This window comes from Sminthopsis crassicaudata, chromosome 2 (assembly GCF_048593235.1).
Source record: "Sminthopsis crassicaudata isolate SCR6 chromosome 2, ASM4859323v1, whole genome shotgun sequence".
NCBI lineage: Eukaryota > Metazoa > Chordata > Mammalia > Dasyuromorphia > Dasyuridae > Sminthopsis > Sminthopsis crassicaudata.
Window position 1 is genome coordinate 254268396 of NC_133618.1, and position 60566 is coordinate 254328961.

At 39.9% G+C, this 60566-nt stretch overlaps 1 protein-coding gene across 3 annotated transcripts; it reads right to left on the reverse strand.

Moving 5' to 3' along the window:
• Positions 1-3845: 3845 nt before the first annotated feature.
• Positions 3846-52198, reverse strand: EEF1A2 (eukaryotic translation elongation factor 1 alpha 2). 3 transcript variants are annotated; one of them, XM_074288851.1, is made up of 8 exons: positions 52176-52198; positions 28998-29257; positions 24942-25121; positions 21758-22054; positions 11282-11432; positions 10112-10368; positions 6938-7172; positions 3846-4225 (listed from the first exon to the last, which is right to left on the reverse strand). In XM_074288851.1, the coding sequence occupies exons 2-8, from the start codon at positions 29139-29141 to the stop codon at positions 4098-4100; spliced, it is 1392 nt and encodes a 463-aa protein (XP_074144952.1). In that variant the 5' UTR covers positions 29142-29257; positions 52176-52198; the 3' UTR covers positions 3846-4097. The 3 variants fall into 3 exon arrangements, with proteins under 3 accessions (XP_074144952.1, XP_074144950.1, XP_074144951.1); XM_074288849.1 differs by lacking the exon at positions 52176-52198 and adding an exon at positions 31855-32255; XM_074288850.1 differs by lacking the exon at positions 52176-52198 and adding an exon at positions 31331-31555.
• Positions 52199-60566: the final 8368 nt, after the last annotated feature.

A 60566-nucleotide genomic window follows, 5' to 3' on the forward strand; every position in this document is an offset into this window, starting at 1 on the left:
CATTCTTCTGAAAAGTGGTCTATAGGCTTCCCCAAAAGATGGAGATCATAAAAAGGGTTAAGAACTCCTGATCTGAAAAGCAAGGCCTAGGAAATGTCAACTCATACACAGATTTAGAGCTGCAAGAAACTTTTTTCAGCTCCATTAATTGACCGGTGAGGAAATCTAAGGCTTGAAGGAATAAATAAAGAAATTTGCCCAAGGGTAAAAGGTAGAGTCAAGATTTCAATCTAGATCCTCTGGCTCCGATCAGTGTTATTCTGTGCTAAGTCATATTTAGCTTTCCAAAGGTTCATTTCCTGTGCGTGGTTTTTAAGAGATGGCTAATCCTCACTTGCGATAATCTATAATACAAAAGACAGGTCCAGAAGACTAAGAAATTTAACATATCACTGTCACAAGAAATTTAAATTCAAACCTTATGGCAGAGTTTATAAACAGTTAGCATGTGCCTTGAAAAACTCCATGACCAAAGATTTGATTTTCTCGTTTTCACACCATCTTTATCAAGGCACAAGTGTTAGTTAATACATCTATTTCAGTTTTTTCAGCCTTGTGATTTTGCTTTAATACTTAATGGCTTATTGTTTTCTATTTGGCACATTCTGATTTTCAGAAAGTCCTTTGAAGAAATAAGTTTTATTACCTTCTTGTCTAAAATATGAGTTCTCCTCATTTTCTTCCATAGCTCTCATTTCACTTAAAATTATATTTTGTATTTCTTGCTTTGTTTCATCCAAGTACTCCCGCAGTCTGAAGCCAACTCATTCTTTATTCTAAAGGTCTATTTGGACTTGCTACAGGATTACGCCCTTCTGGATTTACCTCTTAGACTTCTCTCAATGCATAGTATTTCCAATTTGTGCTTTCTTCTATTTATTCTTATCTCAAGCCTCAGTTTCTGGATTGGGACTGTGTGATTTGGAAAGATTCTGTTCCTTCTTATATTCTTGGATGGTATATATATGGGCAATCGTCATGGATTTGGAACTAAGAATAGACTCCACCCTCTGCAGGAAATTCCTAGATTTGGCTCAGTTTCCTGATAGCTCAAACTAGATTTTGTCCTCCGTCTTTTATCTTCATTTTGTGGAGCCTGGACTCAGAATTGATGTGATGTGATCACATCCTTTGATGTGATCCTGAAAGACCCCAACCAGATTTTATTCATTGTGCTGGCAATAGAGCTCTTACAAGACCTCAGGTGCTGCACTGGTCCTTTCTCTTTCTGTGGCTCAGGTGTGGGGTCTCTGCAAGCTTGTCTTTCCCTGCCTCCTGCTGTGGCTGAGATGCAAGCTGACTATTAAGCTATTACTACTGAATTGCCCCTGTTTTCTATTGTGGCTTTGGATAAGGACTGTCTGAGCAATGCAGCATCTGTAAGTCAGTCTGCCTCAATATCCTTTGATTGCTCAGGCCTATTTGTGAGCTATCTTTTCTACTTACCTGTTTTATCTCCATTCAGCTTCTACAGGTTTCTAAAAGATTTCTTGTATAGTAAAGACATTTCTCTTTAGTTTTCTTTATCTTTGTTCTTCCTGATGAATTTTTAGAGTTTTCCTAGTATATTTATGGAGATTCTCTGCTCTCTTAAGTCATATATTGCTACTATTTTACTGTAAGATCCCTAGTACCTCTATTCCAGATAGAAAAATTGAAAAGATGACCAGTCACTTTACCTGATTCCTTTTAGTGGGACTAAGATAGAAATAGACTAGATGTCCTGATTCTCAATTCAGCATTCTCTCTACTGGAGAATTAAGAAAAAGCTGAGCCTGAATATAGCTTCCATAGAAGAAAGATGACAGTGGAAGGGGGAGTTAAACGAGTGACTCTAGACTAACACAACAGGGCTGTTTGATGGTTAGCTGATTTTATGCCACCTCCTCTGAGAATCTTCTATTTGCCTCAACATTGCATTTCCTCAGCCAGCTCTGACCCACCCCAAGCCTTCTTCCTTCACTAATTCCACAGTCACTAAACTATATGACTCTTTGGTCTTATCCTGCTCTCTTTATTCCAGGTCTGACCTGACAAACTAGTATGCTAATCTTCCTTCTTTAAGCTGAATTCTGATCCAAGAAAGTTAATTAGATTTCTGAGTCATCCAGTAGATTTCTGAGTCATTCAATTGCTTTGGATAAGTTCCATAACTATGACCTGTCCATCTTCCCAGGCCTGAAAGGATTCAGCTAGTCAGGACCACAATCACAGAAAGCTGATCCTCAACAGGGTAGTTGGGTCATTAAGGCATATGACCCTGAGATTTTGTAAGGAAGACAAATATCCATGTACAACTGAGGTATTTAGCTTAAAATGGCCATTTCATCAAAGGAGATCTATTGTCACAAATACAGAAACTTCCATGAGGAGAATACAAAGTCAGCTTTATCCAATCTTGAATTCTGAATCCAACAGGTATACTAAGTAATGGTTTGGAAGTCAGGGTGACAGTCCCCTTTCCCTCTTGATTATGAAAATCCAAAAGATCAGAGACATTTCAACCATTCTCCTGTGCCCTTTAGTAACCCCATTCCTGAATATTGATATCTTCCCTACATATGGGACATGTAAGTACAATGTGAAGAGAAACCTGTTTAATGGAAACCTAGAGGTGTAATAGCACCTACCCCAAGTATATGATTGCTATGATTCAGTTCTGTTTGGATGATGGAGTATTCTACTAGCCCAATGATTTTATTTCTCTTGGAACCCAAATCTCTTAACTTCTGCCTTGAGAATGGAACATGTATGTGGTCTCTCTCTGGTTCCATTTGGGCTTAAGAAAAGTGCTATATATTCAGACATTGGCAACAAGAACTTCTCATTTCTTCAAGATAAAAATCTTAAAACTTTTGAAAAGTAGACCAGGACCAAGTAAGACATCTTAGAGAACTAGGTTTCTGCAGATATAACTGCCCACCAAAGCTCCAAATTCTAACCATGTAAAAGGGTATCACAGGGCTATCACTAAGGTAAACTGGCTAGAAGGTGGGACTCATGAGTTCAAACCTGGATCTGCCGCTGCCTTGTTGTATGATGTTCAAAATAGGGACAAAGTACCTGAGCCAACTTCAGTGAGCTGCTACAAGGAAATGCTGAGAAAGTGGATGAGAAGAGGCTCCAGGAAAGTATAAAGGCCCAGTTAAATGTGTGATGTTATAATTAGTCCTTGTTCCCATTCTTGGAGTTCCACCTTGGATGTGAATAATGAAGTTGTGAGCTGACTCTGCACTTCAAGGACGGGTGACTTCAACAGTACAAACTAACTTACTGGACTTACTTTCACACCAAGTAATGTCTTCTCTAGAGGTATGGGAGGAGGGGTATTGATCTGAACCCAGGATTTTATAACATATGGATCTCCTAGTATGGAAATGAACTGACACTGACATCGATCAACAACTTCTGCACCTCTCAGAGAGCTTCCTGGGGCACTGAGAGGTTTAGTTACCCAGCTGCTATGTGAGAGGGTCTTCCTGACTCCCAGACCACCCTGCTGCCCACCATGTCACTCTGTGCTGTTTGCATCCAGCTCACAAATTGGTTCTCTTTTTGTAGTTTATCCTCACAACTAGGATGGAATCCTCCTTCCCCAGAAGGTACTAGGGAAGAAGAAGGTACTCAGGAGAAAGAAAAATCCCAAAACTTGGCCTCCAGCTACAGGCTGAACCAACCGGAAAGAGTGTGCTCCTACCCATTTCCCCAGCAGCTAGACTCAACCCTGAATCAGTGAGCCTCACTCCCAGACCCCCCAGACCCATGCACACCCAGACACATACATACATGTGTACCCAGACACACGCATATACACACACACACACATACACTCATGCCCGCCACTATTGTGGATGTCAGACCAGTTTATTGGTAAAATTAACATTAAGCTTCACAAACGCTGGGATGGTAAAGCTTCACAAACGCTGGGATGTGCTTTTCCTTTTAAAGAATTTCCACTGGACCTTGATAATGAGCATCCAGTCGTTGACATATAAACTCTTACAAGCGGATGTGCACACATGCGCCTCAGGGGGGAGAAGATGGCAGCTTCTGGGAGCTGGGGAGGGCTTCTGCACCATGCACAGGGAGCCCACAATTCATTTCCCAGCTTTCTGGGCCTTCTGTGCAGACTTGGTCACTTTGCCTGCCCCTCCACTTTTCTTCTCGACGTTCTTGATGACACCAACAGCCACAGTCTGCCTCATGTCCCGCACAGCGAAGCGACCTGTGAAACCGGGAAAGAGCAAGGCAATGAGGGAGAAAGGCCAGACCAGGCCCCATCCACACCTGCATCCACAGGTGAGCCAGCAGGTCCGTCCCTGAGAGGCCGGGGCCCCTGCTCTCATCTCCTACTTCTTGTCCAAACTTTTATAGTCTGCTTTTTATAGACTGTAACAGCTTCCTGAGAAGCAGCATAGAAATAGAGAACTGACCTGCAAGGCAGGAAAAGCTAGTGACCCTGGGCATTAATTTCTCAGTGTTCTAGGTAATCTAAGTTACAAGATGTTGACCTATATTAGCAGAGGGATTTTTCTCTCCTGGAAGTCCCCTATATCAATAAACTTACAGATCTAATCCCTATCCTTTTGTCTAATGTCCTCCTAAGTGTTACTCCCATCTCTGCCCTCTTATTCCACCATCCACAGCTGCTCAAAAAATCTTCTTAAGGCCCAGGTCGGATTAGACCATCCATTTGCTAAAAAATCATCAGTTCCCTATTTCCTATACAGAACAACTCCAGGATCAGTGCTTGCTCCATTGTAGCATGCTGCCTCACTTTAGGCCCTTTTTTCAAAGCCTTCTCCTCTGCCACCTTTTCTGATCCCCTTGTTGTCAAGATTTTCTTCCATCTCAAATTTAATATAGCGATTTTGCCAGTCTTTAGTCCTCGTTGTAGTTTGAACAGGTTCTGATTGCTGTCCTTTGATCCCAAAGAAAACCAAAATAATATCTCAGATGGAATCAAGTACAGTATGTCCATCATCAGACCAATAAGAGCTTGGAATATTCCACCTTACATGTTGGATTCCCCTCATAGAACATAAGCTTCTTGTTTTGTTTTTATCTTTTTTTGTTTGTTTTGGGGGAGAGGATTGGTCTTTGGACTACCCAGCCCTAACCAAAATAATATCTCTACTGGAATCAAGTACAGTGTGTCTATCTCTGGTTCATCAGACCAATATGAGCTTGAAATATTCTAGCTTACATGTTGTATTCCTCTGATAGAACATAAGCTTCTTGAAATAAAGAGCTGTTTTGTTTTTATCTTTTTTGTTTGTTTTGGGAGAAAGGATTGGTCTTTGGACTACCCAGCCCTAACCATGGTACCCACACAAAAATTTGGTTTGGGTTTTTTCCACCTGATATTTCAATATTTGGTTGACAACTCTTGTGGAAATTCACTAATACAAACTGGCAACTTATCTGTGAATTTATACTATCAGAGAGTTTCTAGAGAAATGAGAAGTTAAGTGATTTGTTCATGACCCCACACCCAGTATGTGACAAAGGCAAGGCTTAATCTCATGTTTTCCTTCCTCTAAGGGAAGCCTTCCATCCACTATGCTTTCTGTTCCATTGTCGACTGAATATCATGGGCTTCTGGGCCAGAATCTCCTTAAAGTTCTTTACCAGATTTATTTCCCAAAAGAATATGTCTCATTGTGCTTTCAAGGAGTCCTATCCTTGAGTTGGGCATGATGTCCGTCAACCTACAATCATCTATCTGCAGTAGGATGGGATCAATCCTGGTAATTAGCTTTAAAATGGCTAAAGAACCAGAAACTAGGGGTCGGGAGAAGTCCAAGAACTATCCAATCTTTGTGGAAACTAGCATCATTTATGCTCACTTTGGTCACTGATCTTCCTCCTCCCTTTTCAGGGTCACTATCAGAACCTTGGGTCTAGCCAAGAGGTCCTAAATTCCAGAAAGGACGTGATTTCCAAGAGATCTCCCTTCACCCCGAAGGGATAAGCCCTCTATTTTCAAATCCGAGAGCATTCTAAAATGCTTTCAACTGGTAAAGCAGAGAACTTAGTGTGCACAATTCAGAGTTCTGACCTCCAGCACACACAGACATTCTTTGCCTTCATTACTACTTAGTCTGTTAACTATAGGCAAAAATAAGGCTCTTGCCAAATATAGCCTTTTCTCAGTGCATAAATTAGTATCTTTGTGGATTATTCACAGAAAATCTTTAGTTTTTGGTCAATTTTCCCAACCATCAGGATGCTCCAAGTTGTGTCCCCATTAGAATAATGTTATATAGAATTTTAAGATTTATAAAATGTTCTACAAATATTGTCTTATTTGATCTTTATAATAACCCTTGGCTATAAGTGCTATTATTATTCCTATTTACATATGGGGAAAGGAAGGCAGACAAGGTTAATTGATTTGTCCAGGGTTACAAAGCCAATAATGCCCCTATATGCCAAGTGATATGGTCTAAGAAAAGTTCAACTGAAAAGAACTATTTGAGTTCAAGCTAGTTAGAAACACACAAACATACACACACACACACACACAGAGATATATGTAAAAAATACACACATATATACATACACATATCTATGCATACACATACATATCTGTACCTATATATTTTTGTGTGTATGTATATATACCTAAATACACATATTTCTATATCTATATATATACATGTGTGTATGTATGTGTGTATATATATATATGCACACACATACAGATAGATAAAGATACAGATATATGCTAAGAAAACCTTTCAACATGCTCCTAAACTACTATAATTAACATTGAGGTGGTCTGCTATTTGAAATTACTTGTTTACAATTACCTATAACACTGATATTGATAATAGTTGGTTATAAATATAATCTCTCTATTTCTGTCACTCCTGACAAGATGTCCTAATACAATGTCTGTTGAATGGAAGAGAGAAGCTGAGCAGTCTCTCACCAAGGGGCGGATACTGGGAGAAGCTCTCCACACACATGGGCTTCCCAGGGATCATTTCCACAATGGCGGCATCTCCAGATTTCAGGGATTTGGGGTTATCTTCCAGCTTCTTGCCAGAGCGCCGATCAATTTTCTCTTTCAGCTCAGCAAACTTGCAGGCAATGTGGGCAGTGTGGCAGTCAATGACAGGCGAGTAGCCGGCACTGATCTGCCCTGGATGGTTCAGAATGATGACCTAAGGAACATAAGAAGAGGCTGAGATCAGCTTCTGAACAAGTATCCCCCAAATCTACCTCATAGGGTCCCTCTCTTCCTTCAACATGTACCATGTTCCACAGAAAATGTTTCCTGATCCCCCCAATTGCTAGTGCCCTTTCTCCAAGCTACCTTGGATTTAACTGGTTAATATTTATTGCCTTTAAATTTATTCTGTATATATTTACTTGTTGTGTCGACATCAGAATAATGTTATATAGCATTTTAAGGTTTATAAAATGTTCTACAAATATTGTCTTATTTGATCTTTATAATAACCCTTGGCTATAAGTGCTATTATTATTCCTATTTACATATGGGGAAAGGAAGGCAGACAAGGTTAATTGATTTGTCCAGGGTTACAAAGCCAATAAATATCTGAAACTGGATTTGAATTCAAGCCTTCCTGATTCCAAGTCCAATAGTCTAACCACTGTGCCACTGAGCTGCCCCCAAAAAGTTGTGATGTGTCTCCTTTGATTAGAGATTGTTTCATTCTTAGTACTTGCATCCCTAGTGCCTAACATGTAGTAGGTGCTTAATAAATGCTTGTAGGTTGATTGATTGAAACATTGGTTGCATAGCACCGCCATCAGAGAATTCTTGGTCTATGGGAAAACATCTCTAGCTCTTAGGAAGCCCTAAACCAGATAGAAGAAGCTTAGACTTGCCCTCAAAGAATCTTGTGTATGATAAGAAAGTCCCAGTCCTTAAGCACACTACTCACTGCCTTCTGAAAGAAGTTGGCTGTGTTCATCTCTGAAAGAACACGTATTTCCTGACAACATCACCAGTTCTTGAATTGATCTCAATCCTGCTCCAACCTGTTAGAAGGGACCACACTTTCACTAGCCCACAACAAGGGCTCCATCACTGACAAACAGGTGAGTAAACTGAGGGTGTTTTTACCTTTCATTTCTTAAATCAACCATATTCAGTTCCCTTCCTAGATATAGCTATGGCTTAATGTTAGTTCCCTCCACTGCCAGGCCACAGGAAGCCACTACTGGCTTGAATGGTTAGAGAAAGAAGCCTCCAACTACAGGCCAGAGGGATAGTTTGTGGAAATCTGAAAGCCCTGCCTATCTCCAAGTTAGATACAATGGGTGGTATATTAAATTATTATGGTCATTCCAATTATCCTCAGGAAATTTAATGAAACCATTTCCAGTGGTAGCCTAGTAATTTGTGTCTGCTCCTGCAGAATAAAACAGGTAGTCCCCAGCCCAGGCCTTTGGCCCCACAAATATTTAGCTGTAGTATTTTGAAGGGAATGCAGGATCCTGGCTGAGTGCTTCTCTTCTATGATCACAAGATGTTCCTAAGGCCTTCTTTAGGCTCAGCACTAAAACTATTAACTAAAGAATCCATCCATCCCATCCAGCTGTCTATGTATCTACATATTAATCTATCTATCATCTATCTTCAATAACTCCTTATTGCTTCAGCAATATAAAATATAAATTTTATTCATATTACACTCCTTTCCTTTATATATTCCAGATTACAGTTAAGTTGGACTATTGGCCCTCCCTGAACTCCATGTGCCATCTTTTGCTTCTATGAATTAATCTTCGCAATCCCAGGTGCCTTAAATGTACTTCCTTCTCATTTCTAGGTTCACTTCAAATAGCACCTGTTCTGTGAATGCTTCCTTGATCTCACTAGCAGCCCTCTTTATAGTGGCAAAGATCTGGAAACTGAGTGAACACCCATCAGTTGGGGAATGGCTGAATAAGTTACAATGTAGGAATGTAATGGGATATTATTGTTCTATAAAAAATGATCAGCAGAATGATTTCAGAGAGGTCTGGAGAGACTTACATGACCTGATGTTAAGTGAAGTTAAGTGATGTTAAGTGAAATGAGTAGGACCAAAAGAATATTGTACAGGGCAACAATGAGGTTATGTGATGATCAGTTGTGATAGACATGGCTTTTTTCGACAATGAAATGATTGAGGCCAATTCTAATAGACTTGTGATGGAGAGAGCCATCTGTATCCAGAGAGAAGACTATAGGGACTAAATAAGGATCATAACATAGTATTTTCATCTTTTTTGTTGTTGTTTGCTTATTTTTTTCTCTCATTTTTTTTCTTTTTGATCTGATTTTTTTCTTGGGCAGCAAGATAAATGTGGAAATATTTTTAGAAGAATTGCACATATTTAACCTACATTAGATTGCTTGCTGTCTAGAGGAGAAGGAAGTTGGGGAGAAAAATTTGGAGCACAGGGCTTTTCAGGGATGATTTGAAAACCATCTTTATATGTACTTTGAAAAAATAAAGACCTATTATTAGAAAGATAAAAGAAAATAGCTTTTTTCACCGAACCACATCTTCCCTTGTATTGTACTTACCTGAATATATACCACATACTCTATAAGAGAATGTAAGTCCCCCGAGGGTAAGGACTGTGTTATTTTGTATCTTGGTGTCCCCAGAACTGCTGGTATTCTTTCTTTCTCTAGTTCTAAAATTCTATAATACTAACAACCTCATGCATTGATCACAAAAGAAAAAAGGTTCCAGATTTCCAGCTTTCTGGCCCATAGCTCTACCTTTAGATTAGTTTATCTTGTTGAGTCACCAGCCTATACCTCACTCTCCAGTATCCCACCCTAAGCCCCAAGCTGGGTCATTTATTCTTTAAGTTAGATTTCTGAGAACTCACTAAGGTTAAGGCATGTCACAAATTCTATCAATGAAGAAAGGGTAATAGAAAATCAACTTGTAAATGGTGAGAGACCATCCTCCAACATTCCCAAAGGTCATAAGCCCAGCCCTCTAACTCCATTCCTCCCACCAATTGCTCTCTTCCTGTCCCCTCAACCTCATTTTCCAACACTCAACCTCCTTCCTCACCTCTCCCATAATCTCCTGCCTACTCTAATGCAGAGCAAGAAGGCTATACTTACCTGGGAGGTGAATTGAGCAGCCTCCTGGGGAGGGTCTGACTTGCTGTCACCACAGACATTGCCACGGCGGATGTCCTTGACAGACACGTTCTTCACATTGAATCCTACGTTGTCTCCAGGAAGGGCCTCACTCAGGGCCTCGTGGTGCATCTCCACTGACTTCACCTCAGTAGTGATGTTTACAGGAGCAAAGGTTACCACCATTCCTGGCCGAAGGATCCCTGTCTCCACTCGGCCCACAGGCACTGTTCCAATACCTGAGAAGAAACAGTAAGAAGTAAAGAAGGGGGAAATCATGACATAAATAATCTAGAAAAAGGAGAAGTTCCCAATGACTCTGAAGGAAGATCCCAGGGCCAAAGACAATAGTGGGGACATGGATAATTGAATCCCACCAATAATCCAAAGATTTCATTTCAGCCAACAGCTCTGACTTCCTCTCCCATTTTTTGCTCTTGTCCCTACAGGGCTTCTAAATCAGAGGAAAGTAGGAAGGAACCTTAAAGGTCAAGTCCAACCCTCTTATTTTTCAGATGAGGAAACTGAGGCACATAAGGATTAAGTGACTTACTCAGGATCATACATCTATGAAGTGTTTGGAGAAGTATTTAAATTCATATCTTCCTAATTCCAAGTCTAATGCCCTATACATTATACAATGCTGGAGTTGATAATAATGAACTGATATGACTACATTTCAACATATATAAATATAAAAATATGTAATATGTTCATGTATATATAATATATAAGTATATATAACATATATGTAATATAATATACATAATATAAAAAGAAGTAATTAGGAGAAAGCAGAAACTAGACACACAAAAAAAAGAAAAGAAAAGAAAAATAGATAGCCAGGAAGATGGAAATAGAAAAACAGACTAAGAATTATACATTCATTGTGGTCAAGACAAGACCAAAATTCCGAGTCCAGAGCACTTTTATCTTTACACTTCTAGCCCTTTCTAGGTTTTCCTTAAGTCAATGTCATTAATCTATTAATAATATATGTAATTAATGAATGCCTACTGTGTATAAAACTTTATGGTGCTTGGGAGGCAGAGGGGTGCAATAAACCCATTCTCTGTCTCATGGATCTTACAGTGTACTCTATGAGGTTTAAGTAGGAAAAAAGAACAGCAAAGAAGAGATTGGAATTCTTACCTCCAATCTTGTAGACATCCTGAAGTGGGAGGCGCAAGGGTTTGTCTGTTGGGCGGGTGGGGGGCAGGATAGTATCCAAGGCTTCCAGCAGGGATACACCACTGGCATTTCCTTCCTTACGCTCCACCTTCCAACCCTTAAACCAAGGCATCTGTAAGGAAAAAAAGACAGCAATGAGAACCAGGGCAAGAGCCCAACTGAATTAAATGAAGAAAAAGCTGAGCTAGTCATTACTAAGTGCAGGGTGGGCCAATCACTCAGAATCCATTTGCTATGGATCCTGGGAAAGCATACTCTTCAATCATGGATGTTATGGTCAGCTACTAAGGGCTCCTTCACCAGCCAGCTTTTCTTACTCTTCAAAAGCATAAAGAATTCTCTTATCTCAAGAGATGTCCTAGCTCTGTCCTCTAGCTAAAATGAGGAAACATATAGATACAGATTTTATAAAATTTAGAGCTCAAACTCAGAAACCAGCTAGTCCAAACTATTTTATACACAAGGAAAGTAAAGGTGAATACTTTACCCAAGACACTACTAGGAAGTAGAAAAGTCAGAATTCAAATACAATTGAGATAGAATAGAAGAAATCACAGGCTTATAATTTAGAATTGAAAGATACCTTAGAAGTGATTAAGTTCACATCACCATATTTTGCAGACAAGAAAACTGAGATGTAAAGAACTTTTCTCAAGGTCACACATCCATTTATCCATTTGTTTACCATGACATGGTTGGAATTTGAAGCCTGAACATTTTTTGACTCCACACCCAGGATTCTTTCCATATGTATAATATGTTCACAGGGAGAAGAATACAAGAGACAGAAGAAATTTTAAAAATATGGAAGACTAGATGGTAAAAATAGAATAAGGAAGTAGTTGGAGTGAAAAACAGCTTGAGCATCTTAGTTCCTTCAACCTTAGAAGCCCAAGAAAATGCTAGTGATCACTGGACTTTCTACTTCCTGCTTTTCCATCTTTTTCTCTTTCATCTCTTTTTTCTCCTCTTAGGCTGAGCCCAATGGCAGATGGCTAATTGCTGAATTATTTATTTTAATTTGCTTCATTTCCATTTCTTGAAGACACTGAATACTCAAAAATGTTTCATAGTTTAAGTATTTGCATTTCCTGTGAAAGTCTTAACTACACTATCCCTTTCTCCCTTCCCTCTTCCTACATAATCTTGAAGAAGTGATGAGGCAAGATCAAACCCAGAAGCACCCAGGTAGGTTCATGTGTATGCTTATTCTTGTGATCTTAGAAGCGAGTCCTTCCCCAGTTCATACCACATGTTCATATATAGACGCATATATATACACATACATACATACATAAGGGACAAATATGAGGACAGCCTGAGCTTCAATACATCCTCCCTTTCCTATACTTTCCTGTGTCCTTCTCTTTCTTAACTGTCCCTCCTCTTCCCCATCTTCTCAGGAAATAACTATGAAGGAAACCTTTGCTTTCCAGCCTTTCAAAACCTTTACAGTACCCTGCTGGCCTATTTTGGAGGCCTGGAAAAATAGGGACAGCAAGACACCATGAGTCTTTCCATCTTTTATACTCAGCTGATTACAGGCACTTCAAAGAGCTGGGCACTCTTTTAGGAAAGTATTCTACTGGCCCAAGGTATTACACACCTGATCTGTGCCCAGGAGTGCTGATGAAAAGATCATACGATATCTCATTTATCAGTCTCCAACACTTCCCTTCCCAGTCCCCAACAACCTCCTCCACTCCCCAGGGATTTACTCAAGTAAGGAGGAACATAGATGAGTAAATCCACTGATAGAAGGTTAAATGCAGAGAGAGCTGGTTCTGGAGTCAGAAAGGCCTGAGTCCAAATCTAGTCTCAGATATTGTGTGACTTTGGGCCAGAAGCTTAATCTCTACTTGCTTCAATTTCCTTACCTGTAAAATAGGGATAATAGTAGCAACCACCTTGAAGAGTTGTTGTTAGGACCAAATGATTTGTAAAATACAATGCCTGGTGTACAAATGTAAACTTTTATTATTTTTGTTGTTATATTATATATGTTAAAACAGAGAAGACAGGGAGACAGAAAGGAACAGAGACAAAGAGAAACAGAAGAGAGAAGGAGGGAGGAAAGGAGGGCGGGAGGGGGAGAGAGAGAGAGAGAGAGAGAGAGAGAGAGAGAGAGAGAGAGAGAGAGAGAGAGAGAGAGAGAGAGAGAGAGAGAAAAGGATATGAGAGAGACAGAAACACAAAGGGGGATGAAGGGAGAATGAGATAAAAAAAGATAGAAAGAAGAAAAGTGAGAGATGAAGAATTGGAAAGAGGGAAGGGAGCAAGGGAGAGAGGAGCAAGAGCAAGGGAGAGAAGAGAGGGAGAGAAAGAGAGAGAAGGAGAAGGAGAGATAGGGATTGAAAGAAGAAAAAAGACAAGGAGAGAAGATTAGAGGGAGAAGAAAAAAGGAAAGAGAGAAGGAAGAAGATGGGAGATAAAGAAGAAGAGAAGAGGGAGTAAAATTAAAGAAGAAGGAGGGAAAGAGAAAAAGAGTGATTAAGGGAAGGAATGAGAGAGAAAGAAAGAAAGAAAGAAAGAAAGGGAGACATGAAGGGAGAGAGAGAAAGAAGAGAAGGAGGAAAAGGAGGAGAAAATAAACATATTTAATATATACATATGTGCATGTATGGGTGTATGAAATATGATCTCTAAGGTCTTTTTCTTCTATTTCTAACATTCTTTCATTCTAATTATTATTCATCCATCTTTTCAACATCAGCCCCCAAGATACATTATTTAAATGTCTCTGGAAATCTTGAAGAAGTGATGCTCTGATCAAAAAGGCAAGATCAAACCCAGAAGCACCCAAGTGCATGTGTATGCTTATTCTTGTGTTCTTGGGAGCGAGTCCTCCCTCACTCCATCCCCTATGTTCACACACAGACACATATACATATGCACACATATACACATATATATGCTGTCCCTGTCTTTCCTGATGAGTCCAGCAGTTTCTAAGGCCCTGGGCAACAGATGTACTCAAAAGCTCCTCACAATCACTTCTTACTGCAACAAGCTGAATTTCTACCCTCCTCCCACCTCCAAGTTATGCTCAGATATCTCCTCCTCTATCCTAGTGTTCTTTGAGCAGCCCAGGCTGCTGGCTGGGATCTCAGCCAGGGATGAGCTGCAGTAGATCCCTGAGATGCCCTTCACCTTGATTGATCTATGGCTTCCCTATCCTATGGAAAGACTCCCCTCTCCTAAGGACAGATGGCTCAGTTGGGCAGGGAGGCAGAGCAGGGAATGGAGATGCTGCCTGCCTCACCAAGAGTAAGAAAAGGAAGCTCTCTGTAATTGCCGCAAAAACTGGACTATTCCTTATCTAGTGGGGAGAAGGGAGGTTTTAAAAGAGGGGGTTATAAAGATGTAAATGAAAAGACCTCTCTGAGTTCCGTGGATCTGGATTGTCCTTTATTCCAGATACATTTCCTTTCCTTCCTCATCAGAACAGTGATAAGAGTAGAACTGCAACACAGATGAGGGAGGGTGGAGACTTGGATAAGGAAAATGTTCCCAAAATGCCTCCAACGTCACTTCTTCCCAAGATAAACCAAACTGCACCATGAAGGAGGTGTCCTCTTTCTCTCCCTCAGGATGACTCAGAGTCACATCTCCCTTCCTTCAACGGCTAATCATAGACACTTGGAGCAAGAAGTGCCCCTTCTGAAATGATTCCCTTCCCCCAAGTGAAGGGAAGGACAGTAATGGGAGTTGGGAGTCCATTGCTTCATAGACTGGTGGTCCCAGCTGTGATTCTGAGTCCCTATGAGTGGAACATTAACAAACTGATACTGGAGAAGGAGGGAGAATGGCTCTGGCCCTTAGGGAACCTGTATCTGAAGGAGGAAGCAATATTAAATACAGACTGAGGATTTAGGAATACATACAAAACAGCACACAAGCAAGCACAACTTAATCCATAAGGATCCCTGGTTTCACGGTATGGACCAGTTCCAACAAAGCCAGCTGAAATTATTTTCTGTAAAGTGAGACCCACAGCCTTCCGTTATGACACCAAAAGTGTGTTTTCAAAGGTGGAAAAGAAAGTTCCCCCAAATCTAAACAAAATCTAAACCGAGTCGAGTTGCTATCCTTCAATGGCATACAGCCATAATGCTGCACCAAGACTGAGTATGATAATTAGATGCCAGAAAAAGGTCTTCACCACTTCAGTGGGCAGATAGATTTGCTATGGAGGCAACATGGAAGGAAGAATTACACAGGATAAGATAGATGGTAATCATGGAGCAGGGCTCTCACAATTCCATAAGATCACAGAAGAAATATGGGAAGTACTTCTTTCTTTTCTTGGCAGAAGTAGGCAGCTTACAGGAGTGGGACCGTACAAATAATGTCCCACTTTTACAAAATGTTGCTTAATTTTGATGATTTTTTGCCCTCTTTTAAAATTTTTGATATAATTCCTCCTGGGAGAGGAAGAAAAGAGAGATACATTGGGGTGGAGTCAGAACAATAAAATCAATTAAAATAGAGGAGAAGGAAGAGAAAAAAGGAGAAGAAATGAAGGAAGAGGAGAAGGAAGAAGAGAAGAAGAGGAAAAGGAGGAGGAGAAAAGGGAGAAAGGAGGAGGAGCATGAACAAGAGGAAAAGGAAGAGGAAGAAGAGAAGGGACTAGAGAAGGAGAAGAAGAGAAGGAAAAGGAAAGGGAAGAGGAGGAGGAGAGAAAAAAGAACAAAAAAAGGAGGAGGAAGAGGGTCAGGAGGAGAAGGAAGAAGAAGAGAAGGAGAAGGAGGAGGAAGAGGAAGAGAAGGAACAGGAGAAGGAGGAACAGGAGGAACAAGAGAAGAAAGAAGAGGAGGAATAGGAGCAGGAGGAGGAGGAAGAATAGGAGGAAGAGGAACAGAATGAGGAGGAGGAGGAACACAAAAAGGAGGAAAAGGAGAAGAGGAGGAGGGGAGAAGGAGGAGGAGGAAGAAAAGGAGGAACAGAAGGAAAAGGAACAGGAGAAAGAGAAGGAACATAAGGAGGAGGAGGAACAGGAGGAGAAACAGGAGGAAGACCAGAAGGAGGGAGAGGAGGAGGAAGAAGAAGAAGAGGAGAAAGAGGAGGAGGAAGAGAGGAGGAGGAGAAACAGGAACAGGAGGAAGAGGACAAGGAAGAGGAACAGGAGGAGGAGAAACAAGAGGAGCAAAAGAAGGAGGAGAAGCAGGAGGAAGAGGAACAAAAAAAGGACGAGGAAGAGAAGGAGGAGGAAGAAGAGAAACAGAAGGAACAGAAAGAGAAGGAGGAAGAAAAGGAGGAAGAGGAACAGAAAAAGGGGAAGAGAAGAAGGAAGAGGAGAAGGAGGAACAGAAGGAAGAGGAAGAAGAGGACGAGGAGGAACAGAAGGAAGAGGATGAGAAAAAGGAGGAGGAAGAGGAGAAGGGGAGGAAGGGAAAGAGGAGGAGGAGGAGGAGAGGGGAAAGAGAAGGAGGAAGACAAAGAAGAGGAATAGGAGGAAGAGAGGTGAATCTGAAATTCACTATTTAATCCATACTATTGTAAAGTGAAAAGCAAAAGGAAATTTCAAAGCTGTTCCTGATCATCTAACTCCATTTTACCCTTCCCACTCCCACTTACGGTGATGATCTTTTAGCAAACCTAAATAGACATGATTTCTTTCTACAAATAGTTGAAGGACTGTCATATGAACTTGGTCTGTTTAGTCAAAAAAGGAAAACCAGGAGCAATTACTGGCAATTGAACAGATGAAAATTTGGATTTAGTGTGAAGGGAAAACTTAAATAGAGCTGTCCAAAAGAGGAACAGGTTCCTTGCAGAAAGGCTCCTTTCAGTCTTCAATCCATGGCTAGATGATTATTTGTCAAGTGCTTCATAAAAGGGATTCTTTCTCAGGTATGAATTGGACTAGATAGTTTCCAAAGCCTATGCTCCTGGAAATCTCAATTGGAATTTTATTTAAGTATTATTAATAATTAATATTAATCTGAAGTTCTTAATAATTATAACTAATAATGAGCCAATTTTATTTTTAGGATATAATTGAGATTTGACCTCAAATCCCTTTAGCTATCAATTCAGAAGCAACTCCCTCACCCCCAGGATTCACTGCAATTAGAAGCCAGAGGGACAGCTCAGAATAGCTGAAATGAAAGATAACTGTCAGACCTTTCTGAGAAGAAAAGGTTAGGCCTTCTTCAAGTGAGAAGAGGACATCGATGAAAGCCAGCTTGGAGGAAGGAGAATGAGAAATTGTTTCCCTAACTGACAGAGCAATGGTAACACCTCCTACCCACTAACTCCATCTACCCCTCTGCAAGGTGATCAAACTAAAAGGGAGACCTTTCTTCAAAGAAATCATGGCCGGCAGTGAAGGAACAGAAGAAACAAATACATGCAATTACCCTGAATTGCAGTTTCAGAAACCCAGAACTCATCAGAGTTCTAAATGGCGAAGACACAAAGAGGCCCTAAACAATGCAAATCAGCTGGCGGAGGAGATGAAGAGAGAAAACAGAGACAGATACAATGACTCATTTTAACACTTGGATTGCTGAACCTAGACTTATTTACCCAGGCAGAAGGGAAACACTAGCAGAAAGAAAAAGCAGGAGAGTTGAAAAAGAATTAGTATTTGTAATAATTTGACTTGTTTAGATCAAATGGATGAATTAATGAATGAAGGAACATTGAGAGAACAAGTAAAAGACCTTGAACTACCTTGAATATTTCCAACCCTTGACCTGACATGACTTAGCATCAATCCTCCCTACATTCCTGACCTGAAATCCTTAGCAGTTAAACAATAGTTAGATACATTGTTTCCCAAAGGCCCCAGCTGAACAAAATGTACACACCATAAAAACATAAATTTAGAACTAGAAGATACTTTAAAGGCAATCTATTCTAAACCCTTCATTATACAGGTGAGATAACTAGGGAGCAGGAAGTTTGTGATTTGCCCAGTGTCATGCAGATAATAAATGAAAGACAGAGTTTAAACCCGGGTTATCTGACACAAAGCAAAAGAACTTCAGTATGGAAACCATGGTAAAAATAAACTGGGTGTCAGGCAAGAGGGGTATAGGAGATTAACCACCAAATATTGTATCCAGGAAGCCCTTCACAGGAGAACTATTCTGGAACTTCTTGACTCAAATTAATCCACTAAGGATTCAGCAAGGATTTTGAAATCAAAAAAGACCCAATTCTATTCTATAAGATGGATTTAGTCAAAGGATTATGACTAGATTGCCTTTCCCCATCATCTAGTTAATAATATATTCTCATGAGCCTCCACTACTTCTGTGAGGCCTTCTTGAATTCAGAAATGAAGTTGCAACCCCCTCATATACAACCGTTTCCTTGTCCTAAATCCAAGAGACTTGAAGAATCACATTCCCCCCTGATTTCCTAAAAACTGCCATTCATGTTTTTCTGATTCAGTCCAGTGTTTGACCAACAGACACTGAGGACTGGGCTTCCTTGCTCCTAGCCACCAGAAAATGACAATTCCAAAGCTGCTATTAACTGTAAGCCACTTAGAGCCACAGTTACTCCTACAAAGTAGACTCCCTTTGATGGATAATGCTTATAGATACTGTACTTTCCCTGATACTGAGAAAGGACAAACTGAGCAACAGAACCAGACTCAGAGCCCAAGCAATACAGGAAGTCTCCCGGCCTGAATCCCAACACATATCTAAATTATCTAAGGAGTCTAATCTTAGGGAGATAGGACAGAAGGACCTGAATTTAGGTCACAGGAGAGAGAGAAGAAAGGACAGGAAGGGATCCTACTGCATTGACATTAGGAGCATGTGTACATACACATACATAATGTGTATGGAATTTTATATATGTATGCATATGTATAAATATTAAATGTACATAAATATATTATATATAATAGGACTCATGAGACAGTGTAATTTAGTGATTAGACAGCTCAAATCCAGGAAGATCTGGCTTCAAGTTCTCATTCTGATACACAGTGCGGGTTGTATGATCCTAGGCAACTCAGTTTTCAGGCAATGTTCTAAGACTTATAAGTTTATAAAGTTTATAAAGAAAGTGCCAACCTAAATTATCAGATAGAGTTCCTCAGACTAGAGTAGCTCATGTTAATGAAATTAATTCACTCTCTTTCTCTAAATTTTGTTGTTGTTCAGTCATGTACAACTTTTTGTGAACCCATTTTGGGTTTTCTTGGCAAAAACACTAAAGTGATTTGCCATTTCCTTCCCCAGCTCATTTTACAAATGAGGAAACTGAGGCAAACAGGGTTAAATGTCCTTCGCAAAATCATGCACTGAGTATCTTAAGCTGGATTTGAATATTATTTCCTGACTCCAGACCTAGCACCCTATCTACTGCACCCTTCCTAACTTCCTTAGACACTCACAAGACCCTATAACCTCTCATCTCCAAATGTTAGCTTTATCATCAGTATCTACATCATTGGAGAGAAGTAATGAACTTGCTTTAAGGAACCTTTCTCCTACCTGCCAATGAATCTGAAATCAGGGGTGCTGGGGTGAGATCTTGGATCTGCCACTTAGGTCTTTATTTTTGGGACATATCATCTCAGCCCCTCCGGGCCTCAGTTTCTTAATCTGTAAAATGAGGAGTTTGGACAAGTTGTCCTTCCCATTCTTAGATCTATAATCCTATGAACTGAAAAGGAAAAGAAAAGAAAATCCCCAGACCCCTGACCAGGACCTTCCTGGAGAACAAAATTCAAATCATTCTCCAGGCTCAGGTATCATTTCCACCCATGAGCTATTCTCGGAAGGAATGTTCAGGATCATTTTCCAGTCCAGCAACTAGAGACCTTTGGCAGGCTACCCTCCAGGAGCAAAGCAGAGGGAGGAGTTGCTGCTGCTGCTACTGCTTGCTCAGGACATAGGGCATGTGTCCTGGGAGGGATCCTGCCCTGTTGTCCCTTTCCTGGGAAAGAAGGAGCATAAAGGCATAGAACATTAGCAATGGACAAATTTTAGTAACCATATAGTCTAACCTCCTAGAAGAAACTTAATAGCAGTTCCCTAAGTCCCTGTATACCAAGCCAAAAAGCAAGGGCTATTCTGGTTACATATTCACACACTGATTTAATATGAGGCAAAAAAGAAAATAGACAAAGACCAGTCAGTGGCAAAGGGAAAGCACTAAGCAACCAAGAGCATTATAGTACAGGTACCATCAACCAGAGGACAAGGAAGCATAAGAAGAAAAAGTGGTCCAAGGGGTCCAAGACAGTAGGGTATAACGGACAGAGCTCTGGATTAACAGTCAGGTTCTGAAGTCTAACCCAGAACTATACTATCTAATCTTAGCTCATTTGACTTGTCCTACTTTCTCATCTATAAAATCTGCTTCCTCACAGGGGAGCCTTGAAAATTAAATAAAGAACAGATATGAAAGCATTTTGTAAAATGTCTAATAGCACAAGTTTGAGATTTAATTCTCTTTCTTATAGTTGATAAGAGTGGGGAAGGAGAAAGGGAGGTAACCCTGGATTCTCAAAGGTTTGGTCGATGGAGCCCAAAGGAGGCAAAGTGACATATTGAAGAGATCATTTTAGCCAGAAGACCTCAATTCAAGTAAAATCCCACCTCCCAAAATTCCTACCTTTGTGACACAAGGCAAGTTACCTCGAGTCTCTGAGATTCGGTATGCACATCTGTACAATAAAGGAGTTGAGCTAGTTGGTATCTAAGCCAATATTAGACTTATGATCCACACCTGATCTAGACCTATGGTGCTAAGATGTCAATTAACAAGTTCTAGTGGGCTCTGTTTAGCTGGCAAAGTTTCAAGCACAGTCCCAGTGATGAACTGTGTGTCTGAGGGCCACCCTAGTTAATCTCAGAAAGACCCATACACTAGAAAGATGACCACAGATAGTCAACCAGGGGAACATCTACACCATTGAAAACATGGAAATCACATTCCACTTTTGTATTGCTGTCTATGATTCTCTCAGCATGACATCCAGCCAGTAGACAGAGGGACTTGTCCCCAGGTTCACATGGTTCCTGGCTTATTCCCTTCTCTCTGTCCACTAAGGTTTCATAGATAGAATGAAGAGGTTGAGTATTTCTGGTCCAGATCATGACTTGTCCCCTCTAACCCATGTAACTTCCAAATAGACTGGCTTCTCATCTGCATGTCTCGAGAGCAAAGTTTCTCTGCTATGTCTCAGATACTCTGAAATCAGGCTCATGGTAAACAGAATAGACTAACCCCTGGGCAAGGACGACTATAATTGCTCTGAAATCAGCATGATTCTTCCCTGCTGTGAGTAGGAGCACTACTACAGGAGAGGTCACATCTAGTGGTAAAGTTTTCTCCCTTTCCAAACAGGCTTCATAAGTCAAGAAAGAAAAAAAAAAAAAAAAAAGTCAAGAAAAACTTCCTTTGGCCTTCCCTAAAAAATGAGGGCAAGACATCTAGGGGGTTCCTGGGGAAACCACTTACATTTGGGGATGGCTCCAACATGTTGTCACCGTGCCAGCCTGAAATGGGCACAAAGGGGACTGTGGCAGGGTTGTAGCCAATCTTCTTGATGTAGGCGCTGACCTCCTTGACGATTTCATCATAGCGCTTTTCGCTGTAGGGGGGCTCTGTGGAGTCCATCTTGTTGATCCCCACAATAAGCTGTTTCACACCCAGAGTATAAGCCAGCAAGGCATGCTCCCGGGTCTGCCCATTTTTGGAGATGCCAGCTTCAAACTCTCCTACCCCAGCAGCCACAATCAGCACTGCACAATCAGCCTGCCAGAGAAAGGCAAAGAGGGAAAAGAAGGAAGAAAATAAACATTTATTAAATTCCTGTTCTGTACCATGCACTTTACAAATATCTCATTTGATCTGCACATCAACCCTTGGAAGGCAATGCTATTCTTATATCCAATTTACAGTTGAGGAAATTAAAGATAAGTGACTTGCCCAGTTTATGCAGATGATAAGTAACTAAGTCTATATTTGAATTCAGATATTCCTAACTCTCAGCCCAGTGCTTTATCCACTGTATCACTTGGCTACCTGTAGAAGGCAGAGATAAACTGACTCAATCTCATTTTAGCTCATAGGAACATAGATGTAGAGCTGAAAACAAAAAACAAACAAACAAACAAACAAACAAAAAAACCTCAGAGGCCATCTTCCCCAACCTTCTCATTTGACAAATAAACTGAGGCACAGAGAAATGGCAAATTAGACAGAACACTGACTTCAGTATCAAAAAGAGTAGACTAAGTTCAATATTTACTGTTTTCTTAACCAACTCACTTAATCCCTGATCTGCCTCAGTTTCTTCACCAATAAATTGAGAAATAATAATAATACCTATCTCCCAGAATAGTTATGAGGATCAAATAACATGGGAATAGTCTGTAAACCTCAAAACACTATACATTCTAGCTCTTATTATGTGACTTTCTTAGGGTCAGAGATTAGATTTGAACTCAGATCTTCTCTGGGAACAGTATTGTATCTATTGTACTTATTATTTTTCCTCACAATTGCTCTCTAGCTTCCTACCTTATCCTACAAAGCATACCATATTTTTTCTCTCATCTATAAATCAAGAATGCCAAAGGATACTTCTCTTCTATATCTTCTATTTAGGGGGAAAAAAAAGGTTGATTTACTCTGTCCTCCTGTTGATTGAGATCCCATATAAATACCCATGGGCAGCAGAGTTAAGAGCTGTTCTCATGAAACACTAACAAATGAGCATGACCTCCCAGATACACTCCTTCTCCCATGTGCTGCTCACTGAAGGGGCCATCACTGGGCTAAGCACTTACCAGACTTCCCTAATCCTCTAGTGCCCACTGGCAAAAACCCGTTCACTGAAAAACAGAAGAGGCAGCAAACAATAATTTTTCTCCAGTTAATTTCAGTAGCCTCCTTCCCTGGGAGCAATTAAACACCTGCTCTACCACTGTTTCCAAACAACTTGAGCCATCAGCACTTTCCCTGAGCAGTGACTTCTCAAAAGCAGCTCCAAACTAAATCACAGTGGTGAATGAGTGCTGAAGTACATGCAGGTCTCTATCACTGATCACCTTGTAATTCAACACTGGTTATGTGTCTCTAGGGTCTAAACAAAGTTTTCATAAATGGTTGGTACAAAAGAAGACTGAACAGAATTGGGGAACTGTCCTCAGACTCCTAAAAATTATTATTTGCTCAGCCAAGATCCACATTCAAAGTCTGCATAATGTTTTAGTCCATTCCCTTTTCCCATTTCCATATCTGTGCCATCTCCCGAGCAGAATGCTCCCCTCCTTTCAAATAATTACTGAATTGTCACATCCTCCAAAATGGCTTTCTCGAATAAACAGAAGAGATAGCTCTCCTTGGATTGTCCCCATTTAGACATAAAAGTCCCTAGTTCACAATTCCAAATGCCCTGACCCTAGATCCCAATATAAAAAATTTATTAGCATCTACCTATATTTGGGAAGCAACAGGGTATAATGCAGAGTTGTACCCTGAGACAATGAAGAATCACATTCTAGTGTTAGCTTATACACTAATTAGGACTCTAGTAATGTCTTGCAGTGGTTGCAAGGGTCAAAGATCAAATTTAGACCTGGAAGGGACTTCAGCCCTCTCATCCATTCACTCCCCTTAGATGAGGAAACAGGCCTGTAGATGTCAAATGTTGTTCAGTCTATTCAGTCATGTTCAAATCTTCATGAACTCATTTGGGTTTTCTTGGCAAAGACACAGAGTGTACCTTCTCCAGCTTATTTTACAGATGAGGAAACTGGGGCAAACAGGGTTAAATGGCTTGCTCAAGATCACACAGTTTGACAGTATCTGAGGTAAGATTTTAATTGAGGTCTTCTTGACTCCAGGCCCAGCACCATGCAATCAGTAAATGGCCAAGGTGCCCTGATTCCAAGTTCAGTATTCTCTCCCTGGAAACCTCAGTTTCTTTATCTGTTAGATGGAGCTCATACCTTGCCTCTATCACTGAGGGAGATAATGTATACAAAAACACCACCACCAGTATCTTAATCCTTCTGTTTATGCATGCCCATGTTAACTTTTTTTTAACTATAAACCCCTGGATGAATCCTATGAAGTTCTCTTAATTTATTCCCTTCTAGCACTATGTGATCCTTTCAAAAATGGTGGAAGTGGTGATGGTAACCAGTGTCAAAGATGTGAGAATTTCAGGCTGCTCACTCATGACAAGAAGAATCTCCCCATAACTGAAGAGCAGTCATAGATAGTAAAGTCATTGCTTTAAGGACAGCTAGGTAGTACAATAGATAAAGTATTGAACCTAAAGTCAGGAAGACCTGAATTCAAATTCAGTTGCAGACACTTACTTGCTTCATGACTTTGGAAAAGTCAATCAACCTCGGGTTGCCTGTTTCTTATCTGTAAAATTGAAATAACTGTACCTACCTCTCAGGGCTGTTACAAGAATCAAATGTGATAACATTTGTAAAATTCTTAGAATAGTGCCTGGTGTATAGTAGATACAATATAAATGCTAGATGTTATTATTTTATTTATTATGGTAATCATTAGTCATGAAGCTTCATGCAGCTTCTGCTTTCTCCAGTCCATTACCTATTTCTTACTTCCTCCCCTAACATCCTCCACCTGTCCCTCACCTTCCAGAGTTAGGGCCCACCTGAGAAGTTCCTGTGATCATGTTCTTGATAAAATCTCTGTGTCCTGGTGCATCAATGATGGTGATGTAATATTTGGTCGTCTCAAACTTCCAGAGAGAGATATCAATGGTGATCCCCCGCTCACGCTCAGCCTTGAGCTTATCCAGGACCCAAGCATACTTAAAGGAGCCTTTCCCCATCTAAATATTGGTCAAGAAAAGAGGAAGTAACAAGAGAGAGATAAGTTAACCTTGGAAAGAAACAAACTGTGGCAGATTCAATCCTGGTGCATCAAGAGGCACTGGATGCTACATTGTTTCATTGATAATAAATGCTAATGACCAAAAACCACATCTTTGGAAATGAGAGCAGCTTGTTTTTAAGGGAAAGACCACTAATCTAAGAATCAGAAAGTCTAAATTCTAGTCCCAGTTATGGTTAGTGTGTAATTTTGTTTCATCTACTTTCCCTCTCCAGATCTTTTTCAAGTGAGGGGTTTGAACCATGTGATTCTTAAGGCTCACCTCTCTCCCTCTGGCAAAACAACATGGAATACTGGAAAGATAATTGACTTTGGAGTCAGAGGTCTTGGGTTCAAATCTAATGCTTCTTATTTACATGGTCTTAAGCAAGACAAGTTTCTTCATATATAAATTGAGGATCCTATAAACTAGATGGCCTCCAAGGCCTTTTCTAGTTCTAGATGTAGGAAAACATGAAATACTGTGTTCCTCTCCTCCTCCTCTCTCTCCTTCATACAACTGTCTAATCACAACTAGTTTCAGAGCATTTCTGGAACTAGAGTTCATCTAAAAACATTCCAGTAGGGGGAGCAAATTGGAGCATACAAAAATGAAATTTAAAAAGAAAAAAATAAAATAAAAAACCCGAAGTCAGGGGTTACATTGCATCAATCCAAGAATGATGATACATCTAAGTATTTCTTTCTGACTATTAAATATCTGTTAAAATGTTATGAATTAATGCAACATCAACCACTTTTTCAGTTTTTTTTTCTTAAGTCCTAGTATGTTATATCTTGAAGAATTCTTAAAGATCCTCCATTCTCATACACTTGAAGAGGAGAGAAACAGAGATTGAGAAGTAAAAATAACTCATTCAAGATTACACAGTGAGCACAAAGTGAAGTCTTGTCCCCAATTCTCCTGTTGCCAGGTCCATAATTCATCCCACTACAACCTGCAGCCACCATTTTTCTGGCAAGGATCTTTAGTTAGGATTTGTGACTTCCTTTCTCTGCCCCTCTTTCAGGCCCAATCTGTTTCATGAAGCAGTAAACATGGTTCCCTCACTAACCTCAGCTGCTTGGTCATAAGTAGAAGCATTGAAGGGTTGAGGGGGAGGAAGAGGAGTTGCCTTTTCTGAGTAGAACCCAGCATTAGATTAGCAATGAATCCTGGAGTGCCAGAGGAAGACAGAATCTCAAATGGATGGAGAAGGATCAGCAGCCCATAACCAGCTATTCTAGAGCATACAGTAATGATGGTCAAGATGAGTGTAGGTTTCAGGGGACAGGTGGTTGGGATTAGGACCTCACTGTGGGATTTGCCCTCCTCAGAGTGCAAAGCCTTCCTGCCAAAAAGGCAAGTCTCAACTTTTAAAGTGAGCTACACGCCTTCTCTTTTATGCTATAACTTCCATCCTTTTTTTGGCCTATTCAGGGAACAAGGGAAGGAAAAAGGGGAAACACACAGTTCAGGTGACACAGCAGGATTAAAAAGATTTATGACCCAGGATTTGGAGATTCTAAGGCCCTCAGCCAAAAGGCCAGTGCAAATACCTTTGAGTTTTACTAAAGCTATAGCCTCAAAGGAAGAGATAGAGCCACTTTTAATGCTCTAATTACTGACAAACAGCTGAGAACATCTGGGTGCCAGGTTTGCTGTAGGGAATTGACCAAAAAGATTATGAGGCAGCTTGTCACAGTCAGGTGACTGTCATCTCCCTCAGCACACAGGTCCTGCGAGACCCAACTATGTCATTAAATGCAACCTGGTATCTTGAAAACTTCTTCCCTTGGGTCCATCTGACCAACTCTGGCACACCCATTCCTACTCATAGAGACCTCTGGAGACATTTGTAATCTCCTTAGCCTCAACTGCCTGACCCAGTAAACCTCATCTCTGCCCCTAAAAGGAGCTCCCTCTAGTTGAGTGCTCAGAAGTCAGCTGTGTCAAAGCCAAGCACAATCTTAGACTCAGCTATATCTGCTTCTTAACTATTCTTTTCAAGGAGACCACCATTTTCTGCCCAAAAAGACTCAGGGTTTTCAACTTAGCTAGAGTGAGCAGTAGATTGTAGTGTTCTTAAGATCCCATAGAATAAGAGCAACAAAACTCAGAGCCACCCAGTTTTCCTCCATCTCCCCACCCCCACCCAGCAGCTGCTTCAGAGCTCCCTAGCCAGGGCAGCTTCCACAGAACTGGCAAAGGGCAAAGTTGCAGTCTGGCTTTTTACATCCATTCGAGGCCTCCATTTCCTAGTAATGTAACCTTGTGAAAGAAAAACCTTCCCGGCTCAGCATCAGAAAATGGAGTCAGGAAGCTCAGTCAATCAGCTATTAATAGTAACTCTGAGTCCTGCATATTCTGCCTGGTCCCTGGGAGAGGTGAAAAGCTGCCCAGCCATCAGCATTTTGGGTACATAAGGCTCTGCTTTCATTTGCCAGATAGGAATAGTTGTCTGAGGATTGTTAAACAGTTGGGGACCTCAGGGATTTTGTCTTTATAAGCACAATAAAGAATATTCTGATCTGATCTATATTAAATAAAATCATCAAATTTTTATCAAATACCTATGACTGACAAGGTTTGTTCTGAATACCACCCTGCTTTAACTAAATTGGTTAGTAATCAAGTCAGATGTAATTATAGTGAAAGACTATTTGGATTTCTCGGAAGAGCCCAACAACATTGATGGATGAAAGCTCCCAGTTGCATTTGCAACCTGAAAAACTCAGCTACAAAGTAACAAACAGCGAGGTCTGACTCCTAGGGGCACAGTAAGGGGGGAGAGTTCTTTAATCTTAAACATAGTCCTTTCGTACAGGCTGGAGATTGAGAACTTTGGGGCCCTGCTCTCCTTCCACTGCTATTTTGTTGTTTTGTTTTGTTTTTCCCAGCCAGAACCAGGAGATAGTATCATAGACTCACAGATGCCAGGTTTCATGCATTGTGTACTTAACATACAAAGCCATACACTTGTCCTACCTTCAAAAGAGGTAAAACGAGCCCTAGAATAGAGTGGGATCAAACCCACTGATCTGTTCTGTCAGTGAGAAAACCAGTGGGGGGAGGTAGGGAAGGAGAGAAGGAAGGGATAAGGAAAGGAAGAGAAAAAGAGGGAAAAGGGAAGAGGAGAAGGGAAGAGAAAAGAGAAAAATAAAAGGGTGGGAGAGGGGAAAAGGGGGGAGGGTGAAAGAGAGGAGAAAAAGTAAAATGAGAGGGAAGAGAAGCAAGAGAAAAGAAAAGAAGGGAGGAGATGGAAAGGGAGCAAGGAAAGGGGTAAGAAGGGAAGAAAGGGGAGAAGAAAAATAAAGTAATAAGAAAGGAAAGGGAGGATAGAGGACAGAGAAAAGAAGATGGGAGGGGGACAAGAAAAAAGAGGAAGAAGAAGGTATTGAAATAGGAAAAGAGAAAAGAGGAAAGAAGGGAAGATAATAGGGAAAGGAGGGGGGAATATATGAGTGGATATGTGGGAAGGAGAGGGGAAAGAAGAAGTAAAGGAAAGAAAGAAGAGAGGATATGGGAATGGGTAAAAGGAAAGAGGAAAGGGAAGAAGAAGGGAAAAGGAGAGAAAAGGGGAAGAAGGAGAAAAATAGACAAGTAGGGAGATGGGAAGGAAAAAGGACAAGGGAAAAGGAGGGGAGGGAATAGAGATAATGAGGGGGAAAAGGAAGGAGAGGGGTGACTGGGAGGAGAGGGAATCTAAAGGAAGAAGGGAAAGGCAATAGAAGGAAAAGAAGAGAAAGGGATTGGGGGGGAAGAAAGGGGAAGAGGAAGGGAAGAAGGTGATGAGTAATGGAGGCAGAAACAAATGGATATAGTCTCACTCACCTCTGCAGCCTCCTTCTCAAATTTTTCAATGGTCCGCTTGTCAATGCCCCCACACTTGTATATGAGGTGCCCTGTGGTAGTGGACTTGCCTGAATCTACATGGCCAATGACGACGATATTGATGTGGGTCTTCTCCTTACCCATCTTGGAGGATGTGTGTTGGGGACAAGGGAGGGGGCCAACTCAACCTAAAAGGTTAGGGTACTGGGTTGGGCAGGAGCACTTCAGGCAGTGGAAACTGAGCTGAGCTTCTCTGTAGGCTGGAAGAGAAAATAGGTAACAGGTACTCAAAAGAGTACCCAACAAAAGCTTCATCCAAAGCAGGAAGCCCTTGTCATCAGCTCTAGTGCTGGCACAGGCTAAGGACCTCTCAATCAATCAATCTCTTCTGTCTGTCTCTATCTCCCTGTCTCTTTCTCTTTGTCTCTGTCTATCTGTGTGTGTGTCTCTCTTTATCTCTGTCTCTGTGTCTCTTTGTCTCATCTCTGTCTCTCACTTTTTCTCTCTCCCCCCTTTTCCACACCCCATGTTCTTTTATCTTCTCTCCCTTTATCTGTCTTTGTCTCTATTTCTCTCTCCCCCTTTCTCCCCCACCCCATCTTCTTTTTTCTCTCTTTCCCTTTATCGCTGTCTTTGTCTCTCCTCCATCCCTTTCTCTTTCTCCTTCTCTCAATCTGTTTCTCTCTTTGGCTCTGTTTTTTTTTTTCTCTCTGTCTCTGGGTGTCTCTCACTTACTCCATCTCTGTTTCTGTCTCTGTCTGTATCTTTCTGAAAGCAGCAAGGGAGCTTTATAGAGCCCTGTGGGCAATTCAGCTTTTCCTGGACAAAATGATCCAAATGAATAGTCTAGGAACCCAGACCAGCAAATCAGTCACTTCTAATCTCTCCTGACAGACTCACGAGCTTGGGTCCAAGAAGACTTGGTAATAGAGCCCATTGAGACTTGACCTTATTGTGACTATGTTTAAACCCATTTGGAAAAACTAGAATAAGAACTGCAACCCCCCACTCCCACCCCAAGAGTGAGCCACACAGTCTTCCTAGGCCCAGCCATTTCAAGGAGCCAGAAAACAGCTTTGCTCTGTCTCCTTGTGGTAATTACTGATCGATCCTCTCAGACTCCAGATCCAGGAATCTCTATCTACCCAAGAACTTTCCATCCCTACTCCATCCCCCCACAACCCTACATATACACACTCCTTGGGTAAAGAGAGATGGAGCTCGAGAGAGGACAGACCAATAGTTCCAAGAGCAGGATTAAGTTCTGCCTTCTTCTAAAATAGATTTTACTTCCATCTGACATATAAACATCTTCCCTGATGAGATAGGATTTATTCAGGACTTCTCTCCTCTCTTTCCAATAACTCCTCTCTCTCTCTCTCTCTCTCTCTCTCTCTCTCTCTCTCTCTCTCTCTCTCTCTCTCTCTCTCTCTCTCTCTCTCTCTCTCTCTCTCTCTCCCCCTTTAAATCAAGGCTGTTATAGAAAGGGAGCCATTTTTTTTTCTTCTCCAGTACCCCCCCCAAAGCAATATTGGGAGCTCATGACCTGAGTGACAATATGTTGTCCAGATAAGGACACAACTCAAAATAGCTTCAACTCCAGCCCTTTCTCCTTGAGTCTGAGCTGAAGGGTCAATGCTAGCCAGAGGAGCCAAAAAAAAAAAAAAAAAAAAAAAATGAAACCACTCAAGCCTGCTTGAGTCTTGTGGGCTCCTGGTTGGGGAGAGAGGAAGTCTAGAGATGCTCTACAATGTAAACTATCCAGTGATGTTGAGTTGGAGATTGATAAGATCCAAAAGGTGCCAAGGTTCTAGGAGGGCAGAGTTTGTTCCCAAACCCAAGATGCCAAAGGATGAGTTCCCTAAGGTCCTGTAAAAAATCTCCTCCCACTTGTCTCACCCACTTTTATAATGGTAGATACCCACCTTTTTAGGAAGAGAAGGAGAGAGAGGGAGAGACAGAGAGACAAAGAAACACAGAGAGACAGAGACAAAGACAGAGACAGGCAGACACTGAGAGAGATCTACGCACAGAAATTCAGACACAAATGAACACACAAACACACACACACACACATACACACACACACACACACACACACACACACACACACCTCAGATGTTTAGGATCTAGAAAAGCCTAAGATATTGGGGGGGGGGAAGTGGGCACTCTGAAAGATAGGGGGGTTGGCAGGGGTATTTTAAGGTCCCAGATCAAATCAACCTAACAGCCACCTCCTCAACTCCACCTCCCAATCCTCACCACCTCATCCCACTCCCCCATCTCACTTCAGCCTACCATTCTGAGACTCCCCCGAGGCTGACGAGCCTTACCGGGAAAGCAGAGGTGACCCTGGAGCGGCCCTGGTCCCAGACCCCTCCTCAGGAGCAACCAAAGGGACCGCCCTTTGAAAGCCGCAAGGTCAAGGCTGCTTCTGCTTGTGCTCTATGCTCTCGCCCGGGTTCCGGTTCCCCGGAGACCCCACAAGGACGCACCTCGCTTTAAGAACGAGATAAACAAGCTACGACGCAGCACGACCCATCTCGAGCTGCGGCTGCTGCCCCCACCTCTCAGATCTTGCAGGTGTCCTTTCCCAACACCCACACTCCCAATCCTTTTCCGCAATCCTTGGAACAGGGGACTCAATGTGGGGATTCAATGTGGGTAACCCTACCCCCCCCCACTCCCAAGACAATTTACTTCTACGTCTTCACCTTTTCCCTACTCTATCCCCGATTTCTCCCATCCCGGGCTCCTACCCCTCCCAGTCCCCGGGGATCTGGAGCAGAGGCGAGGGGCTGCCCTCATTGCCAGGAGGCCTCCCGAGGGGAACGGAGTGGGGGACAGGCGATCTTACCCGGAGCTGAGGTCTCAGCCAGAGGGACTGGCAGCGCCGGCTCCGGCGGTTTTATCTTCCTAGGAGGGGGTCCACCTATTGACGGTGACGGCGCAATGCAGTGACCCCCTGTACTACAGCAATGCGGTACAGGGCTGGAGAGATAGGAGGAGGAGGAGGAGACGGAGGCGGCGGTGGAGGCGGCGGCTGGGGGCGGGGGGGATGGGGGTAAAAGAAGGAGGGAGGAGAGACAGTCTGGATGGAGAGACAGAAAGACAGGATCGGTAGGACAGAGAGAAACCGAGAAAGAAAAAAAAAGAGAAACAAGGAGAGAGCGAGGGAGAATTAGAGAGACAGGAAAACAGGGAAGGGGGAGAGGATGAAATTAGACTCCCTTTGACGGATAGAAACAGGGACACTCAAGAGATAGAAACAGGGACAGAGGAGGAGACAGCAGCAGGTTAGTAGCGGAGAGGAGGCAAAGAAAGGAGTAGGCGAGAGAAGATGCAAGGGAGGGTAAGAGAGAGAGAATTGGCAAGTTAAGAAAGAGGCCAAAAGGACCCTGAGGACAAAGATGATAACACAATGCTCCGCTAGAAGGCAGTGGGGCATCAGAGGATATTGATGGAGGGAAAGGAAGAAACCCTGACAAGAACAGAAAGAACCCAGGGGAGATTCAGGCTGACAAGAAGCTGTGGGCCTACTTAATGTGCATGATTCTAAATTTTAGAATTGAGTCTGAATGAGGCCAGCCTTAAGGGATGGCCACGGTGTTCCATAGGTCTCATCCCCTCCTGCAGGAAAAGGCTCCCCAATCGGACTCCTTCATTCACTCGTTTAACAAATATTTACTGACCCCCCTACTTTGTACAAGGCCCGGTGTGACGTTCCACCTGGCGAATTCCTTTAACTTGGAATTGTCTGTGTGAGCAACCTACGGCCACTTGGTACTTTTCTGAGACTGAGTTTTCTTATCCCAGGATGCCTTCTTCTGCCTGCCCTCCAACATAGCAACAACTTATGCCAGCTTCCCCCAATCAGTCAATGTTCAAGCTCAAGAAAGGCAGGCTCCTTGAATGATCAACCCCAGTAAAATTGTAATGAGGAAAGGAGAGCCTGCTGTTACTAAAAGGAAAAACAAAGAACAGAATGGTTCACAAAGGCTACCGAAACATTTTTTGGATTATCTACAATATAGTTCCCTCTGCTACTTCAATTAATTGAGAGTTGAATGTATATCCCAAAAAATTTACCAGCCCACTTATCACATATAGAAAAGAGAGATGGAAAGAGAAGTGTGTTTGAAGAAACAGATGGGGTAGTGTTGCTTTAACAGCAGAATAGGACCAGAGATTTAGAAATGAAAAGAACATCAGAGATTATCTAGTCTACCTCCCCTCGTTTATAGATGAGTGTATTAGGTCTAGATTCGTGAAATTACTTCACCAAGTACACACAGGTTATAAGCTATAAATCTGAGATTTGAATCCATGTCTTCTGACTTCAAATTCAATATGTTTTTGTTGTTGTTACACCTTGCATTTGGAAGCATTAACACACAGCTAGTAAGTATCTGAGGCCAGATTTGAACTCCCATCCTCCTGACTCCAGGGCCCGTATGTTATCCACTATACCAGCTGGCTGCCCTAATAATAAATTTTTGCCTAGAATCCAAAACATTCAATCCTGAAGCTTTCCAGCTATGGAACATAGTACGATCCTCATATCCATTTCAGCACTTAGGCCTTTTTTTATTATTATTCCAACTGGTACTTATTGAAAACCTACTATGTGCATAGTGCTAAGATGGATAAGACCTGGTCCCTGACCTCAAAGAGTTCATTCTTTTACTAGAAGAATGAGGAACATATGTAAGTACTGCAGGAAAACAACAACAACAACAACAATTTGCTATATGACCAACATACAGGAAGAAGAATAATTGTGTTTAGCAAGAGTTAACAATGCAAAGAATGTGTATATGTGACCTCTCAATCCATCCTCCATTCTGGGAGACCTTTTCTGTGATGACTTTTAGGTTTCTGCTTCTGTGATGCTTAAGAACATAATAATATCAACTATGATGGACTAGGCTCTTTTCAACAATAAGGTGTTTCAAGGAAATTTCAATAGACTTCTAACCGAAAGTACCATCTGCATCCAGAGAAAGAATGATGGAGACTGAATATGTATCAAAGCATAGTTCTTTTATCTTTTTGTTATTTGTTTTCTTGGGGGGTGGGGTTTCCCTTTTCTTGTACAACATGATGAAAAATATGGAAATATATTTTTAAAAATTGCACATGTTTAACCTATATCAGATTGCTTGCTGTATTAGGGAGGGGAAGGAGGGGAGAAAGGGAGAAAAATTTGAAATATAACGTTCTGCAAAAGTAAACATTAAAAGCTATCTTTGCATGCATTTGGAAAAGTAAAATATTATTTAAAAATTAAGTTAAAATTTTAAAAAGCATAATCATGTGCAAGATAATTCCAGTAGATTTGGGATGGAAAATACCATTCACATCCTGAGGGAAAAAACTACGAATACTGAATGTGAATCAAAGCATAATATTTTCATCTTTTATTTGTTTTTCTTTCTCATGTTTTTCTCTCTTTTGTTCTGATTTTTCTTGTACAACATAATAAATATGGAAATACATTTAAAAGAATTGCATATATTTAACCTATATCAGACTTCTTGCTGTCTTGGAAAGGGAGAGAAGTAAAGAAGAGGAGGAGAAAAAATTGGAACATAAAGTCTTAGAAAAATGAATGTTGAAAGCTATCTTTATATGTATTTGGAAAAATAAAATACTATTGAAAGAAAAAAAAACCATAATCATGCCCAGAGATAGCAAGATAGACCAAATATCCTCTCAAAGTCCCTTCCAGAAGATTATGGCCCAACCAAAAATTACAAACAAGAAAACTCATAACCTAGATCCACTAGAGCAAAGGAAGTATGATGGGAAGAGCCTGGTCCTTGGAGCCAGGAGGCCAATGGTCAGATCTAGGCACATAAAATATATGTACTACCCATGTGGCCATGGGTTCATAACATATCAAGAGCAATAGATAAGGTGCCAGAACATTTGGCAAGTTTTGAATGTTGGTTCTTTTATTATTAAATGGGGGTAAATCACTGGTGCTCTCTGATCCTCCACATCCTCCTTTGTAAATAAAGGGATTAGACTGTCTAATCTCTAAATTCTATTCCAGTTTCTAATCCTATAAACTGATATGCCTCTTCACTTCTCTTAAAGACAATTTTTTCACTTGTAAGTGAAGATAATAGTATTTCTTGTGAGTAGGGATAGTTTCATTATATTTTTATATTCAGTGCCTGGCACATTGTTTGGTACTCAGAAGCCATGTAATAAGTGCTTGCCAATTGATTGATTGCACTGTATTCTCAAGAATATAGTGAAGGAAATGTTTTATTACTCTTCCAGCAATAAACAAAATAGGAACTATTATTGTTGGGATAATTGGCATTTTTTAATCTCTTCCATCCAAGAACCTTAGATCATTTAGTTTGAGATCAAACTACCCAATTGTTTTGTGGGTTTGTGTTCGTGTGTGTGTGTGTGTGTGTGTGTGTGTGTGTGTTTTAATGACTGGCTTGCTTCCATCTAACAGAAGGGTGACCTCACTTCTTATAAAGTCTGGTTCTCTATGACATGCCATGTCACCACAATGGGAGGTGAGGCTCAGAGAGGAAGCAAAGGATGTGGGATTTAATTAAAGTGGCTTCGCTCCAAAGCAAAAGCTAGAAATGAAGCACTAACTGTCTTTGGCATCAGCACCTTCAAAGGAACTTTATTGTGGCTCAAGTTTTCATTCAGACCCTGGAGAGACCTTGAAAATCTTAAGGAAAGTCTTCCTTCTGGCACTAGAATGGGACAATTTAGTGAAGAGGTTGGGGACCCCTGAGTCCACTACTTCCTTCAGGCAACACACTAGGTATTGCTAATCTAAAACACTCCTCGTGAACACACTCAGGCTAAATGAGGAAGATGCTATCTCTGGACTTGGATGAGATGGATAGCACCCAGCTAACATCAGCAATAATGAAGGCCCATTGGTTCCTTTATGAGTACATTCTCTGGCAAGAGCAGTCAGAGCAGGTTAACCTCATTTTGGTCTGTACAGTCAGCAGTCATTGCTAGGCCAAAAGAGAATTACACTATTACTAATTTAGTTCTGTGGAAGAAAGGCAAGTTCTAGAATGCATAAGGGAAAGCTCAGGTCTCTGAGCTTGACTGGGTTCTGGAATGTTGGAGTCTGGGCTCCAGGTTCTGTGCTGGGTCAAGATTCAGGGTTAAAGGTTCTGATCTTTTGGTTTTTTACTCTACTTTTTGGTTTGGGGGCTCCAAGGTCAGGGCTCTGGGAATTAGACTACAATATGGTTTTTGGACTACTTTAGACTCTGGGATTCTGGAGTTGTTTGAGGTAAGACCTTTTCTTCGAGGTGGGATCAGAATTCAGAAAGATGAATTGGAGGGTGAATTGGGTTCAAGGTGTTGAGCTCTAGGGGTTGGACTCTGAGCCTATCATTAAATAATCAAAGTGGTTTTCATAAATGACTTGATGGGACTGTGGGGTAGGGAAAGAGGGGCAGTAGCATTTGATTTATTCACATTTATGTAGCTTACATTTTACAAAGTGGTTTTCTCATCACAATTTTGTAGATAAGTATTACTCCATTTTGCAAATGAGAAATAATCTCTGAAAGAAAAAATAATCTGCCTAACTAATAAAATGAGATTTAAAGATTTAATGCCCATACCCCTGGGCATGATTATGTTTTTTTTTGTTTTTTGTTTTTTCCTTTCTGAGGAGATTTAAAGGCAAGTCTCCTGACTCTTAAGTCCAATGCTCATTTCAATAGCCAATTCAATTTGAGGGAATAGCACAAATAAATGATTCAAAAAGGCCAACTATAGCAACTTTCCTGGACTATGCTCACTGATCCCCCACATTACTTAATAAATCATCTCTTCTGACTGTGACATGGCATAGTGAAAAGAATGATGGATTTGAAGTCAAAAAACCTGGGTTCAAATTCTGTCTTTGTCACCTACTCCTTGTCTGCCATTGGCTAAGTCAATCCCCTTTTCTCTGCCTTGGTTTCCCTTTCAATAAAATAAATATTAGATCATTTCTAAGGTCATCTATGGGCATCTAGATGGCACAATGGATAGAGTGCCAGAGTTGGAGTCAGGAAGACCTGAGTTCAAATGTGACTTCAGGCACTTCCTAGCCTTGTGACCCTAGGTAAGTCACTTCATCCTGTTCGCTTTAATTTCCTCATCTGTAAAATGAGCTGGAGAAGGAAATGACAAATCACTCCACTATCTTTGCCAAGAAAATCCTAAATGGGGTCCCAAAAGTTAGATATGACTGAAACAACTGAAAACCAACAAGCAAGGTCACTTTTTTTCCCCCAAGGCAATTGGGGTTAAGTGACTTGCCCAGAGTCACACAGCCAGGAAGTAATTTGATTTGAATTCAGGTCCTCCTGACTTTAGGGCTGGTGTTCTATCCACTGTGTCACCTAGTTGCTCCAACAAGATCAGTTTTAACTTCAAAATCCTATGATTCTTTGGACTGGGGTCAAGTTCTAGCCCTGAAACATATTAATTTGGTGAGACTCAAGATTCAGTTTCCCCATATGTCAAAAGGCAATAATCATGACTACCCTGCAGACTTTCCAAAAGTATTGTGAAGATCAAATGAGATAAGAGATATAATGTGTTTTTCACACCTTCAGGCTATGTATAAATGTGAGCTATTATTATTGTCTCATTTGCATTCAAAAGGTCAGAGGAGAGTGAAAATCCTTGGAGCTGTTCTCTATCTCTGAAGAGAAATGAGACTTCATTTGAAAACACATTAGAGATTAGGACCCTAACATTAGGCTAATGGAAAACTGGCTTTCCTGAGCCTAGAAGGGAGAACTTTCCCCAAACTCCTCAAAACCCCCAGCTCCATCATAATGACACAGTTCCCTTTCTTTGTAACAAAGTCTCCAGTCATATTGTGATGCCAGAGAAACTGAGGCAAGATAGAGTTTAGAGAGTTTTTAATATTTTATTTGGATTTCTAAGAAGTAGAGATTTTCTGGGACCAAAAGGATCCATTTTTGGTCTCAAGGCTTAATCAGACATTTGTCTCAAAGAATCCAACCCGGAATGTGAGGTTCCCATGAAATCTATATACATCTGGCTCTAAGCTGGGGTACACAAAGGTAGGAGGGGTGGAGTCCAAACTCTGGTGAGCATGAATCTCCAAGAAGGGACCATCAATCTGGTTCTGACAGATTGGGAGTAGGACCATGAACTCTTACAAATTGGAAGGACTTAGGAGATGTCCAACTAGAGCCAGGAAGTCTGAAACTTAGAGATATAGAGGATGCCAATTAGGTATCTGAGATAGGACATTTGGAGTCTTTATCTTTTGTAATGTCAGATCTCCACAGCCCTAATTATCTCAGTCCTAATGGTCAGGAAAGGGGGAAGGGTTGCAACCAGGGGGATTGAGGTGGAACAATTCAAGGAACTGAGGCAGAACAATTTAGGGAAACTGAGGCAGGACCATTAGGGAAACTGAGGCAGGACAATCAGGGAAACTGAGGCAGGACAATTAAAGGGAACTGTGGCACAACAATATCTCTTACAACACTCAAGGCTAGCAAAATGCATTATGTACAGTGTCTGATCTCAGGCTCTTAACAATCTTATGAGGTAGATCCTGAGAGATAGAAACATCCCCACTTTACAGATGAGAAAATTGAGACTCAGACTTGCTCATGTTTATACAGCTAGGCAATGTCAAATGAGAGAAGCTTTTTTTCAAGTCCAGCCAAGCTACATCTCAAGGTACATCTGGAAAAAAGCAGGACATCTCTGCTGCAGCGAGGGCAATTTTCTGACCTAATGGAAAGCTCTGAGATTTTGAATGCTGAATTTAAAAACTAAAAACAAAACTGGGGCAAAGGCTTCCCAGGAAAAAGCCACTAGATGGAGCTATGGATAGAGCACTGGGCCTGGAGTCAAGAAGGCCTGACTTCATAATCCTGCATCAAACACTTATTAGCTGGGAGACTCTACAAGTTATTTCCCTTCTGCTTCAGCTTCCTAGCCTATAAAATTGAGATAATAAGATAAGATAATCCATGCAAAACACTTTGCAAACCATAAAGTACTATGTAAATGCCAACTATTATTATAGGCCCTAGGTCCCTTCAAGTTGTGTCCATCAAAGGCAGATATCTTTATTTAAGAGAGGGAGTAACTGTAATTGATTTAGTCCTATAAGAAAGGACCCAGAAGCCATATACTTCAGCTGCCTCATTTTATAAATGAAGAAATTGAGGTCCTAGGAAGTAAGTAATTTGTCCAGAGAGAAACAGGTGACCAAAGAACATCAAAGGCAGCATATGAACTTGTCTTTGAGGTTAGAGATAGCTTTTGTCACATTATACCTCAGTGTTGCCTCAACACAAGCAAACTAGACAGATACTACTGGGCTTCCTAAGACTTTTCCTCCAATCTCCAGGTTTTCAAAACAGCATGCATGTTCTGAACAATTCTGTATCCTGTCCAGCCCCCTCATGCATACAGGATAACTATAACAAAGTTGTTCTGTAAGCGTGGGGAAGCCAGACGGCTTCATCTCAGATTGTGATTGATGCTTCTCTTAAGTCCCATCCTTTTTGGTAGTCTCAAATCATTCTGCTCTTCCAAATTGAGCAGTAAACCTCTCCTTTCTCTAATAAAATTCCCTTACTTATTTGTTTTCTCAAAATTTAATGGAGACAGATATCATGAAGGTTTCAGACCTCCCCACATATATGCATATTCTTGGACATGCACATATGATCTCAAGAGTAGGAATTCTATAAGCCCAGTCTTTGACATTGCTGACCTCCCAAATGCCCAAGAGCCTCCCAGTGGCCTTCTATTGCCTCCAAGATCAAATACAAAATCCTCTACTGGGTATTCAAAATCCTTCATAACCTCATTGCCTCTGTCTCTTCCTGTTCCAGTTTTCTCACACCTCACTCCTCACCACATATCCTTTGATCGGGTGGCTCCTAGCTGTTCCTTCAACAAGACATTCCTTTTCTCTGCCCAGGGCAATTTCACTAGATGTGTCTAAAGCCTAGAATGTCCTCCTTCCTCATCTCTGCCCTTTGGCTTCCTTTAAATCCCAACTAAAACCCCATTTCCTATAGGAAACTTTTTTCCATCCTCTTAACTCTAGTGCCTTCTCTCTCTTTTTCCTACTTATATATTTATCTTATAAATGTATCTTATATATACTTATCCTCTATCTGTATATATGTGTGTGTGTGTGTGTATGTGTGTGTGTGTATCCTCTATTTCCTATTTGTTCTGCATGTACCTTATTGTCTCCTCTATTAGATTGTGAGCTCCTTGAAAGCAGAAACTGTCTTTTGCCTCTTTTGTATTCCAAATGCTTAGCATAGTGCCTGACACATAGTGAACACTGATATGGGGTTTGGCACCTAAAGTTGGGGTTCAGTCAAAAAGAATTCTCAATGGCCATTCTCTTTGGCAAAAGGAAAATTTACTTAGGGAAAAGATTGCAAACAAAATGAAGGGATACAATAAACACCAGGAATGATAAATATGAAATAGAGTGGGAGAGCATATGAAAGATCAGTTCCTCAGTGGAACTCATAATTACCCCATAGAAAGAAAGCACCCATATGGTTGGGGCATGTCCTTAGCTGGCAGGCAAAATCCTGAAAGGAACATAGCTCCTTAAAAGAGTTAGTTAGCTATAAGGAAGAGAAGTGATGTTGGGAAATATAGTGGAGTTAGGAAAGAGACCATTTGGCATGGGGGAAGGAGAAGGGGAAAGAAACCAGGCAGAGTGTCATGGTGAGCCAACCCAAAGGAAGGCAGAAGCAATGGGATGGCCCATTGGTGTATTTTATATGGAAAATTTAACCTCAGGTACATGACTGGGATTTCTGACAGAACATGACAAGGTAAGACTGCTCAAGACCTCTTTAGAGGGTAAGTCTCAGGAATTTGACATAACTTGAATTTTAGTTCCAGAGGGTGAGTCCTCCCCAAAGGATGAGACCATAGAATTAAACTGATCTCTATCAGAGCCTTCTACCTGCTCGGGATAAGTTTTTTAGTTTCTCTTTTCACTATTTCACTATTTTAGGACCTCATCAAAATTCTGTTAACTGATTGGCACACTGATGATAAAATATTGAGACGACAGTTTTATGATGACTTCCCTTTCAGAGATATGAGGATAAATGCCTTCTCTTAGACTATTTAATTTTGTGAGAGACATCTGATCTGAGCCTTACAATAACCCTGTGAGGTAGATACTAAAGGTAGAATTATCCTCATTTTACAGAGGAGAAAACTAAAGTCAAAGAGGGTAAGTGACTTGTGCATGTTTGCACAACTTATCAATGTCAAATGAGAAAATCTTCAACTGTCCTGAGACAAATGTTAATATATATATATATGCATGTTGGGAACAGGCATAGAAGACAAAATATCTCTCCAGAAGCAATAGAGGATTTTATTGCCCAGACATTGATTTTCTCCATAAAGTCTCTAATTGTGAAACATTGGCTCAAGACTGAGCTTCAAATCTACTCTTTTTTTTTAGTACTAATCCCCTATCCTTTTACTGTATTTGTCAGCTTTCCCTTGTCTTCTCTGTCAATACGTGATAGATACCAATTAATCATATTATGTTTGAGCTGGAAGAAATCTTGGAAAGCATCTAGTTCAGTCTGTCCATTTTCCAGATGGAAGCTGGGACCCAGAGAGGAAAAAATCAATTGCTCATAGTAACACAGATACCAAACAACAGGAGAAAGATTGGAAGGTAGGTCTTCTGACATGGATTTTAATACTATTTTCTCTATGCCATATAATATACTCATCTGACCACAGAAAGGCCTACTTAGGGATGTTTGCCCTAGTTTTCATACATTTGTACATAAGCACAGTGGTCTCAGGCTGAAATATTAAAAGCAATATCAATCTCCACACATTCTTGTCAAGGTGATGTTTGCAAGGACCACCAGAATTGAAGAAGAATTGGAAGCAAGATTGGAGACAAATATTGACAGAAAGAAAAGGCAGAGGCAGTTGTAGAAACAGTCAGGGATTATAGTATTTGTGTTCAATAGAGACAGACAAAAAGAGAAAGACGGAGACAAAGAAAAGAGAAATACATTTATAAATAACAACATTAAGAGCTTACTATATGACAAGCACTGTATTAGAAATAAAAAAAAAAAAAAAAAAAAAACCCAGTACTTGAACTCAGGAAGCTTATATTCTAATACTGGAGAACAATGTATAAAGGAGTGAAAGAAAAAGGGGTAAATGGTACCAGTTCAGTGTGTGACATGGATTTGATCGGAAAATGGCTTGGAGAGATCTGGATCAAGGCAAGATAAGATGAAAATTTATCTAGAGTCATCCAATGCTGGAACTTTGTCTTGCCAGAAATCAGCTGGAATCAGGATCACTAAACGTCGTTATTCTTGATCTTTTACGGTCAAGGTCAGGGGGATTAGGCCTAGCAACCTCTCACACACCTTCCTCCCTCAAACACTAAGAGAGACTGAGTCCGAGTCTGCATCTCAATTCCTCTTCCTCCTCCTAGTCCTCCCACACCACTTCTCCCTCTTTGTCCCACCAATCAAGTCTGCACAGAACAGCTGGGGAGGGTCAAACAAGTTAATAGGGAACTGTCCAATTGGCAATTAGTCTCACATGCTTCATTATCCAAGGGCATTGCTCAGTTCTAGCCCTTTACAATCCAAGGCAGGAGATTTCATAAAACCAGAGATTTAGAGATGGAAAAGATGTGGAAGATCAATGAATTCAACCCCTCATTTTACAGATAAGGAAATGCTGGGGCATCTAGGTGGCGCAGTGGGTAGAGCACCAGCTCCGAATTCAGGAGGACCCAAGTTCAAATCTGGTCTCAGACACTTAACACTTCCTAGCTGTGTGACCCTGGGCAAGTCACTTAACCCCAGCCTCAAAAAAAAAAAAAAAAAAAAAGAAAAAAAAAAGTGATGCAACAAGTAGTTAAGCAATTTGCCCAAAGACATAGAGTTAGTAAGTGTCTAAAAGTTTGAGCCTAAGTTTTTCTGACTCCTTGTCCAGGGCCATATCCTCTAAATCAAAATGACTCACCTCAGGCACTTGACAATTACTTGCTATGCGACCTTCTGCAAGTCACTTAACTCTAAAAAACAAAAACAAAGCTCCTAAACTCCTTTGACAAAACTACTCTATATGTGTTTTGGGACTCTTTTCTTATGAAAATCATTTCAAGAATAACTCTAGAGAAAGAACTTCAAAGGAGGGAAATCTTCAAAGGGAACAAAAAAGGGGGTGGGCAGCAGCTTCAAAATCAAGTTAACAAGTATTTATTCAGCATCATTATATTCAAGAAACTAGAAATAAATAACTGCTGACATTTATGTAACTTCACATACATTTTACTATGACAACCACCCTCTAGAGAAAATAAAATTACTGTTATGATGAAGTAGAAAAACAGATGTGAAGTCAAAGGACCTGGGTTCAAATTTCAGCTATCTTGTTTTCTACTTGTAGTATCTTGAGCAAGTAATTTCATCTGTCTAAGACTCAGTTTCTGTATCTGAAAAATGAGAGGGTTGAATAAGATGATCCCTAAGGTCCCTTTCACCTATTAAATTCTAATACTAATAGTAACCCCATTTTACAAAAGATAAAACTGAGGTTTAGAAAGATGATCAGACAGCTAGAGCATATCAGATCCAAGATCACAATTGAGATTTCCTAATCCCATGCCCCACGATTTTTTTTGCCAGATCAAGCTGCCCAGAAGGCTTTGTTTACTAGTTAATACTGATCTAGCTCTGAGCCATATTATAGAGCGATCAGAAGCCTAAAAATTTCATGGAAAGATTATAAGTATAGCTACTGCCAAGAAGTTCCTACAGGCTGTTTGCAAGGCAAAGGGAAAGATGCATAGTTAAAGCATTGCTCAAGTATAGATTAAAGATCAAATAGGTCTTTTGGGATAGAGAATGGCTGGTAAAGAAGGTTCCTTGGAGTTGTGATTAATCCCCCAAGTTCCCTGCATCTCCCTTTATGTAGTTTGTAGCATCTGAGGGTCCTACTATCTCCCTAATTTGAATACCTAAAGTCATATCTTCAAATAGTGCCCCAAATTAGCATACCAGCTAAGGGATACAAGCACTGGAGAAGGAAGGTAGTGTAAGTAGCTGAAATCACAGAGCATAGTTGATAGGATCACACCGCAGCCAGGGATTAAAAATAAATGCCTAGTGTGAAAACAACTTCCAAAAAATTCCCCACCAGGCAGCTGGCTGAGCCTGAAATTTAATATCTCTACTCCCCTTACAGTTAGGCTGGGATTTTCATAGAGCCAGGAAAGCTGTTACTGGAAATATAGGCAGGGATTGAAGAGATTTAGGCAGGACTGGCTCAATGCACAATAACTAAGCTATTTTGTCCAAGTGTCCTTCGACCCCACCTTTCCTAACCCTCTCACCAAGTACCTTGGAAACTCATTCTGTTCTCCTCTCTAGCTAAAGGCCTCTCTCCCAACTAACTCAGTTAGACTCTTAGGCAATTTCCTTGTTCCTTCTCCCCACTCCCCCAGTCCCCATTTAATCCTACAGCCAGCTGTGACAAAACAACTGGATCTGCTCCATTGCAGCCCTCTAAGAGTTAAATAGCTCAATTCTTCCAGATAGATTCGATTCCACAGAGATAAGAAAGAGTCCATCACAGTTGGTAAAATTTCAAGGCCAATGATTGATTGGCCAATAAGAAGGCTACTTGGAAGCAGGTGATCCATCCAGTGCTCTTATAGACATTATGTAGATATAATCTGTAAGTGGCTGTATAGTGTTCTGACTGCCCAATGAACCCTCCCTTGGTATCCCTAACCATAATCTTTCCTGCTGGCAATACTAGGCAGAGAACTGAAACCTGCCTCACTTTCCATTGTTCTCATTTTTCTTTGTGGCACCATTGTCCAACCTCCTGGGCTTGAAACCTCAGTATCTCTGACTTTTCATTCCTCTTCATCCCTCCCCCACATCCATTTATTTGCCAAGTCTATCTCACCAAAATTTTTCCCATCTGGCTCCTTCTCTCTGCTCCATCTAGTCGAAGTCTTCATCATTTTTTGCCTGAAACACTGTTAAAAAAAAAAAAAAAAAAAAAAAAAAAAAAAACCCTCTAGCTAGTCTCACTGTCTATAATGTCACATAGTTTTAAGACATCTAGCCCTATAAAAATAGAGTCCTGGAAAGGAGACATCTCAGATCATGAGAAAGATCTGAGGTCTGTTTCATTAAAGGAGACCATGGACCTTTTAATAAAGTGCCATTGACTCAGAGTTCTGAATCTGTCTGTTTTGATGTATTTGGAGTAATTTTAATCCCCACACCATCTAACTGCTCTGTATTTACATGGTACAGTATGTATTTTATTGTTACATTATTTTGTTACATGTTATTCTTCTCTCCCATTCCTAAGTATAAAGACAAGCTGCTTGTGGACAGGGAATATTTAGTTTTGGTCTTTGTATCCTGCAATTGACACAGTTTCTAGCGTATAACAGTTGCTTTGTAAATGTTTATTGTATTAAAGTAAATTTTAATCCCCTATCCTTAGATCTTCAGTGACTTCCTATTGCTTAAAAGAAAAACAGCCTAGCATTCAAGATCTCCCCTGATCAGATCCCAATCTACCTTTCTATCCTTATTTCATTTGATAGTTCCTTTTGTATTCTATATTCCAGATAAACTGTATTGCCAGCTTTTCCTAATAATGGTGTACATTCACACTGACCTGGCATATACTTCCTCTTTACTTGTACCCATTGAAATCCTCTTTCTTCCAATCCTAACTCAGATAGTTTTCCTTGATCTCTCTCCTAAAATTTTCCCAGGGCACTTGGCTCTTTCCTTCAAACTGCCACCTCCAACCTTATATCAAACTTAAGATTATAGAATTAGAGCTAAAAGGGAACTCATATAATCCAGCCTTTTATAGATAAAGATATTGAGGTCTTTTTTTTAAAGGTAGATTTATAGATAAATAGGTTGAGGTCATTAATTAATTAATCAAGATCAAATACTGAAATCAAAGCTTAAATATTTTGGTCACATAATGAGAAGATGAAATTCACTAGAAAAGAACCTGATGTTGGGAAAGATGGAAGACAAAAGGAAAGGAGGATGAGATGTTATGGAAATAATGTTCCATAATGTTATGGAAATAATGAACATGAGCTTGTTTAAACTCAAGAGATAGAGGAAGAGAGAAGGACCTGGTGTGCTCTGGTCCATGGGGTTAAGAAGAGTCAGGCATAACTAAACCACTTATTAACATGACTCAACAACAACAACAACAACAACAAAAACACTAAATAATTGATCCAAAATCACAAATAAATATCAGAGGCAGTATTTGATATAGTATCCTTTCATTTCAGAACCAGCTCTCTTTCCACATACCACAATGCCAGCTTTTATTCTATGTCTTCTCTTTCAAGTTGAATTCCCAAGTAATTATATTGTTTTTTTTCTATTTCTATCATTAAATGCTAACACAAAGCTTTGCATATACTTAATAAATGTTTTTTTGGGTAAAAGAATGAATAAATGAAGCCATTTTTTTACATGGACCTACAGAATTAATAAGGTAGTATCTCAGTTTCCTACCATTTACATTATCATCCAGGTCCCACTGCTCTATTACATTGTCATTACAGACACATCAAAACATTGCAAATCTAGGTTGGCAAACAATTCTTTGACTCCTAAATACTCTTTCTGTAAGCCTAGGCAACTTTGAAGAATTAGAAACTCAACCTTTCTCAGAGGAAAAAAAAAAAGCCCAGACAGTTTCTTCTTCACCTGGGCTGGTGTTATTGTGTCTATAGGAAGATCCAACTAAAATTAAATGTAATCAAGCAATATCTGCCAAGCCTGGAAATAAACACAGTCTCCCATTGGTTGCCAATGATGTCTTCTCTCTATTGATAAGACCCAGAAAATGTATTACTGTCAACCTTCACATCAGCCTGTGCCTCTCATTTCTTATCAGTAACCTCGGACAGGTTATCTCAGGAGCTGCTGCTTGACCTCTTGGTTAAAAATAAAGGGTGAGGACCTGGGACCCAAATTCAATTATTTACCCTGTTGCTAGAGGTTGAGGATCATTGAGACATATATCAGATCTTAGATCCAAAGAGAGTCCTGAAGAAGCCCCAGAAAAGACATGGAGAACAACAGAGCTTTAATAGTTAATTCATTGGGAAGATGGCCGCTCCACAATTGGCCCACAGATATAAAAATATCCAAGGTTCTGAAGGACTATGGGATTGTTTCCTGTCTGAGAAATGACCTTAAAATATATCTTTATATGATATGTGATCTATATGATTGCTAATCCTTGCAATTCTTTCTTGCTTACAGAGCACCCACCCACCCACCATGTATTTCTGTGTTGTCTTATCTCTCCTTTTAGAGTACAAACTCCACACAGATGGGAAACACATCTGACTTACTCCTTATCTCTCCAGAGGATGGTCTAACAAAGGGCTGAGATTAGTGACTTCCTCAGGGAAAATGAAGTTTATTTTATTTCCAACCATTATATATCACAGGTTGCTGGTCTAATGCAAACTAGATGTTCTATAATGTTAGTTGTTGTTATCATTGCTAATTTACAGAGAGAAGTTGCATGCTTGACGCTATGCCAAAGTCTCTCTTCAGATTCTGTAGTCTGTATTAACTTCCCACCTTTTAGAAGTCTTTCTTCATCCTCCTTAGTGATTATCACTTGAAATTTATCACCAATTACAAAGTTGTTAGAATGTTGTCTCCCCCACCTTAGACTGTGAGTTCTATAAGGCCAATGCCTATCTTTTGCCCTTTTTTTTTTTTTTTAATTCTCAGCACTTAGCACACTATCAGGCATATAGTAGGCATTTAATAAATGCTTATAGACCAATTTTGACACCATTGCTGTAAATTTCTTTCTTGCCCTCTGCCTACCTTCTTGAATTTGATTGACTCTGTCCTTGTATAGAACCCTATTTAGTCTCTCAAGAAATACTTAGGAACCACATTCTCCCCACCCCAAGTTATATTTGAAGACCCTATTAATTTCCCCTACAGCTCCAACACAATTTTCTTCCTTCCCTTTTTTTAAACCAGACCTGTGAATTTTTGGTTAAGAAAGTTTCTACAGATGAGCTTCTTCTAGCAATGCAAATAAGCATCACCTATAAAACAAGCAATAAAAAGTTAAATGGCTTGTCCAAAGTCATGCAGTCAGTATGCAGCCGGGAGGAGACTTGAACCTAGATTTTCCTGACTTCAAAGCCAGCTCACTTCTATTACAGTGGTTCTCAATTTTTTTTTTTTTTTAAATCTCAGGACCACTTTATAGTTTTGGCAATTATTAAGAATTCCAAAGCTTTTTGGACAGACAGTAAAGCTTAGATCCATGCTATATATATATATATCAATATTTGCCATATAAGAAATGAAAATGATAATTTTCTAAAATATGGATTTATTCATTTAAATAACATTACTAAACTTGTATATATCATTATGAAAAGTATGAAAAAACTACATTTTCTAAAACAAAAAAATAGTAAGAAAAAGTAGTATTATTTTATATATTTTTGAAAATTAATGTCTAGTTCAATAGAAGACAGCTAAATTCTTATATCTGCATCTGCATTCAAATTGTTAGGACATATTTTAGCTGATGTATATAAAGATCTGACCTCAAACAGTCATGTAGTTGGAAAAAAGAAGAAATATTTTAATAAATAAATAATATCCTTAGTATTATTATGAAAATAGATTTGACCTCCTGGATTATTTGAAAGGATCTCAAGGATTCCCAAGGTCTGCAGACAGTAATTTGAGAACCTCTGCATAATAACATGCTGCCTCTTACATTCTCTTTGTTGTTATTGTTGTTCAGTCACTTCTAATTCTTTGTGAACCCATGGACCATACAAACATGGTTCATGGGGTTTTCTTGGCAAGGACACAAGTAGTTTTCCATTTCTTTATTCAGTGGATTAAACAAAAAAGTTAGATGATTTGTCCAGGGTCACACAATTAATAAGTGTCTGAGGATAAATTTGAACTCAGGTCCTCCTGATACCAAACCCAATATTCTATCCACTAAGCTAGTGGTCCTCAAACTTTTTAAATAGGGAGCCAGTTCACTGTCCTTCAGACTGTTGGAGGGCCAGAGAATAGGAAAAACAAAAATTCACACTCTGTCTCCGCCCCTCAGCCCATTGGCCATAACCCAGCAGGCGGCATAAACATCCTCAGAGAGCCTCATCTGGCCCTCAGGCCGTAGTTTGAGAACCCCTGCACTAAGCCGTCTAACTTCCTCTTTCCATTCCTTTTACCCCTTCTTAAATCTGAAGACCTGAACTACAAGGTCTATTGGAATAGTCAATAATTTTGTTCCATTGTACCCTTCTAAATAATTTCCCTAATGGATATTTTTTAGGTATCTGTAAACAGCCAAAGGCCAGGGAAGTTGATGAGGGAAACCTCTTTTGTTCCTTTTCCAATGTTTTGAAGTATGACTGTACATGTGAAATGAAGCAAAGAGATGAGGGGTGATGCAATAGCTCAGACCAGATCCTTTTCCCCAAAGGGGAAAGGGGGAAGAGAGGAGGACTTAAAGACAAAAATAGCTATTGCTGATCAATTCCTAGGTGTGACTATTCTCAATGGAATTGTGCCAATTCATGTGAATACCCTTGTCTAGCTTCTTTCTGATTGGTCAATTCAAAGCTACCTGGGATAGACTTCATGGTACAGGATACTGATTCCCTTTGTTTATTTCTCTGCCTAAAACCATGTAAATTCTAATGTTCAATGATCATTTGGGTCACTCTATGATCCCAACAGAACTGGCTCATTCCTGCTTGGATTCCTACATGGCATGCTTAATCAGAACAAACAAAGGTTGCATAATTGCTATGGTACAAATGAATTTATTTTGCTATATTCTTTATTCTGCTATCAACAAATTAATGCCAAGGTAACTTCTCTGGAAGTATGAAATAGTCCCATTCCCTACTAGTTCCAAATCTGACTGAAATATGAGATAATTTGATTACTAGGGATTATGAAATTTATAATAGCTAATATTTGTATAGTACTTTAAGATTGGTAAAGTATTTTTCATTTATTATCTCATTTGCTGCTCAGAAAAATCCTATGAGAAAAGTACCCATATTACATAAGATGAATCTAAGGCTGAGAGTTTTGCCCAGTCACACAGCTAGTAAGTATCTGAGAAAGAATTAAAAATCACTTTTTAAAATTTAAAATCATATTTATTTTAAACTCCAAGGTTAGCACTCTTCACTATACTACCTAGCTATCACAAGGCCACAATAATTCACAGTTGTGAAAGAGAACAATGGATTTGGAGGTCTGAATTTTTATAGTTTACTTTTTTCTATAATTACAATACACAGATCATAACTTGACTCTCTATTTCAATTGGCCTGTGTAGAGGCAAGTCAGTGCCCAAACAGAAAAAGAAAAAAATCTCATCTATGATTATAAACAATAGAGTAGCAAATATACCTAAAAGCCTTTATAAGCACCATTCCCATTAACTATCCTTAACCAGTAGGATAACCTAAGGGAAAATTTTCTCTAGGAAAAATCTCACTACTAGAGCTTCACTTCACTAAAAGTCTGAAACCAGTTGCCATGGTGAGGCCTGGAGGCATTGAGCACCAACCAGGCATCCTAACCACCTGCTTCCCACTGTGATTAACCTCTCCTAATTCACTCCAAAGATCCCAGACCCTTGAAAACCAGGTTCACCTGCATCATGATACTTCAGGAAACAGTGAGAAAGGGTTTTCACGGTCTCTAAAAATAGGGCTTTTGATTCTCTGCCTCAGAGGAACAAAATAGCATCTGTGTAATTATCACCTTCTGAGCTAAGGGAGAACCTAGAGGTCCTCAGAGAACAATGACTCCCCAAATGGAAAGGTTTTCTAGGCCTGTAAAGGAGAATGGGTTAAGGTTAAGTATGCAGTGGACTGACCAAACCTTTATCAATTCCTCAGAGATACTAAAGGATAAGAAAGCAAATGTGACAAGAGCAAGACACAGATAACACTGACAAGCCCTGAAAATGAGAAAATGCTCAAATAACAAACAGATAGGCTACATTCAAGGACAGCTGGATAACTCAGTGGATGGAGTGCTGGACCTGAAGTCAGAAAGGCTCATCTTCATGAGTTTAAATCCAGCCTCAGACATTTACTAACTGTGTGACTCTGGGAAAATCAGTCATTCTTACTTGCCTCAGTTTCCTCATCTTTAAAATGAGCTGGAGAAAGAAATGGCAAATTATTCCAGTATCTCTGCTAAGAAAACCCTAAATGAAGTCATAAAGAATTCGACACAACTGAAGGCTGAGACCCCGTCTTCCCAGAAATCAGCTGGAGTTAGGATAATCAAAAGTCTTTATTCTTGGTCTTTTGCTGTTGTGGTCAGGGAATTAGATCTAGCAATCTCCAGATCTCCTTCTACTCTCTCCACCTCCAGGAGAATGCCTCAATTTCCTCTTCCTACTCCACCCACTCATGTCACTTCCCCTTCTTTGCCCACACCTACCAATCCAGCCAGCACAGAATAGTTGGGGAGGGTCATCCTTCAAACATGTTAATAGTGAATTGTCCAATTGGCAATTAGTCTCACATGCTCCATTATCCAAGTGCATTTGCTCAGTTCTAGCCCTTTACAACTGAACAACAGGCTACATCAAAGTTTATCAACTCTTTGCTTCCATACTCTCTCTCACCCTACATATCCAAGTCTTGTTCTCTACATCACCACAAAATCTTATCCTGTTCCTCTTCTTAAAACTTCTTAAAAATTTAGCCACCACTCTAGTTCTAGAGTTCCAGGTCCTTGTCATATATTGCAGTAGCCTTCCATTTTTTCTCAGTAGAGAGGTTGAAATGGAACTTGTATTCTGACTCCTTGTTGTATGTGATCTAGCCCTTTGCTAGAAAAACCAGTGATTCCTGGTTAGTCCTTTGTTCCATATGGTTGGGAAGTTACATTGAAAATGATTATTGACTCTAACAAGAAAAGCCATCCAATCTGCAGATTATATAAAGAGTACTGTCTTTTTGGGCTTGCCTAAGAGAACCTAAAATGGGATCTCAAGTCCCTGATGGTCACTTCTGTTTTGGTTTCTTACCCTGAATATGTGAATGAACATTGATCCTCAAAGGTGAATGTTTCAAGTTTTGATGACCATTTCATGAATTCAAGAATCCCTTAGTACCTAGATCAGTATTGAAGCCCTAAAGAGAGGTGCTTTCTTATAGGCATGCTGTTTCTTAGGGAGGAAAATGACCATCATCAGCTACAGCTGGAAAAAAACACTAAAAAATCAAAAGCCATGTCCTGATTAACTAGAAAACCTGGCCGAATTTTTTTCTTTTAAAAAATTTTATTTTACAAAAATTTACTCCTCTACTGTTCTCTAAATTCAACAACAAAAAGAAAAGAAAAAGGACACTTTCATAATAAATATGCATAATCCATCACATCTTTGGAAGAAGGTATCATATTTCATCTTCAGTCCTCTGGAATTATAAGCTACTCTTGCATTGACAAAATTCTAAAGTATTTCATAGTTATTTTTCATTATAATGTTGTCATCATTGTATGAATTCTTCTCCTAGTTCTGCAAGGTTCATTCCGCATGATTTCAGAGAACGCTTCCTAGTTTCCTTTGAAACTGTTCATTATATTCTAGTACAGTAATTTTACATTACATTCATATGCCATAATTTGTTTAGCCATCCTCTAATATGTAGGGGAATTTCCAGTTTGGGGTTGACATGAAAAGAAATTGATATAAGTATTGTACACATGGGTACTTTTCTTCTTTGACCTCTAGAGTGTAAATATAGTAATGGTATTGGTATCTTTAGATAAAAAGAGTATGCACAGGTTAGTGACTTTGGGGTTATTGTCATTTTTGATCTATGTCCAACTCTTCATAACCTCATTTGGGATTTTCTATTAGAGTAGTTTTTGCATTTCTTTCTTTAGTTCATTTTACAGATGAAAAATTGAGGCAAACAGGATTAAGTGACTTGCCCAGAATCACTAGTAAACATCTGAGGCTATATTTGAACCCAGGAAGAGGAATCTTCCTGATTCCTGATTTTCTTGGTTGGACTCATAACTTATGAGTATATTTTAGAAGGTAGAGCCTCAAAAATTTATATGTACTACAGTTATTTTTAATGGAAATTCTTATTCTAGATTTTCTGTCTAGTTTTGTTGCTAACATCCTGGCATGCTGATGATTTATGTGGTTTTATTTTATATCTTGTAACTTGGACAAATTAATAGTTTCAATTAATTTTACTTGACTATTAAGAAAATATTTATATATTTGCTTTTTTCTGATCCTATTGAAAAAAATATTTTTATCCATTACATGTAATGGAGTTATGAATGAATCCTAAGTGATGTGGTTTATGATGTGGGATTTGGCACCAAATGATGTGGTTCAAGGCCCAAAATGATGTAGGTGATATAGATATCAGATGATGGCAAGCACCAAAAGCTAGAGTTTGGTCATGTGAAGAATTCACAATAGCCATTCTCTTTGACAAAAGGTAGATTTAGTTAGAGAAATAAATTACAAAAAAAAGTAACGGATGCAATAGACACTGGGAATGGTAAATATGAAATACAGTTGGGAGAGCATTTGAAAGACAAGTTCCTAAAATAAACATAGCACCCTAAAAGAGTTAATTAGCTATGAGGAGGAGAAGTAGGGTTGGGAAGTATAGTGGAGTTAGGAGAGATATCACATGGCATGGGGGAAAGGAAAGGGGAAAGACACTACAAAGGAGAGTGCCATGGCAACTGACCCAAAGGAAGGCAGCAGTCATGGGATGGCCCATAAGTATATTTTATAGGGAAAATTTAACCTCAGAGACATGACTTGGATTTCTAATAGGGCATGGCAAGATGAGACTGCTGGAGCCTTCTACAGAGGGTGGGTCTCAGGAGTTTCACTTAACTTGGATTTTAGGTTGGCCACTCTCCCCAGAGTGAGGGACCATGGAGCTAAACTGATCTCTAACAGATTCTTCCCCCTTCTTGTCTCAGGGATCAATTCTTTTCTCTCTGTTAAAAATACCATTCAAGACCTCATCACTAAGTGTAGGTAGGTACATGTCAAGGCAACTCACATATCTATCCTCATGAAGATCAATAAAAGATCAGGTGTCAGGGTGAGTGAAGAATGACACTCTGCTGTTAGCATAGGCTTGCCTCTTAGTAGGCAGAGGATCTCAGCTGGCCAAAGCAATCTGCTGTTGGCCTGGGCTGGGTAAGTTGTTCTTCTACTGAGCAACTGTTAGTGGACTGAACTGAACAAATCACTCAACCATAGATCAGAGGTTTTCTGAGCTGGACCAGGCAGATCACTCAGCCATTGGGCTTTTCAGTCCTCAGCATCTCTTTTAGATAGATCAATTGTTTAGAGTCCTTGGACTTGTTTTTTGAAGAGCAACTTTGATGTAATACTCCAGCCTCTGATTTAGCTAGATGTTTTAGAGCTCTTTCTGACAATGTTATTGACTCTTAGACCAGGACCAATAGAAGCAGGGATATACAAGAACCAGCTCTTTCAGTGTGGATGCTATGAGCATCAGCTTGATTTTTGTTGGTGCTGATATAGACTTTAAAAAGTGGTGGCAAAAATTTTAATAAGGGAAATTAAATTTGAAAGTATGTCAAGAATACTATGTTTTCTGGAAAGCCAAATGTTAAACATTTATTAGTATACTTATGAGCAGAAGCTTTCCTCTGACTATTTTGAGGTTTGCTACTAGCAGAAGATGGCTTAGCTTCTCTTGTCCAATCCTTCTGTCTCAGATCAAGGTTCTCTCAGTGAGTGCTAGTGATATAGTCACCATAAACACATAATTATATTTCCTAGATTCCTGTTGGATCTTCTGCAAATGAGTAGCTAAGACAAAGCTAGGGAGAAATTTGTGCATTGAGGCAATCATTGTTTTTGTTTTTGTTTTTGATTTTTTTGGGGGGGAGGTTATCTTTATCTAAATCATTGACCATTCAACATTCAGCCTCTAAGATGTGGAATGCTTCCTTTACCCAGAAGAAACTTCTCCCTCTTTATATTTCAAAGTCCTTGTTATTCATCCCTTCCAACCTTCAGTTTTGCTAATGATCAAAAGCCCTTCATAACCTAGCCCTTCCTACCTTTCTACTTTTCTTATAACTCACACCCCAACAAACACCCTATGAGCCAGTGACATAGATGTCTTTTCTATTCATGAAATAGGATTGAGTATTTTCTCTGTTCCCTATGCCTGAAATATCCTCTTCAACTACAAAAGTGGCATTCCTAAAGCAAATGTCTGTTTGATGAATCCTCTCATCAAAAATGTCCAGCTGTTCTTTATTGCTTCTAGGATCAAATACAGACTCTTATTTATGACATTTAAAATCCTTCACAATCTAGCTCTGACTTACCTTCATTCTATATTAATTTCCTTCATGCTCTCTAAATTCTAAGATGGGCAACTGGAATTCATCTACTTCTTGTCACTCACCTTTGGAATTCCATCTCCCATTTTGTTGCCTTTTGATATACTGGGATAGTCTATTCACCATGCCTGAAATGCTTGCTTTCCTCACTGTCACCTTTTGGAATTCCTAGCTTCTATGCAAATTCAACTAGATTGTTTCCACCTACATGAAGTCTTTCCTAATCCATCCCTTCCTCCCCCCAACTCCAGTGCTAATGTTTTCCACTATCCCCAAATCATCTCATATTTACTTGGCATACATTTTTGGCTTGAACCAAATAAACTACATCTTTGGATGCTGAAAGAATTGGCAGATGTAATTGCAGAGCCATTGTCAGTGATATTTAAAAGATTATGGGAAATGGGAGAGGTGCCATAAGATGGAAGGAGGACCAAGTTCCTCATATTTTAGAAAAGAGAAGATAACAGTCTGCAAACTATAGGTCAGTGAGCTTGACTTTGATTCTTAAGAAAACTCCAGAAAGAATCTTTAAGAAGATAGTTAATATCTAGAAAGGGTAATAGCCACTACAAAGAGCTTCCTCAAAAACAATTCTAGATTAACCTTATTTCATTTTTGGACAAGATTATTAAAGTAGATGAAGAGAATGATGTCAAAATGACGTGAGTGATGTAGACACCAGATGATGGGAGGCACCAAAAGTTGGGATTCAGTATGTGAAGAATTCACAATGGCCATTTTCTTTGACAAATGATATACTTAACTAGGGTAAAGGTTACAGACAAAAATGAAAAAGTACAATAGTCACCAGGAATGGTAACTATGAAGTAAAATGGGAGAGCATAGAAAGATAAGTAACTTAGTGGAACTCCCAATTACCCAGTAGAAAGGGAGCACCCCATGAAGTTAGGGTATGCCCTTAGCTGACAGGCTAAATCCTGAAAGGGACTTAGCACTCTAAAAGAGTTAGTTAGCTGTGAGGAGGAAAAGTGGAACTGGGAAGCACAGTGGAGGTAGGAGAGAGAGACCACCTGGCAAGGGCTAAGGAAAAGGGAAGAGGCAGAGTGCAAGGATGGACTGACCTAAAGAAAAGCAGCAGCACTGGGATGGTTCATATGTAGATTTTATAAGGAAAATTTAAACTTGACTGGGATTTCTGACAAGACATGGCAAGGTGAGATCTTGGCAAGGTGGTTCTCAGAGGTTTGACATAACTTGGATTTCAGACTGATGATCTCCCCCAGAAGGTGGGACCATAAAGGCAAACTGATCTCTATTAGTGCCTTTTCCCTGGTTGCCTCAGGGATCACCTCTTCAGTTCCTGTCCAACATACCATTCAGGACCTCATCAAAAGTACTTTACCCAGATTTTAGCAAAGCTTTTTTTTTTAATTTTTTTTTACTTGCTAGCATTACATTTTTCCAATAGTTTTCAACATTCATTTTTGTAAGATTTTGAGTTCCAAATTTTTCTCCCTCCCTAAAACAGCAAGTAATCTGCTATAGATTATACATATAGTTATTTTAAACATATTTTCATATTAGTCATGTTGTGAAAGAAAAATCAGAAAAAAAGGGAAAAACAATGAGAAAGAAAAAACAAACCAAAAAACTGAAAATAGTATGCTTTGATTCACATTAAATCTTCACAGTTTTTTCTCTGGATGGATGGCATTTTCCATCCCAAGTATATTGGAATTATCTTGGATCACTGTTTTAGCAAAGCTTTTTTGTTAAGGTATTTTAAATTACTCTTGTAGAGAAGATGGAAAAATATAGTCTCAGAACTGGTTGAATGGCAAGAGCCAAAGTAGATATGGATGGTTCAGTATCAATGTGGCAAGAAGTGTCTGATGGAGGACACCAGGCCCTGGACACCCTGCTATATAAGAATTTTATCAGTGGCTTAGATAAAGATATAGATGCTATATTCATCAAATTTGCACCTGACATAAGTATGGAAGAGATATCTACTATATAGCTAACATAACACTACTAATGACTATTCAAATAAGGATAATTAAGATCATGAAAGGCCTTGAGTGTATAACATGTCAGGATAAGTTTAAGGACATAAAAACTTTTTAGATAAAAAAATAATATTTTAGGACATTATAGCTATGTTTAGGAATTGGAAGGATATGAGGAGAAAAAAAGATTAGACTTGTTTTGATTGGACCTAGAAGACAGAATCAGCAGCAAAGAGTAGAAGTTTAAAAAAATATATGATTGAGATAGGACTGATTTCCTAAAAATAAGATGTGTTACTCCTCCTTGATGGTCTTCAAACAAAGCATAGGTGACCATTTATTTGGTCTTTTATATGAGAAGTTCCTTTTGTGTATAGGTGAGATTAAATGGCTTCTGAAGTCCTGTCCAACTCTCAAATTCTGTGATTTTGTATTTCCTTACATGTGGACACGGTTTTCTCCATAAAATGTAAGCTGCTTAAAGCCAGGGATTGTTTTATTTTTGCCTTTGTATAACCCAAATTCAGCACATAACAGAATCACCTAGTATATAAGTACTTCTGGTAGAAGATAATTTTGCATTACCCTACCATGTGAATGGGAGCAACTACTTTCCACTGGTCTCATAACCAAACTAGACTGTATCTTTAAAAATTACCAGACTAGGACAGTCTCATTTTTTCTCTCTTTCCAATGGCTTCTAAAGGTGAAGATTTTATTAACTCATAGTATGAGCATCATGGACTAAGGGTAGGGGAAATTACTTTCTCTTGCTCTTAGACTTTGCATTCCAAGAAATGAGAGGCTTTAATCTGATTTATTTGCCCTTTTCAGTAGACACTGTACAGTAGAGTTCACAGACCCAGGAGTTTAAACCATGGTGACTTGGGACAAGGATGCCAGGCCTAAAGTTGTTGTCAGTCAATAATGGAAACCCTGAGAATCCAGGTGTCAGATTAGAACTCTGGGAGGGGTTGGACTTAGAATTTGGTGGGATTGTGCTATATAGAGACTGAGTCCCTTCCCCAGAGACCAAATGAATTATCTGAAATATCAAGTCCCCCAGTTGTTAAAGGGACTAGACACAGTGGTCCTCAAACTTTTTAAACAGGGGGCCAGTTCACTGTCCCTCAGACTGTTGGAGGGCAGGACTATAGTAAAAACAAAAACCCACACTCTGTCTCCGCCCCTGAGCCCATTTGCCATAACCCAGCAGGCCGCATAAATAACCAAAGTTTTTCCCTTGTAAAAGCTAATCTATGAGTGGATCCTATTTCATGGAATCAAGGTCCTGAGGGTCCCTCAGATTCAGGGAACACAATTAGTGGTAGCTTGAGTCAATGTCAAAGATTACATAGCCCCAATCCTCTTTAAGAGTATGGGAGAATGGGGGCAGCTAGTGGATAGAGCATCAGCCCTGAAGTCAGGAGGATCTGAATTAAAATCTGGCCTCAGACACTTGTGTAACTGGGCAAGTCATTTAACCCCAATTGCCTCAGCAAAAATAAATAAATAGATAAGAGAATGGGAGAATGCTAGAGGAGTGAAATTTAACATTCTTGGCATTCATTTGGGGCTAGACACAAAATCCATCCCTCCACCAAATTTCTCATTACTGACTAGAGCACCGTCACCCATCCAGTTATCTAATTTCACAATTTAGGTGTTATTTCACAATCTAAATAGCTGTTTACATTTCTGTCACTACAACAGCTCACATCTGTGTTCCTTCCTCTCCACTCATAAATACACCATTCTCATGTCCTTAGACTACTATAATAGATTACTCTTTAATTTTCTTACTTCATGCTTCTTCCCACTTTGATCTATCTTCCACATGCCACCAAAGTTATTTTTCCAAAAGTAAGATATGGCAATATTATATACATCCTTCCTATGCTATTCAGTAAACTCAAATGGTTTCATATTACCTCTAGGATCCAATATAAATTCTTCTGTTTATCAATAAAATCTGTAACCTGGCTTCTGCCTACCTTTTCAGTCTTCCTACTTATTACTCCTCTCCACAAACTCTACCTTCTAACTAAATTGATCTCCTCTGCCTCTCTCATCACGCTCAATCTTCTATCTCCAATTTTTTCACATCCTTGATGAATGAAATACATTTTCTACTTACCTCCTGTTAGAATATCTGATTTCTTTCAAGACTCTCTCCTTTGTGTGTATTTTGTATATCACTAGTTATTTGTGTGTTTTCTCCCTCACTAGAATGTAAACCCTTTATTTGACATTAGGAACTATTTTTTTACCTTTCACTTTCTCTCTGTCTCTCTCTCTTTCTTTCTCTCTCTCTGTTTCTCTCTCTTTGACTCTGTCTCTCTCTCTGTCTCTCTGTCTCCCCAGTACTATTTAACCTTTTGGAAGTCAGGTTATCTTTTACAAACTTTACAAAGGAATAGTTACTTTAAAAATATACCAAGTACAAACCTACAAATATTCCCTCTCCAATATGGAGGGCATAATCTCTCCTATTCCCCTTAAATGTCTACTTGAGAGAGGGAATAAGGCTCACAATTTAACTCAAGTCTTACATAGCATATTTTCATCAAATTTTAAAGCCAAAATCCTCCTGAACTTTAATCTGGTCTAGTCTAGGTCTAGTCTCCACCCCCACCTCTACCCCCATCCCTTTCTCAGAATTTCCCTGCTGGGCTAGCGGCAGCACCTAGCCTGGGATCCTAGTTACAAGGTCATCATGGGTCAAGCACCTGGGTCTCTGGATTTCATTGCCTATGTCTAGAACTGAAAAGGCAAATGAAGCAAAGCAAAACCTCAAACTCATTTCTTGGGGCCCCAAGGTATTAGTAGAAAGAGAAAGTAGTTTTTCTTCCCATCCAGCTGAGTGAATGGAGACAATGCCAGGGTGAACAAGACCTTTCCTCCTGGATGCCATTTAAAAGGAGAAGATAAATTTGTCCCAATCTGGTAGTTTTAAAGATCCAGCCCAATGTGACTGTATGGAAAGCAGCTGTTCCCACCCACACGTAGGGGAATGCAGAATGTTTTCTCCCAGTAGAAGATTCCTGCTGTCTCCCACAAGAGTATTTCCATAT

Bases quoted from the DNA above. Each gene is read 5' to 3' on its own strand.
- EEF1A2 (XM_074288851.1), bottom strand. From the start codon at position 29,141: ATGGGTAAGGAGAAGACCCACATCAATATCGTCGTCATTGGCCATGTA. The intron at 22,055-24,941 runs GTGGGCCCTAAC...TTTCTCTGGCAG, and splicing joins TGATCACAGGAACTTCTCAG to GCTGATTGTGCAGTGCTGAT. The intron at 4,226-6,937 runs GTGAGAGACTGC...CCGGTTTCACAG, and splicing joins CTCCCAGTATCCGCCCCTTG to GTCGCTTCGCTGTGCGGGAC.